The sequence below is a fragment of the Brachionichthys hirsutus genome, chromosome 13, assembly GCF_040956055.1.
Source record: "Brachionichthys hirsutus isolate HB-005 chromosome 13, CSIRO-AGI_Bhir_v1, whole genome shotgun sequence".
NCBI classification, from domain to species: Eukaryota; Metazoa; Chordata; class Actinopteri; order Lophiiformes; family Brachionichthyidae; genus Brachionichthys; species Brachionichthys hirsutus.
The window spans coordinates 6,991,413-7,062,958 of NC_090909.1; the positions used below are offsets into that span (position 1 = coordinate 6,991,413).

Consider the following 71,546-nt stretch of genomic DNA (forward strand, 5'->3'; position numbering starts at 1 on the left):
ATCTGGGCTCTATAACAGAACACACACACACACACGCACACACACACTGACTTTGTGCATGTTTACAGCAGCTTCTTGCAGAACATTTCCCACAGGTGTAACCCCATCAGTAAATTTTCTGCAATGGGATAATATGTGATGAAATTCTTGCACCATCACTGAAAAAATAAGCAAATTTGGGGTTGAATTATTTGAAAAGTGGGTATTACTGTTTGTTACATGTCATGTTACACACATAATACATTATGTTTACATCTAAACACAAATATGCACCAAAGGTTTTGTTACTTTAACATAATTCAGACATGAAATTCAACTTTTACTTTTGTATAAACTTCATCACAAGATGTAAAAAAAAAATACAAATAAAATACAAAACAGACTCAATCACCAGGTAAAAAAATTAATCTAAAATGTCAGCGTGCAGATTGAAAATAAAATAAATGATCTGCATGCTACTGAATCTCGTATTGTGGCGGTGGGTGTCTGTCTTTGTGTGCTCGCTGTTCACTTGCATGTTTCAGTGTGGGAGGTGTCGTCGTCAAGAAGCCTTCTGTAGCCAGCACACCAGGGAGCTGGAAGACTGTGTGTTTGTGTGTGTGTGTGTGTGCGTGTATTATGTAGGAGGATGTGGGTGGAGTGAAAACTGCATCTCTGAGCATGTGATTGATTACCAAGTATTCCCACTCTCGGAATAAAAACATGTTCAATCAGAATTACATTTAAGAAGAGGGTGGCAAAAAATGTACAGGTGAAGATGCAATGGGAATGGCCACACATTTACACACCGAAAAACAGACACGCGAAGAGAAGGTAATGGTCTGTCGTCACCATAAAGTCCAGCAGCTACCAGAACATCCTTCATGTTGTTGTAAGTCTGGATGAATGAGCATGAGATAAAATAATCAGGAACAAACACCCCCCCCCCCAAAAAAAATCATAAAATCAAACCTAAGTGAGAGGGACAATAAACACCCAAACAGCCACAAAACATCGACAAGCACGCCCCCCCCCCCCCCTCTACATTGCAAAAATAGCAGGTAGTAACATGCTCAACTAAATGCTAAAATGCCATTTTAAGGCATGAAATCTGACTAAAGATTTTGTTAAAGGACACATATTATACCCTTTTTTTCTTTCCCACAAGTTAACGCAGTTCTCAGACACTTATAGGAAATACCTGTGCCAGTCTGTGGTCAAAATAGCAAACATGCTGCAGGACAGCGTCACTCTTTTCTGTCTCAAACAGCTCTCTCAGAAACGGTAGCAAAAGGGGAAGAGTCAGCACACACACACACACACACACACACACAGAACTATGCAAACTACACAGGATTGGCTGGATGGTTTATTTTGCTGTTTTTGTGTTGATAATGACCAAAACCCGTCAAAATAGTCGTGTAGAAAGTGAGTTTTTCATAATGTCCTCTTTAAAGTGAAGAATAATTTAATATTAAAAGCATCAATCACTGAAAATGTGCTTTAATTCATTAGGAACAGGCTTGTTATTATCATTTGTACCAGATTTCACCCAAAATGTTCCCCAATTCAGCAGATATTTCCTCATAAAAAAGGACAAAAGGGTTTTAAAGTTATTTAATAGCAATAAAATCCATTTAGTTGTCTCACAGGATGAAACAATCAGATTTAAGTCACAATTACTGTGTTATTGCAGCAAATCTGCTCGCATCTCCACAAACACACTCAGAGAGTTAATTCACCTCCATCCTGCACTGTTTCTCCTCCACACACTCTCTCTATCGCCTCCACCCCCTCCTCCCCCTCCTCCCCCTCCTCCCCCCTCTCTCCTCCCAGGTTCTGTGCGTAGAAACCCCACCACGAACAGTAAGCTTGACGGACTGAATCCCAACCACAGGATAGCGGACAGGGACTACATGGGATGGATGGATTTTGGTCGCCGCAGTGCAGAGGAGTATGAGTATTCCTCGTAAAAGGGAAGTGATGGCTCATTCCGGTCTGCACGGGCACACGAGAAAAAGAAGAAAAACAAAAAACAAACGCAAACCGGCTCCTCAGTGTCTCACAATAAAAGTCTACTTTTGATGTGTTTGTTGTACATTTGTTTGTAAAACTATAATAATGCAATATAGATATGCCAAATTTTGCAGAAAAGCTCTCTCTGTCTTGGGTTTGTTCGTTGTGGGTTTCTCTTGTTTCTTTATCATTTTGGGTGGAAAGGTTTGAGAGGTTGTCTTTTGAGACTAACTGGATTAAATAAAGTCTGAAAATATCCCTCTGTATTTGAATTATTCCAATTCAACATTCATGTGGTGCGTCGAATCTCATGAAAATATATCAAATAGATTTTATGTAATACTGTTATTACCAATGCTGTCCACTAGTGGTAATAAGTTAACACATCACAAATGTGATTCCTACTTCCACAATATACACACTCATTGACATAAAACTTATTTTCATTGATTTATCATTATGATTTATTGATTACATCCCAAGAATCAGTCAGTGGTTGAGTAAATCGTTGGTGCTTTGACTTTACACACCATTTGATTCCAGACACTGGTTCTGGTTGGTGGTGGTGGTGGCGGCTGATGACCTTGATGAATCTGGAGTTGATGAAGTGGGTGTAGACTGGGTGGTGATGGGGAGTTGGAGGGCGTGCAAAAGGGCAATCATGAAGGAAGTCGAGGAACAGAGAGTCATATTTATGAAGACAGCAGCAGGATGATAGGCTGGCAATGAAGGCGGGTTCTTGGATGGTTCTAGATAGAACAGCTGATAGCTCAATGATGGCACCAGACCATGCTGCTAGAAAACAAGTCTGAGCATGCATGAAAGAAATGACTCTTGTACTGCCAAGGAAAGCCATAAAGCATTACCAGGTGTTCCGCTTTATGGATCCACAACAACGTTTAATGGTTTATTGTTGAGTCCTTTCAAAATAAATTACACTTGGATGGTGTCAGAACCATTAAAGTCATTAAAATCCATTCTTCAATACTTCATACTTGACATATTTATACTACCATTAATACTACACAGTATGGGACCGTTATCTAAGTTATTACCATGCTAAAAATATAATAGAGTATTGCACATTGATTTATTAATAGGTTATTGATAATTTACAACTACAACTATGCTACTCAACACTTATTTTAAAAAGCTATTCATGCGTATTTAATGACGGTATGTAGCGACATCTACATAACTGTTAAGCAAGGAGAATAAACATGTTATAACGATAAATGGGATTACTTACAGTGATCAAATTTAGTTCAGTTCATTCTTACATTATTATTTTTAGCATTTCATCATCATAAGCAAAACTATCCATCCTCTAAGGACCCCCCCAACACACACACACACACACACACTCCATATTGATCATAAAAACAAGAAAATAACAGCAACCAACTGAAGTTGTTTGAAAAAGTGAAACTTCTGGTGTAGTTTTATCCTGGACAAACAACTTGCACTTGTTCACAGGCATGTCTCTTTCCAATATGATTTTGACATAAGATGAGGCGCCCAGTGATTGATCCGTGCTTCTATATCTACGTGATGATCGTGGATGGAGCGACGTCTGATGTTGGGGGGGGGGGGGGGGGGGGATAGGCACGCAGCCGCACAGAGAAGATGAAAGTGAGTGAATGCATCATTCAGAGCGCAGGCCAGGGAATGCTCCAGAATATCTTCAAAGAAATGGCGAGATCATTACAGGCGTTACTGTCTGTGCTAAATATTGGAATAGCTGATGCATTTGGAGAAACTGATATTTACCCAATCATTAAAGCAGGCTCAAAATAAGACACAAAGTTGGATTTCTGGCTTTGTGAGAGGAGCAAAATTAGAAAGCTAATTAGCGATTAGAAAGCCTGATATGCTGAGGAGGTGCGACATTGTCGGTTTTCAGCAGACATTTTTTCATTTCTCTATTAGCATGAAAACAGAAACTGTGGCAAGCTGCTCGGCTCAAGCCTTAGCCTGAGGTATTAGTAAAGGGAAGAATGCAGCGTGGTGGTGAATTGTGATGGAGGAGGCTATTATGCTGCTCTCGGCTTCAAACGTAAAGTGAACGATGTGTTTGTGCGAGTCACAGGTTGGTGAGAGGATCGATGAACAAAGTCAGCTTGGTGAATTATTCAGAGAACTGGTTGCCATGGGGTAAAGAAGGAGTGTGCTGTGTGTGTGTTTATGTGTGTGTGTGTTGGGCAGGAACGGTACTGACATTGACTGAGGTCACACTTCAATGAGAAAATTACAGAGGCTTTCTATTCTGAGAAAGCTGAGGGAATTAAGAGAAAGTTTCTGTACAAAAAGACTGGGAACCGTCCAGCATGATACTTTGGTGCTCGGACCAGGACACCCACACTTGAGGGTCGGTGTCTTTTTCCATTACAGAAAGCAGTTGATGTGATGCTTTCAGAAACAAACAATTGTGGGCAAACATCTACAGTGAGAGATATTAGTGGCATTTGTAATTTCTAATTCGACTCCTTGGCTGACAGAGTGGCATTTTGGGGTTATTGCTCACCTCCCATTCACCCGTGGGCTGATTGGGAGGTTTGATCATTCCCCTCACAGCCCAACACATAATGAATGCGAACATACGGCATGTCCACTGTCCTTCATGTTCTGTTTACTGGGCTGAGTTACTGGTGAGCACCATCTGCTGGAGGAGGTTAAATAAAGTCTGCCTGTCTGTGACTTGAATGAGTCATGATTTCACGATTACAGAGGAAAACGACAATATAATTTCATATTGTATTGGTCAATGTTTATTTGTAAAAACCTGCATACATACTTTCCCCTTCGGTACTTACACTGATGTGCATTGCACACAACAACCGCCTTTATTTAAAAAAAAAATGACAATTAAGTGACAACAGCAGGTACAAATAAATAACAAATAAGTAACAAATAAACAAACACAGTAAGTGCAATAAGTCCTTTCACACACTTAAAGGTTCTACATGACACCCATTGCCACTAAATGTTGCATCAAGAATCCCAGATCAAGACCTGGTTTTGCTTTTGCTTCCAGTTCAACCCAACTTTATTTATACAGAAGATATGCACTGACATCACTGTCCCGTAAAACACCCCCCCCCTTGTCCTTACGACTTTGGTGCTAATAGTTGACTACTGTAACTAAAATATATTTTCTCAAACATACACAAAGAATCAATAAAATAGCAATATTTACATGAATATTTCTATGAATTGCAGGGATCTGTTCATTTCTTTTTTTCTTAAGCTTTCGACACACAGATTGTAAAAACATTCACTCAGTTTTCTTGTTGTTTCTATTTGGGCAGTGGGTCACAAAAAGAGCTCTTTCCCATTTTAGAGGTTTTATTTGTGTTTTTGTGGCCTAATTAATTAAGGACCAGTTATGAATAATCTTTCATATAGAACCTTTAAGCAAATGCATGAACATACACCACCAAAAGCAAATGATTGAGGCACTGTGTTGCTTCATGTCTCTAAAAGCTTCCCGCGTGAGCCGCAATCGCTTCCCTAATCGCCCTGCCTGCTCTCTTTGAGCTGTGGCTGCAGCATATCGATCATCATGTAGTTCCGCTGAAGCACCGTCGGCTTTTCCTGTCTAATGGCCAATTAGAAAAAACGAAACCAGAGTATCTTTATTACCGACATGAGATCGATTCAATTATTTGCAGAAAATTGACTTGTCAGACTCACAAATAATCCCTGCGGGAGGGTTTTACGGATGGGAGAGGACGAGTGAGAGACGGGGGGCGAGTGGGAGGGTAAGAATATATTCTGTGAAGTCATTTATAAGAGGTGAACCCTAATTTGACAATAGCAAAGAAGAATGGTTAGTCCGTTAGTGCTACAGTGAAATATCAGATTTAAGAGTGCATCAGTGTATGTTTGGATCGGGAGCGTTGGACTAGCAGCAGTGGGAATACTACAGTATATCCAGCCAGCAGAATCAGTCTCCAAAGCAGGGCTGCCAGTGGACATTTTTAACAGACAGCTAGCTCAGTTGCTATCTTCCGGCGCTTTCGGTTTTTTATATAACCCAAACATTCACTGCCAACCCTGACATTGAAATCTGCCTCTCTTCAACGGCCAATAACTCCAGAACAGAAAATGGTAGGAACACACTTTCCTGATGAAAGGAGAGACTTTGATCTTTCGTTTGATATGTTCGGTGTTTGCTTAGTCATAGTAGATAATATTCTGTGGGGATTGGAACATCGGTTATAAAATAAATGTCACTTTCATTCTTTTATTATTGAGAAGCCCGGGGCATATTCAGAGAGATTTCATTAGTGGGGCAAATAAAATAAAAAACGATCTTACAAACCAAAAGAGGCATTTATATTTTGGGTGAACCAACCCTTTAATTTGTGTTGCTATTAGTCTCCAGCTCAACGCACTGATGAGAGTCTGTGTAGATCCGTGATGTCCTGCCCGTCTTCCCCTTGGCTTCCTAACTTCCCAGCAGAAGTTCTGCTTACTCCTGGGGCCCCGGGGCTTTCATGGCCATGCTAGCACCAACCATGGCTGGATAACTCCGGTTCCTCCTCATTCCATCGGGCCCAAAGGGGGATCCCGATCTGCGTAACCCACCCAGGGGCCCCAGCATGGCGCTGGAACTCACTGCCCTGCCTCCCGGAACGCCAGCCACGCCCAGCCGCTTCACCTTGTCCAGCAGGTTGAGGTTGCGGACCGTTACACTAACGTCTGTCTGGCTTTCACAGTCCCTCCCTCTCTGCCTGCCCCTCATCCTCCCCGTCACCTCCTTCAGGATGGAGTTAGCTGGTTTGGACGCCAGGAAGTTGTCGTAGGAGGGGCTCTTGAAATCGAATCCCGTAGGGATTGGTGCTGCTGAAACACCCTGTCCCGTGGGAGAGTTGGGAGGGGTGGAGGGCTGCAGTGGGTTGGGGTCGAGTGCTCGCTTAGGGGTGACAGAGGTGCTGAATAAGACTCCTCCGTTACCCTGACCAGACTCCAGGCCCTGGCTCTGGTGATACATTGCTGCTGAGATCCCTCTCTCTTGGAGGAGACGCACTAACCCCAGGGAGGTGCTGGTGGTCCGTGTCGCATCTCTGTACAAACAAGAGAAATGACGGAGAGTCGAGATTATACGGACCGGTGACGTTGCAGATTAATATTTCTCTCAAGTCTGAAAGTCATGTTGATCACAGCAGGAAATGAATGGAAGCAATTGAACATAAATGTGTGAAAATTAGTGTAAAATCATTGAATAGAAATAATAATAACCTGCTAACTTGTTTACAAAGTGACAGAAGTGAAATTCCCACAGTAGCAAGAAGATATAATGTTAGAAAGATGACGTGTTTGGAAGCCTGCCTGAGGTTAGTGGAAGATTCGGACCGCCTGAGACTGAGCCTGCGGGGCGTGCAGGGCGTAGCGGCAGGAGTGCCCAGCAGAGTGCTGGTCATCACGCAGGAGGATGAAGCTGGAACCGGGTTTAGGCTGCAAAGCAAGCAAAAAACACAAAAATAGAGCTACCTACAGTCCCATTTAAATCCTTCCCTTTCTGCCCAGGATTCTAGGTGTTGGTTTTCACGAAACATCACTAACGAAAGTCACAAACAACCTTTTAATAGCGTCTGATACCAGACTTATCTCTGTGCTTATCGTATTAGATCTCAGTGCAGCCTTTGATCATCAAACCAAAGAGGATAGTGTAAAAAAAAAAAGACCTTGATCATTACATTTCAAGCAGAACCGCGCGACTTTTGTTGCTTACCTTGGCGTGACTCGCGTTTGCTCATCGGTCGGGTGTAGAATTCGACAGGTTGTGAATGTGTAGGTGGAGCTGGTGTGGGCCATGCATTTACCCGGATAGTACGCAGCTGCAAAGACACACAAACGCAGACGGTCATTAAAAAGTTTTAAAAACAGCACGAGTAAATGTACATCATACGCTCACCCATGACATCAGTGTTGCTGAGATGTGGCGATGCAGATGGCGAGGGCACAGAAGGCAGGGTGGGCGGAGTCAGCCCGAGGTTGGTGTCGCCGGTGCCGGAGGCAGAGGGCACGACTGGGGAGGCAGAGGCAGATGAGGTGGGTAGATTCTGGAAGTACTGCTCTCCCGGTTCATCTTCATCCAAGCCACCCCACGGGTACACCTGCAGAGAAACATCCCAGCCATTACAAGTGCATGGATGTACACTGTAAGAAATATCAATCCAGCCATTCCATGTAAATACACTCAAGGATTGTGATATTTATCACTTCCAGATATCAATATGAAGTTGAATCATTCCAAAATGATTATCATAAACTGCAGTATCTTGCTGTTTTATATTTATCACTGTGGCTCTAGAGTAGACTGACCTGTTCCAGCTCTATACTGACCTGTTCCAGCTCTATACTGACCTGTTCCAGCTCTAGACTGACCTGTTCCAGCTCTAGACTGACCTGTTCCAGCTCTAGACTGACCTGTTCCAGCTCTAGTTCGAGGGGTCGGTAGCCCTTTGGCACCACTCCTGGCCTGGCATCCAGAATCACGCCAAGGTGAGGCTGGGCTAACTGCTGCCAGTGATGCAGCGTGGCAGAGCCTGGTCAACAGAAACAAACAGAACTACTGTGTACTCAAACACACACAAATACATCGAGGAATTTGTACAACTTTTAACTTGCGGTTTGACCTGACTGAATGTGTGGAATAAATCACATGGGAGAACACAATACTACATGTAACACCAATAGTAATTTGATCAGTAATTTCCTGATGAGATGACATCATTTGCATATTGATGAAGTTACCGGTACGTAAGAAGGGAGATGGTTGACGATAATGCTTTATGGTCAGCGTGACAAACAAAGATAGTGAGAATAAAGAAACAATAAGAAGCGACGGAAGAGCGGAAGAAAGGAGGAAAATGAAATGGAAGATACATTAGAATGGAAACGGTTTTTATTAGTCAGTTTAATAGATATAAAACAAATATGGAGAGATGTGACAGATGGGATAAAGAAAAATAAAACAGTGGAAGCCATGAATAAACAACAAATAAGGATAAACAGAAACATGAAAGTATACATTTGTGAGAAATAAAAAATGTACCAACCCATTAACAAACACATGTAAACAAGCGCAATGGAAGGGCCACTGGTCACCATGGAGATGGTTGGATGACAGCAATGAGCTTTTAGTGTGCTATGAAGTATAACCAGCAGAGGGGAGCAGAGAGCCAAGAACACCCACTTCAAATCACCAGTGGATCAGAAGAAGAAGAAGAAGAAGCCCGGCTCATTTGTATGTCTGTTATTCTGAATGCGGCTGCAGCCATCCTCTGGGCTGCGTTTCTGCGTAATCGCTGTGTGGAGATGTTGAACCACCTGACTTGTGACGGTGCATCAGAGACCAGAGAGACTTGGAGAGCTTTAGTGAAAGAGGCCTCTCTTTCGTGTCTCTTGCTACATTCCGGCCTCCTTCCTGCATTGCAGCTCATTTCCTGCTCCCTTTCTCCCTCACCTTCAAGCGGTTTGACGATCTGGAGCTTGTCAGGCAGGTAGGGCCCTCGCGCGGCCCAAATGTGGAGGTTTCCGAGAGACATGATGCTTTCTGATGGTGTCAGCAAACTATCCTGGCCATAATGTAGCCCGCTATGGCCTCCTCGTCTACGATCCCTCTCCTCTTCAAAGAAGCGCCTCTCGCTCAGGTTATTTTGCCGTCGCAGGGACAGGCGGCGCAGAGCGAGACGCAGGTCCTCAGGCCCGCCGGCCTTCTTCTCCCGGCCCTCTGTGCTGCAGGGCAGAGATAAAACAAGCTGTGAGAAGGTTTTGCATGAACTCATCTTGTCAGAGTTCAAACAGACGAGTGAAGAATCCTCAAGGCTCAACTCAGGAAACCATCAATCCAAAGAGGTGAGTCTTCACAAACATGTTATTCCTCGTCCCTCACCTATCCTGATAGCATGCCGTCTCCATCAGGATGCTCTGCGCTCGGTTGTCGAGGGCAACACTGTCTCCGCTGATATCGCCTCCGTAGACGGTGGAATGAGGAGTGGAGCGGCCGCTGGACTGGGGTGACGTGCGAGCTGACAGAGACTGGTTGGAGCCGGGGATGTTGGTAGGAGTCAGAGAACGCTGACGGACCCCCTGGTTGACGTTTTTAATTGTCTCAAACACACGCTTCCGATGGCTTCTGCATCAAATGAAACACAGATGGGCCATCTTAAAACAGTTAGAAGTAGTTGTTTATTATAACTCTTGTCTTATGTTAAAATGGAACTAGAACAGAAAAGTGTCCTCATCTCCGTGAGAGTGAAATTAGTCACAGCATGCTCATTTAAGCTACATGCTAACACGTTAATGCTGCTGATGTCTAGCGCTTCAGTTTACACACATTTGCTAAACATAGTAATAAAGTACTCAAGTGGCTGATGGTACTGTCATTAGTTTTGAGGGTATTTAAACCGACCTGGCGCTAGAAGACAAGCGAAAGGATCACCGAAGCTAAAGCAATTTATCTTCGACTTCGTGGCTCCACTAAAGGCTGCATTCACCAAACGCTCATGAGATAATCACCTCGGCCTGGAAATGTGGTTTTACCCGGTGTCTATTAATTTGTATGTTTTGGATTGGCAGGATTACACAGAAAACACTGCAGCAGAGTTCCATGAAACGGTGAAATGGTGAGAGTATGTGATAGTCAATTTGCTTATTTTCAATTGTTAGAGACTTTATCCCTAACAGTATGGTCCTTCGGCCAGAAAACAACAACAATTTGGTGCAAATGAAGACGAACATTTCAACATTTTGTTGTGAATCACTTCAAACCGCATCCATGAGTTTGACTGTTAGTCCGTACGTACGTTTGTTCTTCACACTCGGCGTCATCCAGACTCAACTCCTTCCGCATTGACCCCTCAATCTCCGCTGCCAGAGAATCCTGAAACGCAGTGAGCTGTCAGGTAGCACAAAAAGAGCACGCACACACACACACACACACACAGCCTCACCATTGGGTACATTCCCGGGGGATGGTACCGCCGTGGCGTTCCTGCAGGATAGTTTCGGTTCCTCAAGTTCTTCAGCTCCTCCTGGGCTTCGTGCAGCATCTCTATACACTCGGAGTATTTCTCCTCCAGCTCCTGAAGCTGTTAAATGCAGACATCAAAGTCTGGAGTCATCTGGGCATGGAAGGAAATGAAGTCAGCCAGTGACGGTGGAGCTACCTCTGCCGTGAGCTGCCTTTGGGCATCTTTCGCTGCCACCAGGTGTTGAGAAAGCTCCTCGTTCTCCACCGCGAACTAGAAACACACAAAGTGTGCTTCAATAAGCAGAAGAGAGTCTAACGGCAGTCTCCATCGTGGGCCAATGCGTTCGTGCCTCACAGATTTCGCTTTCTTTTGCAGATCTACTATCTGAGAGAGGAGGTGTGTGATTTCCTCCTGCTGCCTGGAAGCGTCCTCAGTCTTTCGAGCCAATTCCTCCGCTATGGCAGAGATCTGGAGGGTGGACAGCCCTGATAGGACAGAAAGATTAGTTTGATCTGCAACAGGGGGGGGGGGGGAGAGATGGGTGTCTAAAGCAGCAGGCACACTGTGAAACAGTTAAAACAGTCAGGGGACAGGAAAACGATGGGAATGGGGAGACGCACTGAGTTCTTTCACGCAGTCGTTAACAAGCTGTTGCTCCTTCTCCTCGTATGTTTCTGTTTCTGACTTCAGATGATTTGCCTGCAAGTGCACAGGTGTGGGGGAAAAATGAGTTTCCAGCTATTTCCGTCCATTAAATTTGGATGTGTTGCTGTTGTAGCTTGTGGAGATACCTCTGAGCGAAGTGACAGGTTCTCCTCTTCCAGATCTTTGAGTTTCCTCTGAAGTGTGTCACCAACAAATCCCCCTGAAGCCGTTTGCAGTTTACTTTTTTTGCCCCTTTTGCACAGATAAACACACAATAAGGCTGGATGAATGAAGATTTTGAAAATCATACGCATTTCTATTTACAGAACATTTGGTTAGATAGATAGATATTTGGTTATCAAACGCGAACATTGGGGAGCTGCCGGACTCCTCCTCGCTCTCCTCGGCTGTGTTGGTGTAAAACTGCAGCAGCTCATCCTTCAGATTCAGCTCGTGGTGCAGCTGGGCAACCTGGATAAAGAACAGAGCGTGTTAGCTGCTCGTAGAGTCGGGCTTATCTTCAGACGAATACATGAAACCGATGTGTGAGGCAGGTTTTTGACAAAGTTAAAACTGAGAAAAGGATTTCGCAAAACTTTGCTAATGGCTTGCTTTTAAATCTGTGAAATCAGATTCAAACACAACTTACACTTCTAATATTACTAATATAGTTTCCTCAACACAGGAAACATCAAATAAAATGCAACAAAAAAAACTAGCATGTGGTTGTTCGTAGTTTGTAAATTGTAAGATAACTCTGTATTCAGAACAAAATCATTTGCGTGCGACAGCAGACCTCTTCTGTGATTTGTCCGACTCGTTCCTCCAGATAGTCGTTCTGCTCAGTCAGATTTCTGTTCTTCTTAAGGAGCGACTGACCGATCCTGGCGGCCAACTCCAAATCCCTCTCTTTCTATTAGTTGGAACAGGGGAAGAGAAAAGACGTGAAAGACGGTAGACAAAGCATCAATATCCTCAAATGACTCGATGCAACACTCCAGTCCCGCTTGGTGCGTGAGAATAAAATAAAAATCCTTCCTGTAGACTAACCTCCTCCAACAAACGTGTGACAGCGTCGATGTCATGGTAGGTCTTTGTCATTCGTCCCACTCTGTCTGCACATAGCACTGCAGAGGCAGAAGGCAAACACAGGGAGTGGTTTCCATGGCGCCCTGAATTATTCTGTTTGCCTTTGTTGTAACTCAATAACTGCTTTGTGTTTAATTACTAACCACCAGCTCCACGGCCGATCCGTGTATACCTTCTGATATAGCACTTTGTTTATGCCCAACATTAGTTATATTTATAGTCCGCCTTTCTAGTATTAGTGCTAGCGAGTGCAAAGAGCGGCTACAAACCTCTTATTGAGAATTTGACGTATTTTTTTCTTCAAAAGTGAATGCTAATATACATAATATATGTAATCATGTTAAAGCTGTGGTGATTATGAATAATCCCTAATAATAATCCCTGCTTTAATTATAGAAAAAAGGGTCAATGGAATCAAAGAAGGCCAATGGAATGCATATTTAGCTGTAAATGTATCTGAAGAATGCAGTTTGTCACATTTGCATCTCATCATGCAGCATTACCATCTATATTATTTCATGGACCGCTGTACCACGCTAGCTAGCAAACGTGCTATCGTGTCTGCAGCAGGCCTTAAGATAATTACACAGTTACAACCATTATATAAAGCGTGTTCTATAGAAGTACAGGATATAAAGGTTTGACTGTATATAAAACAACATTTACAGTTGCTATTAGGCTCCCTCTAGTCGTACTGAATATGCACAAGAAACAGATATGCTGTGTGTATATGTATATATACACACAAAAACACACACAGTGCTGCTGACTAAGCGCTAACCAGACTTACAGAAGTACTTGAGCGTCTCTTCAATTTGCTCGGAGGTCAGGTCCAACCTGGTGTCCGGCGCCACCAGGGGCGTGTGCAGCCAGTCATCGTGGTCGTAGCCGTAGACGCTGTCGGCCCTCAAGCGGTACACCGGCAGCTGCTCCTCCAGGAGACTGATGATCTCAAACTCGGGCAGGTCGGTGCTGTTGCACACATCTGAACGTCACAGACGTGACGGGGAGGGAGGAGCGTGGTGGCCATAACCATTAAAACTGTTTTACTTCATTATAGAATCAAGGATCCTTTCATGCTGTAAGAGATAAATCCTGCCATGCCTGGATCTTCCATAATATCCCAGCAGCTCCGCAAACACACCTGTGATGGTCTCGGCGTCCCTGCAGTCGGGCGGCGCCTGCTCCGCGTCAGGCTGTCCTTCGCTCACATACTGCTCCTCGTGGTCGCGCCGCCGGTCAAGCTCGGGATCCGGGTCTGGGTCCGGGTCTGGGTCCACGTCTGGGGCTGGGGAGGCCAGCTTGACTTGCCTCTCAGCGGTGAAGAAATGAAGTGGCCATGGGGCTTCTGCAGCTGGAGTTCCACGTGGTCGGCGGGTCCACCCGGGTCGCCGCGCGCAGCAGGCTGGAGAGGAAGGAGGACAGAGAGTCTAATAAACGAGCCCCGTGAGTCTGCGCCACACACCTGCACCACACACCTGTACCGCACATCTGCACCACACACCTGCACCACACACCTGTACCGCACATCTGCACCACACACCTGCACCACACACCTGCACCACACACCTGTACCGCACACCTGCGCCACACACCTGCGCCACACACCTGCACCACACACCTGCACCACACACCTGCGCCACACACCTGCACCACACACCTGCACGATGCTGCCGCCCACCAGGCTGAGTTAAGTACAGCCAAGCAGACGTCACTTTATCTGGAGCGAGACGGAGGCTAACGGGAGCGCCACTGTCACCAATCAATCAATGCATCAATGCACCCAGGCCGCCATGATGATGATGTCATGCAAATTTATAGATTACCGCCTAATTCCTTAACCGTGGAAACCCACATATAATGAATGATGTGTTTAAAATGTTTCCTGTTTCTGTTCCTTCTTCATTTTGATTGGCCTATTTATGATCAAAGCCTCTGCCGAGGAGGTGGACGGATGAGTGGATCTGACGTGTTGGTCCAAAGCAAGCGAAAACATGCACGACCTCAGCGACAGGTAAAGGTGAGCGGATGCTTCCGGCCACGCCCGCCTGACCATCTTGGAGGCTGCGTTTACTGCGCTGCTTTGAAATCCATCCCAAACAGTCATGGACTGATCTCAAACCAGCTCAATGTGTAAAAGCTCCTCCTTATACGGCCTTTTGAATTACCATATAAGGAGCGATGACGTCGGGTTGCTATTTAAAGCCCCTGTAGACCACACCTCAAGGATGTGACACTAACTCGGCCAGGGTTCGATCGTGCGTGTCTCTCAGAGGGCGTGGCTTCGTCTACATCAGCAGATCGCGTCACGGATGCGGGTCTGACATCATCAGCTGACCTTATGACGCACAGCGGCGGCCTCCTCACACTCAGCGGACGAGCCTTTCTTTGTTAAAACAAAAAGGGATTCTGGTCCGGCTGGGTGACCGTGCAGGGAGGAAACGGCCCGGTACCGATGACCGCCCCTCGGATGAACCGGGAGAATCGGCTACACGGGGCGCACGGAGGCCGGGCGGCTCGCTGCAACGGGTCTCTGCTCCGGGTTCCCTCCGCGGATGCTCAAAGCCGCCTTAGCTTCCGAAGCCGCTCCTGACCCGGTCCATCCCTCCTTCCCTTCATCCATTACCCGCTGTCTCTGTGTTCTGTCTCCCCCAAAAAACACCAAAAGGACGACAGCAACGCATCCGGTCTGCGCCTTCAAAATAAAAGCTTTACTGTTGCGTCAAGATACCATCGTGTTGTTCTGACTATCATATAGTAATCAATCAATCAATCAATCAAATCTTTATTGCAGACACAATGGTCCAATTAAAAAGCACACATAACATTCACAACATTTACAACGTTTACACAGTAAACACAGTAATCCTATAATAACATCAGGTACCAATGACACCAAATACCTGAGTTAAACTTCACAGCACTTAGGCTTGGCTGAGTCAGTGTTCTGATGATGTCATTCCCTGAGTCATGCAGCCGACATATAAACCTGTATGCAGGTGCCTCAGCTGAGCATTAAGGGTGTTAACCCCGACACCACAGAACATCTCACTGGCACTGGACCATCTTGGCACTATCTCTATGTCTTTGTTTTGTTCATGATGACGCAGATGACTCTCCGAGAGCAGATGCATTCACATTAGAGGGAAATGCAGGTCATTTATTTAGTATTGCTGCATTTTAAATATTCAAATCTGATCCATAAACAGTCAGAAATGAATATTGAATCTAGTAAAAATTGACTTGTCCTCATCTCTCTCTACACAAGTAGTCGGTGCAGATACCACCAACAGCCAGGAGCAGAGATATGTGCCTGTATTTGTTTGTTTGTTGTTGTTTTCTTTTTCTTTACTGTTGCTAAGACGACTTTCCAAAAATGAGTACAGTCTAAACTTGCTCTGAAAAGTGTCCTGTTCTAATGTTTATTCATAAACTAAAACTTCACTCGATCATTTTAAAATATTTTCAACCAAAGCCCGGATTGTAGTTCATAGTGTTTCTGTTTGGCCTCACCAGAGATACATTACTGCAAATGTAAATGCTAAACAACTCTCATTATCTTATAGCTCTGCTCGTGAATATGCCTTATCAGATTAATTTCTTTTACTTTACTTTTGTTTATTTTTTATCTACTGTACTATATTGTTTTTGTTTTACTGCTTTTGTCATGGAATGACGTCAACACCATAAAGGCCTGCTGATAAAATTGATAATATTTCAAAGTAAGTATTTTCATAAATGAATACAGGTCGACTCATTTGGACTTTTACCGGTAGTTTCTCCAGTTTGGCAGAACCAGCGTGCAAAGCACTTATCGGGCAGCAGGTGGCAGCTGAGAGCATCAGGCGTTTGTAAAAGCTGTCAACAAAAATGACAGCTACCCAACTGCCTCTCCCCGAGCTCCGAGTGCCAGGTGAGTGCGCACCTTTCAAACCTCAAACACGCCCACACGCACACACCCACACCCACACGCACATCCACTCACATTCACCACACAGGGCAGCACACACACACATGCCTTCAGTGCTCACCATACCTGTCTGCTACACGTCGTTTACGCCCATCTCTCGGTTTCCCTCTCACAGGATTGATCTGCTGAGCTTTTATAGCTCCAACCTATTTCCAAAATGAATTTTGAAGAGATCCTCTCTGCCATCGGTGGTTTCGGCAAATACCAGAAAATCCTGTATGTGTGGATTTGCTTACCCCAGATCTTCCTCGCATTTCACATGATGGTGAGCGTTTTTACCGGAGCCACGCCGCCCTATCGGTGCCGAGAGAGTCCCAGCGCAGGAGCAGGGAGAGGGTCCTCCATCCCCGGTAAACTCAGCCTGAACGACAGCCTCTCGGATTCCTCCTGCTTCTCCGCCGATGCCTTGCTGCGGGAGAACCGGTCCGAGCGCGTCCCTTGCGCCCACGGGTGGGTGTTCAGCAGGGAGACTTTCCAGAGTACGACAGTGACCGAGGTACAGCTCGATGCTGATTTAAATGATCAATAATCAATTATAGTTACATGTCCTGCATGGAAACAGGTGGAAAGCATCAGTCCTATAAATTAAGGGATCCCTTTATTTTTGGGGGCACGATGATGAGGAGGAGGAGGATGAAGATGATGGTAATTGTAAATATTTGAGACTAAGTATTATAAACTATAAGAATTCCTATGCTGTCTAACATTAGTTAATCTCGCCTCTGTTTGAGGCGCAGCCTCGTCAAATATTTTGCTTGCTGTTGTGTAATCAGTTGTGTAGTTGGTGGTAGTTTCAGTTTGAGGCTAAGCAGTATCAAATACAAATGTTACTTAATATGAGTCGTCATTATCAAGCAAGAGCTGCAATAAAATGGATCATTATTCAGTCTGTGGTCGATAATAAAACAGACGGAAGTCTTTATTTCTATCTGCTGTACTCTTAGATCATATATATATATATATTAATTATACATTAATTTGAAATAGTTGAGAAGTTTTGACTTTAATGCCACACAGCAATTTTCGAAAAGGTTTTTTATATTTTGAAATAAATATTTTCTTTAAGTTTATTATCACTAATCTTTTTTTTATTTCAGAAATAGATATTGAAAATAGATGCAGATTTGGATAAAAGAAACTGCAGCAGTGCTTAAAGCACTTCCCTCTGAGAATTCTGAGGAATAATGAAATCTGGAACGGCACATTAATTCTTCACAATACAAAGTTGATAAATCGTGGTAACGTGACGGTGCCACAGGAATAACCTCTTCGGGATCTGTGCATGCTCTGCTCAGACCTCTCCACCCTCCTCTTCTTTTTTTTTTTTTACCAGTGGGACCTGGTTTGCGACAAAGCTGACCTGAACAGTTTTGGTATATCGCTCTATATGCTTGGCTTGATGGTGGGGTCTGTGCTGTTTGGAGCCATGGCGGACAGGTAGGCGTTTCCGTTGTCTCTTGTGACATTTACAAGAACCAGATCCTCAGCATCAAATCACAATCATCATACCAGACACTGTTGGAGAAATACAGCTATAGGTAGCTGATGCGTTATGACCCAAGTAATATTCCATCTCTCTTCACCCATAATGTTTGAATTCATCGGCCTCTCAGAAACCTCACTGTGAGGTAAATATTAATGCTATTTTCCTTGTGGCTTCTGCCAATGCTGTTTGAATGGGTGTTGGCTGGCTTTGCGTGGTCAGCCAGGCTTGAAAGGTTCTATATAGTATATATATATATACACTCCACTTATCCTCTGAGTGCTTTCTGGTTATATTATAAAATATTCAGGGTTTCACATTTACTCCAGCCTCACCCTGTCACCTTCAGTTCTTCACTTCCACATGTTCCCGCTCTCTCTCTCTCTCTGTGTGTGTGCCAGGTACGGCCGGCGCTTCGTCCTGCTCCTGGGCATCGCTCTTCAGACCGTGTTTGGAGTCGCCGTGGCCTTTGCACCAAACTTCGCCATCTATGTGATTCTTCGCTTCGTCGTTGGCAGCACGGTGTCTGGAGTCATCATCAATGCCTTTGTACTCGGTACTAACAGAACCCACATCACTGCAGCACACAATCACAACTTTAGCATGGCGAGATGTAGCACACAGAACAAATGATGCAGCGATCAATAACTGAGAAATCACACACATTGCATTTACCATTGTAAGAAACACAATACTCGACAGGGATACAACAAAATGTGAATGTTTTCTCTCTGCTGGGCATTTTGTGAACCATTATATCACAAGATCTTTTGAAATTGTAATGTTATTAAAATGCACGCACACAAAGTTTAACAGGACAATTTTCTCACTATGTAAAACACGAACATTTAGACATTTAGGCTAAGGTTAATATTAGTGGTCGAGAATTATTAGAGAAATAGCCTTGAAATTCTTCCTTCTTTGTGAATGTTGACTTTTGATTTCTGTTTTCACAAAGCCAAGTGACTGTGGGCTCAAAGGACACGATAGTTTCAGTGGAAAAAAAAACAATCGCATGACTTCTGGATTACTCATTAGTCACTGACTAAAGTTCCAAACCATGACCAACAGTTTCATTCGAGTCCTCCTTTCCTTTCCTTTCCTTCCCTCTCCTTTCCTTCTTACCTTTTCCCCTGAACCCTGCACTGTTTTGTCGAAGGCACTGAGTGGACATGCACCAAGAAGCGCATGCTTGCAGGCATCATCACAGACTATGCATTTGGTCTCGGCTACATGCTGCTTGCAGGCATAGCTTATTTAATCAGGGACTGGAGAAAGCTTCAGCTGGCTATATCAACCCCAGGCTTCCTGCTCTTCTTCTACATATGGTGGGAAATGGACTCTGCATTTGATCATTGGATCAGCTGTCAATTCATGCATCTATTCTCCCTGTGTGTCTGGTTCTCGGCCTCCTTTTCTCCTCTGTGGTATCCCCTTGTGTCCTGTTGGTCTCTCTCTGTGCCCCCTTTCAGGGTGCTTCCTCATTCTGCCAGGTGGCTGTTGGCCAAAGACAGGAGGGAGGAGGCCATAGCACTCCTCCATAAGGCGGCACTTGTTAATGGTCGAGCTTTACCTCCTACTCTGAGAGTAAGGCGTCATCGTTTCCTACTCCTATAACTATGGTGCATAATCACACCCTGAATGAACTTAACTCGTAAAGTAGTAGTTAATATATATCATTTGGACAAACAAGGCTTTGACGACACAAGCGGTGACTATTGGTCAAATACATTTTCATCTTTTTAATGGATTTGTTAAAAAAAAAAACAGAAATCACAGAATATCACCATCCTTGTCTTTTGAACGGCTTCGTTATGTGTGCAGGTTGAGAAAGTCTTAGGTGGAGAAAAGCAAAACAATTCACCGCTGGATATCATACGAATGCCTCAGATGAGAAAGAGGGCTGTCATCCTGTTCTACATCTGGTAAAGTGTGTGTGTGTGTGTGTGTGCTTCATGCTTTTTAGTTTTTTTTATTTTGTTTGGTACAACAACAACTCCTCAAGTTGCGTACCTAATCCTTTTCCTGATGTCCCAGCCTTGCTGTTGTCCGCTGTCTCTGTCCCTGTACTTCCACACTAGGTTTGTGACTGTCCTGGTGTATTACGGCCTCTCGCTGGGTGTCTCCAGACTGGGGACAAACCTTTACCTGACCCAGTTTGTGTTTGGGTTGATTGAGATCCCGGCTCGTACGCTTGTCCTGCTGGTCCTGCCCTTCAGTCGCCGACTATCCCAGTGTGCTTTTCTGGCATTAGGAGGGGTCGCCTGTCTGCTAATGCTTGCCGTCCCTGCAGGTAAACGCTGTGTATGTCCAACAAACCTTGGAAACAGCTTTTCATTGCGCCCCCCCCCCCCCCCCCCCCCTTCCTGTCTGCAGATCGCACCTATGTCCTGGCTGGCCTCGCTATAGTGGGGAAGTTTGGAATAACAGCTTCCTTTGCTGTAATCTATGTGTACACTGCTGAGCTGTTCCCCACCGTGCTCCGGTTTGTCTCTCAGTTCATTTCCTCTCAAGCGTTTCCCTTGTTTCCCTTTTCAGAGACATGTGGATAATAGCTACGTCTTTTCCTTTCCTGCTCGTCCTACAGGCAGACGGGACTAGGTTTATCCTGCATGTTTGCGAGGATGGGTGGCGTTTTAGCACCCATCATAAACATGCTACACAACCACAGCCCTGCTGCCCCGCTGGTCATCTTCGGTACTGCCCCGCTGCTCGGTGCCGCCCTGGCTTTGGCGCTGCCTGAAACTGCAGACAGACCACTTCCTGACACGGTGGAGGAAGCAGAGAACTACTGGAGCGCCAGGTACTACAGTGTCCCTCGTATTTAGGTTGGAGGTCAAGCAACGTTCCTCGCCAATGACACCTAAACCTTTACAAATGAGTGAAACCCTTACTTGATCGGATTTTGTTCCACAGTCTCCCCCCATCTGATATCAATTTAGCTTTTTAAATATATTTTATTACAGAAAGAAAAAACAAGACACAATTCAGAATGCAAAGCTGTTTCCTATTGTGTCATTAAACCACTGATTGTTTGACCCTCATCAGTTCTCCTCCTGAATATCTACATTTAAAATTTTGAGTCACACGTATTTAAAAATGAGCAACTCCACCCACACTTGCAGGAGGAGGAAGATTATTAACAAATCAAGATTTATCACAGAAACTAAATACAAATACAAGTCTGGAGAAATACATTTCCTGTGGACACAATATTCCTTGGATCCAGATTGTTGTTTGATAGATTGTAGATATTTAGCCAATCATTGCAGATATTACCTGTAGATAGAATAAAACATAATACTATCCCCATTAAATCATTTTTAAAGCATTTTAATTTCGGTGATGATCTGGATCACTTTTGATTTGAAGCGTTGCTGTTTCTTATTGTTGTGTTCACAACTCCTTCATCACACCCAAAGGCAGATCCTTCTCGGCTCTGTTCCATTAAAAATAGCTTCTCTTTGCTGACTGATGTTTGAGCATAATGTTATTTTGGTTTGGTATTGATGATTTTTTTGTTTTTGTTTGGTCCAGTATGATTAGAATTAAAGTGATAAAAATAGTCCTTTTTTGGAAGCACCAGATATTCTTCACATTCTCAGTTATGTTTGTTGTTTGTTCAATGTGCCTTTGCTGCTCAGCCGACAAGCCTGAGCAGGATTCATAGTCTAACTGCCCTCCTTGTTACCGGTAAGTAAAATACAACCTCCTTGTACTTCTGTCTCATGCAGGCATCCCGACAAGGATGACTCTGAGATGTCTGAGGGTATTACCCAAACAACCCGGAGCACGGAGGGACAGGAACAAAATGTAACAAGTGAAGCTTAATTGTGTGCCAAAGGATCCACATACTTAATTCCACTACTCGTGCATTACACAGCCGAAACCTCAACTCTACTTAACACGATCTCATCTGTGGGATTTCATGTCAGGATGTCAAACAAAAACTCGATGCAGGTCAGCAGGTGTTCGTAAACGCTGCAGAGGCTGATGAGTTTCATTTGTGTGTTGTTATTCTTGGCTGTCCGGCCTCAGAAGTTTACAATGTAATTCCAATAATTTATTGGCCTTACTTTAATAGTGAAGCTTTGTAAGCTGCACTGCATTGACTCGGGGAATCGGATTTCACTTCAGCAGGCCGCCAGTGTCTCTCTGAAGCAGTCGTGTGAATTTATTCTTTTTTGGGGATGGAGTTTTTGTGTTTTAACATTTTGGGCATGAAGTTAAAAGCACAATACTTTTTGTATAGAGGTGCGTCATGGGTTGTGTAATACCTTTTCTCTACGAGCAGCTTAATGCTGCATTAAACGAGCAACTGCCTTGTTTTCGACATTCTCAAGCTCAGAGAAAGGAAAGGTGCCAAACGAGATTGCATGAACTGAATGCCTGAATGAAGCTTTATGATGGACTAATGTAGCTCGTTTGTAGTGTAGAATATAAACTATGGTAATTATCGATAAGCACGTAAAGAAATGTATTTGTAGGTTTGCCATGCTTTTTTATAGGATAAAAAAATCACTTGCTGTGATGACTCCTACCACAAGTACATCCAACATCTTACAAATGAACTTAAGGGCTGTAACTTGTGTAATAATTCTTCCTGCTTGATAAAAAGCATGGATTGGGAGGGCAGATCAATGAATTATCACTCAGGCAAAAATAATCTGATTCTTCTAAACCTATTGTACCTCCAACAAAGAAATATGAGGCCAGTACTATGTGATGAATGAACGCGTGTGTTTGGGGATAACATGTTTAGAATGCATGTCTTATGACTACAAAGAATATATATCAACCAACTCACAGAATCAGAATACTTTATTGATTCCAGTTGGAAATTCGGCAAGAAGCAAAAAAAACAAAAAACAGAACAATTCTCAGTTTTTATTGCATTGATTCCCACATGGCTTGTAAATTGCAAGAGAATAAAAAAACAAAATGGACCTTGTACAAATCAAATGAAGGCACTCTAGCAATGTGACACACGCAATAAATCAATGCTTGAAAAAGCTAAAAGTGTTCTGTGTGCAACTTGTGCTGCTTTTCGGTTCAGTCTCGCACCATTTGACTGCAACATTCGACACCTTGTCATCGCCATGGAGCCCAGCATGACGCGACAACAGTAACACATCCACCATAAAATCGTCATTGATCATCAGACTGCTGCACACAGTGGCATTAAAACAGACAGGAATGGGTGTGGCTACACCAGCGTAACAAACGTAGCGTCAGTGGTGACGCCACAGTTATTATCCTTCATAGACATGAGGATGTAGCCATCGTTGCCCCAGTAGGTGGACCACGAGTTCTTTACCAACCAGTATGGCTGCCCGTTCAGGGTGCCGTATCCCACCGCGAGCACAGCGTGGTCCAAGTCGTCCGTGGTGTTACCTGGGAAACAGAAGTCTGCTGAGTTTAACACGGAGACAAACTCTTGTTGCAAAATGTCAGCGAGAAAATGAGCGGCAAGCTAACCACAAGCGGGTTCGTAGTAGACGCCGTGGCTGTAGAAAACAAACGATGGATGTGAAGCATCGATGCCGATGGCCGCCGGCCCGTTTTTATAGAGCGCCATCTTCAGGGCCTCTGCATCTCCTGATGTCACGTTGGTGTAGCTTTTGACGTGTGCAGTGAGCTGAGATGAGTTCAGGTGGCAAAACCCGTTCTGCTCAGACAGAAACAGAAGCCAGAAGCCGTTAGCACAGCAGAGCCAGTCGGGGTTCCGTCATAACCGACACGCAGATATAAAACGCTTCATCGCTTTTAAACAAAAATAAAAAAGGACTACATTTGTGAGGGTGAAAACGCCTTCACAGCCGCTTTCTGACATTCCAGGTGTTTTTTTGCGTCTCACCATTCCCCTGTAGGATCCGTAGGTTTCCGTGGTGGCGATGCCTCCGTGCTTCATGATCCACTCGTAGGCTCTCCACTCCTCCCCTCCGTCACAGCCATTATTGCCAAAACCCCAAGAACAGTCGACCAGCATTTGTTGAGACAGAACCTGCAGGGATCCCGTCTGGAAGACAGAGTAGACAGGTAACCTGCCTGCTCTGCACCAATCACGCCATCGTAAGCAGGCTTCAGTGTCTCATGGTGCAAATAAAAACAAAACAACAGTCGGTCGTAATAATGATATATACTATAATAATGATTATATTTGTAATCTCGCTCTTCTTAGACGCGTTACTGTCGTTGCTTTATGCGTCTGTGTTTCTCACTCCATCTCTACCCCACCCCCGCCCCACCCCTCAGAAGACAGAATGTTATCGTTACCATCATCATTACATCAGTCCCTGAAAAAAAAGCAGCTTATTCTCACCCGTGTTTCCAAGTGCTTGATGTGGAATAAATACTACAGCACTTGCTCTCCTTGGGAAGTGCCTTCATATAAATTACATTGTGATTTGATTCCAGATCAATCTAATTGACTTGACAGTTTATTTCCTGCTTTGCTTCACCAGCAAAGGCAAAAAGACAAAGTGTGTGTGTGTGTGTGTGTGTGTGTGTGTGTGTGTGTGTGTGTGTGGGGGGGGGGGGGGCGGGGGGTAGCTCTTTATCCCAGCCTCATCAAACGGTTCATGCCAATGGTTCTGTGTGGTTTGATTTGTTTTTTTGAGAATTGGATTTCTTCATTTGCCCGTCTCCACTTCTCCCGTAACACATTACACTCATGCTTCTTAGACTCAAATGATGCAAAACCACAATTCTAATAATGTATGACTTTAATAATGACAACCTCAGAAATGCTTTTTTTTACTTTATTCCATGCTGAGTGTCTTAAACATCCTTATCAGCCTGGACTAAGCAGCTACTCCATAGCAAGAGGCAGAACAAAGGATGCAAATGAGAGGCGCATCTCATAATTTACCATTCAATGGATGGAGTTGACTGGCAACAAGGGAAAAGGAATGTCTTAGAGCTTTGCCGCTGTAAGGCCCGGAGGCTAATGCACGTATGAAGGTGGGCCCAACGATCAGGGGAAGAGTTCTCAAAGAGGCTCTTTTCTCCATCTTAATGGAGTTAAATTAACTCATCACTCATCATTTCCTTTCTGTATTGATCTCTAAAATTATGAAACTCGTCAATCCATTTACCCCCCCCCCATATCTATAACAAACTATTGTTTCCCTCACTATAACGGGGTGTAATTTTCCACTTGAGTAACCCAATGGATTACAGAACAGATTATTAAAGTTACATCTTGTAATAATCTATAACAACTTCATATTAAAGACGATGACAGAAGAGCTGCCGCCCTGCATCAGGAAGTAGATCTGATGAATGAGGACACAGGGACAGCCGGATTTTTTAACCCTTTTACCTTCACAATGAATGAATGAATACCTTTAGGAAGAGAGCGCCCTCTACTGCTCCAGTGCTGCCAAAGCTCCAGCAGGAGCCGCAGATTGCCTGGTCCTTCACTGGAGTTACAGCACCTGAAGAAGCAGAGATGAACTAAAAAACTAGAAGTCTTGCCTGGAAGATGCATCATCATTTAAACGGTATAAACATACCGTGAAGCCTCCAATCAAATGACTCGGGCGCGGTCACCCCTTTGTAGGCCTCGGAGAGGAAAGGCAGCCCTCGGTTTGGGGTTTTTCCTCTTTTACTTCCTCTCATGGAGGCGAGCTCCGACTTGGTGCGATCTGACAGGGAATTCAGAGCCAGAGAGAAGGACAGACCGGCTCTGTTTTTGGAGTGGATATACCTGCAGTAACAGGAAAACAGTCATCGGCTTAAGATTCACTAGCTGCGCATCGTAGTTGAGCAGCAGCATCTCAACGCTCCGCTCACCGAAGGTTATTGACAAAAGCCTGCTGCCTCTCCTCGTGCTCTCGCTCATCGCTGTACTGCCGCTGGAACTTATCCTTGAAGTAGCCGAAGATTCGCTGCGTGTGGCCCGATGCTGAGGTGTGGATGAGCTCTTGCATTGGATTGGCCAGCATGTGGTGCTCCACTCCCGGACCCGGAAACCGCCCACAGCTCATCCCTGATAGTGACGACATTAAACAATACAGAAGTGTTTTACCCCCCCCCCCCCCCCCACTTCACCAACTTCTTCTCAAACAATCTGATGCATGCAGCTCCAGCAGAGCACAAACCTTCAGGCAGCAAGAAGGCTTTGGGGTCCACTCGAGGGCTGAACTCGGTGTAATCCACCAAGTATTTGTCGTAGTGGGACCCAAGCAGCGTGTTGTAGCCCATCATCTCGTAATGGACGGGCGTATCGGGCAGCTTCGTCCCGCCTCCCTCTGAAGGAATCACCCACAGTGTGTACGTGTTCTTCTTCGCACCCACGTTGTTCACGTGTTGCCAAACCTCACACAGGGAACCTTCATAGTACTCCTTCCTGAGGAACTGCACCATAATAAAGTGTTGAAATTAGAATTTCAGGCTGTTTACATTTCAATAGGCTTCTTTTTGACGGGAATGTAACCAATAATGTAAACGGGAAAACGTCAGTCGCATTCAGTTTGTTCACACTGGACACACACAAAGCAAATCCATCCCGACGGCTCATTGGCTGTAAGCTAAAATGTCAGAATGACGCTAATGTAGCGTCTCAACCACGTGTTTGTGTTTGTACATCCAGACCTTGAAGCCCTGCACTTGGGGCAGCGACGCCTGCGGTGAGATTGCTTCATCCTTTGTCCCGTTGACCTGGAAACACTTCATCACATTCTGCTCCACCTCTGTGGTTTCAGGAGTGATTTTATAGGCGACGCCCCACTGCTGCTCCGCCCCCAACTGGAACGTCGACACCTGGCCTGTCGGTAAGCAACGCGAGAATGACGCCTCATTTTAATCGTAAGACTATTCTGCTAGATACCCAGCATTTGTTTTGTGCTTCCGTTGCCTCGTTTATGTTGTATATGATTTCAAATGTTGAAATTTGTGTATTTTATGACATTTCTTTTACAGAACCAAGAATTGTTGGAAAATCTGTTGAGATTTATTCCAGACTTTAGACAACATACAAACATGAAATGCTGCTTCTGTGGCGTGTCATGGGCTTATCTTATCTTTACCTGCCAGATTTAAGACTGACATGCTTATATGTTAAGAAGAGCAACTCAAATAGATTCATTAACAGGCACATTCTTACTCTTGAGATAATTTGCAGACTTATCAGTTCATTGGAAAAGTAACAGCAGGATTATTGTCTAGTGTTTGAATTATTCTATCCATATTAATTGAAAATCCTAAACTGTAAATGGAAGTATTTAGTTTGTTTTGCTTTTAACAGTTTATACAGTTCTAGTTACCCATAATGTCATTACATCATTCCAAACATGGCACATATAGACATTTTAACAAAAGGAATGAGAAGGAAGAGGGCATATTTGACAGGAATAATCTAATCTAATATATATATATATATAATATTAATCAAGAAAAAGTCTGCTTAGCAAACACACAAGATTCTCACGAGCTTATCCGACATGATTCTACAGAGTAAGTCTTGTGACAGTAGTTATTAATGCATTTTCACTTCTTCTTTTTGTTGTACTTCTTGCTTAAGTTCTGCTCTGGTTACCTGGGTTGGAAACAATAGCCTCTCAGTTTCACATCACTGATTCAAGCAATAAAAAGAAAGAGTCAGGTTTAACAGAAGCGGCTACAGTCCAGCGGTTTCTCACCGTGGTAGTAGTCAATTCGGCTAGAATTAGACGACAGATCAAACCAGGCCTCAAACGGCTCCTCGATTTCAGCATAGGGGAGAGAGATCATCCCTACAATGGAGAAGTGGGATAGTTTTGCAAGTGAGACTGACTTTTGAGGAAAAGGAGGTCAAAATACAATTTTATAATTTACCTTTGACATGATACTTGATCCCAAAAAGTGGAAGTGAAGGGAATGATTTTCCATCTGCAGCTGAAATCAAACATAAGAAATATGAGTCTTTTCTCCTTTTAAAAACTAGCTGTACATCGATAAGTAGGGAAGATTTGTTGTTAAAATGTAACGTTTGGTCACGTTTGACAGATGTTTGTGAGTAGACCTGGTAATGAAAATCATCAAAGTCCTTTATCCAACCAGTCGTAAATAATCAGCCCTGTGTTGACGAATGTGCTGATGACCAGCGTGTGCTCGTGATGGCTGAACTCTGACCTCAGAGGACGACATGTGGAGCTTGTACCATTCCATGAAGAAGACGATCACCATTGTAATCAATGCTGACAGTGGACAGACTAATTACTGATTAGACAAAGTGTCGTGTCCGCTATGAAATGGTAATGCCTATGTTGTTGATTTTATTATTTAATGCCTGTCATTGAATCAGTCCAGATGAACAAGGAACAACACAGCAGTTATTACACAAGATAATAAACACAGTGATCACCTGAGTCATGTGATATCAGCAGAATATCATGTGATACACCCCCCCCGCCGCCCAAGTAATTGATACATGTACGTGACAAGCATGGTTATCGATTTGCTTGCAGTTTGTGCTAAACATAAAGATGATTTCCCAAGTCTATGATGCCATTAATTATTCGCTAACGCAATAACAGTTAGCTGCTGAGTTGCAGTAGCATGTAGCAAGCCGGCTAACTGTAAACAAGACGTGGCTAAACGTTGTATCTTACCTACAGTCCATAAAAGAACAGCAGCAATGTACGAACGCATTGCGTCCACTGTGAGGGAAGAGATCCGGGAATGAAAGCCTGTTAAACGCGATTCAATAATTTATGTCCCTCCGACACAAATACGCTTCTAAAAGGATCATTGAAATGGCACTGCGGCACAGAGGAGGACGGTCCAATCAGATCACAGGAGGCGGGCGTTAAGCGAATATCACGTGATTTAGGTCACGCGAGTGTTTTCTAAAAGTTGGGAAAAGGTATCACCGTTTTTGCAGTGACGTCATTTCAGAGGAGATATTATATGTATATAAATAAGTTTTGATAAGGTGAAAACATTTATTGAAAACAATGCGACTGAAGGTTAAAGACCTCCGACTGGACGCAAAACCCAAACATGGCACTAGATGTCAGTATCTAACAGACCATTGTTCTTACGAGGCCTGATTTATTATTTATATCTTCTGCTCTTTAAACAGGAATTTGACCCCCTGAGCATACTCGAAAACTCACAAAATTTTGCAAAAAAATTCAGTCCCGGCAAAAAATTATTTTATTAGTAAATGTTTTTGTTAATAACTAGCACTGCCTAGAATGATAACAGTCTAAGAGGGTGTTCAGGTCTCCACAGCTTTACATAAATCAACAGAGACAATGCAGATCATTGAGGCATTACAATAAATCTTCACCTTGTAAAGTGCTCTATTTACTGTTATTTCATTGAAATATATGTACCATATTATTGTGTCACTTCGAGTAGAGCATAAGTCTGTTGACACGACATAACATAGTAGTCTATTGAAATTCAGTTACTTCAAGCCACTCCAATTAATTATTGCCTTCTGCAAACATCGGCTGTAAAACAGAAGCGTTTACTCTGAACTCATGTCCTCACATTTGTTCCCAACGGACACGTGTCAAACTGTCAATATGTAGATAATAAGGAGCGTTAGGAGGCTGGGTCCGCGTACCCGGCCGCAGCAGAGGGGAGCTTCATAACAAGTCTGGTAAATTGACAGTGAATCATTCTGACAGATTAGCCTTTCATTCTTTCTTTAGTCATTATAACTGTAGATGAATGGTGAGGCGGGAATCGGGGCTGCTGACAGAGAGTAATGGAAATGACGTTTTCCTATTGTTGTGTTTTTCTGCACCATTTAGTCATCAAAGAGACGAATTACCAGTTTCAACTTCAGAAATGGACTTGGGATGGGTTCAGTCATTGAGACATGGTTTGGAACATTAAACTCCAGGATGAGCACACCTTTTGCATATGTTAAAAACTGCATAACCAAGACGTATCTCGCAGCTAAGTGCATCTCCACGGGTTACAATGAAATAGGAGTGAACAGAACAGAACAACTGCATCCATTTACTTGACAGCTCAGGACCCTTTAGAAAAAAAAAATACTGACAGGAAACAAATTATGCCCACGTTTGTTCTTTCTTTATATAAATTAGTAATGGAGGGAGGATTAAATCAGTCTTGCCTTGTTTTGCTAAATGATTCGCTGCAAGCGTTGGTTTAAAAATAGGCTTGAAAACCATTTTATTATTCTGTCTTTATTTTGCCGTTAAAAGATGCTGCTGCGAAGCTGAATATTCCTTTTTTGGAAATGGCTGCAGAAGAGTCAGTCTTTTGGTCCATTACTTTGGCACAGAGTAAATGATCTCTGTAGCTATTTGAGGTATTGATCTCTTTGCTAAGGCATATCACATTATTGCGAGGTAGATCAGCGCTAGCGTGTATTGACAATGTTACCATTTAAGAAGAAATATCATCAACCTTTTTGAAGAAAAAAAGCAAATTACTAGAGAGTTTAAAAAAAAGTCCAATCGGTATTTATTCTTTCCAGAAAACACAAAATTCACAAATTCAGGTTTGCTGTGGAAATGCTCTGGCTCTGCATGCTGCCTTCCTCCTTTCCATATTTACCTGTGTGAATTAAGCCTTTCAATTTAAACTAAACCAGTCAGCAATTGCTTGTTTGACCCTTGTGGAGACTGAGTAATACTGTGATACAATTTGCCAGGATGCATTTGAAGGGAGCGATTAAAAAAAAAATTAAGGGCGTGATTTCCTCTTGTAAATTCCTTCAGGTCAGTTTTCTTTTTCATCCAGTGAAATATTCCAATGAAAGAAATGAAAATGTAAGAAAATACAACTGATCATCATTTCTGATCAGCTGTATTTTCTATGGAAGGAGGATATACTGTGTATATATATATATATATATATACAGTATACACACACACACACACAGAGAGTCACCAGCTTGGAGCCACACCATCAAAGAGCACATTTGACAGCTGACAACAGCTTTCTTAGAAAAGAAGGCCACTCACGATCACTAAGTTTTACCACATCAAAATGGGATGAACCAGGAATCACGCAGGGTTCAGGCACCCTGGTCCCGGCCGGACTACATGAGCCATGACATTGGGATTTCACATGATCGTTTGAGGGGCTGAAACTCATTGATTGACATTGCTTTTCATTTTGCCTTCAACATTGGCTGCTTTACGAGGAAGCACCTTATAAATAGTTCATCTAATTTTGCTATTCCCAATGGCAGTGCAACATGTCAGCAGAAAATAGAGATAAGTGCATGCCTGCTCCGTCTCCACAGCGATGCATTCTGCTGATATCTGCGTGACTGCTGCAAAGTCGAAACCATTTTGGGCTCTTTTGTTTTTGCAATGACTTTTATTTGTATTTGAAAGATTGATTCTTCGGACATATTCCTGCATCAGATCAGGTAATGGCTTCTCCAAATAACATCCGGCCAATATTCATGGGGCAGAAAATTGGATTTCCAGTTTTATTTGTGAATTCAAGTTTTCAATCTCAGCCAGGTTTGCAGAATAATAAAATAATTTCCCTTAAAACACAGCCAGAGAATTCCTTTTATTCTAGCCGTAGTGTGTTTCAGAAGAATGCCAAATGAAGACACAAACAGAAGCTGTGCCAGGCTGTGAAGCAGGTGATGCGAGGCTGAACTGTAAATGATTCTGGCCTGCCGATGAAAACTGGTGAGGGGCAAAAGTGTTCTGAAAATGGCAGATATTGCATGCTGACCCAGTGAATGCTAAATATTCATTGAGCTGCTGTCTGCTGCGCGTGTGTGCCGCTACATCTCGGTGGCGTTGTTAGCAGGGAAATGGTGTGTCACGTCTGAGCGAGAGTGCAACTGACGAGGAGGAAGATGGATATCATTAAGATAATGAGGCCAGCCTGCTAATGCATGGGCTTCTCTCCTATATTTGATTGAATATATTATTGAGTATAACATGTAGCCTAAAGCATAGCTTAGGGCCCAGGGTCATATGCTGCAATCACCTTCTGACAGGGTTGGAATATGGAAGCATGTGTGGCATACAAGGCTGTCACAAACATTAAATATTGCGATTGAACTTGTTTTAAAGGATTTAGTGGTTTTATTTGCTTATTTGATCTGCAAATCATAAAAACACACCTTGTAATGATGAATAGACATTCATTAGCAATGCCGCTATCTTGGATCACTAAAGCGTTTTTCATTTTTATTTTTGCTGGCGCAAAGAATCAGAAAATAGTCATTTTAATGGATATTTTTATTTGCATTTATTTTGCTGACTTTTTCAGTCTCCACCTGTGCCGTCTCCGGGTGGATAAATCTGGCCCAAGATCTCCAGTATTAAAAAGTTCATCATATTTGCTGTTGACAGAAACCTGCGCAGCGTTGTTGAGTGTCGTATTCTTTAACCAGCCAGACTGAGATTGTATCGTGTCTGGTCTCCTCTACTCCCTGACACAGCGCAGCTTTCTCGGTGGATTAGCTCTCTCTGGGAAAAGACTGGCCTAATTAGCTATATAGCTAGCTGAACCAAAACAACCTACAGCACAAAACAGAATCTTTTGATTCATTTCAATTGTCTTTGACGATGTTTGGTTCTTTAGATGTACTTTAGCTTTCTTTTTCATTTTTAAATACAGCCCTGTTGTTTTCATAGTGCATAATTCTTGACATAGGGCTTTTACAAATATTACATTTAATAAATATGACAAGGTAGTGTATTAATATCCTCATTAACATTATTATTGTTGGCGCTGATGTGATTTATGTTCATATCCAGTGGCTTGGCATCGTGTTTGAATAAAGAGCCAGGCAGCTTGGGATCATCCTGGTTGCATTATTTATCTTTTATTGTTGTTGCTTTATTGGTGTTGTGTGAGTAAATGTAACTGGTTGCCAAGTGTTGTCCTTGTTGATATTTGTGAGTGACAAAGATTTAGTCTGTTTGTGATGCAGCATCCTGCCTTAGTGTCGAGGTGCAGTAATTCAATTTTTTTTTTTTAATTGTGGCAGGAGTGAATTACTTGGTGTAAAAAAAAAAAAACACAACTAGGTATAAAATATACAGTCTGCAACTGAATGGTGAGAGAGAGAGAGAGAGAGAGAGCGCGCACAGGGTTATGTCGCTGACCTTGGTGCTGAACTCATCTAACCAAGCTGCTCCTGCTATTAATAAAAACAATGAAAGACAGGACTATTTTATTTTATGACAAATGACGATACATTGAAATGCTGGTGATCCAATCCGACACCACTTCCCAGAACATGGTTTAATAGCCCTGAAAGGGAGGAAGCTCAAAGCTTGTTTCTTTGTGTGTGTGTGTTTATTCAGAGTTAAAACACGGCCCGTCGTTCTGCGTCCTCTCCCGGCGCCTCCGCGCGTTGCTCGTGGACCTGAAGAGACGCTGACTTTGTTCAGCACTGATCAAGAAGCTCGTTGCGTGGAGCTGCAGCAGACTCCTGTGAATCTGGAGGACGCACTGTCTCCGTGGGAACAGCCACTGAATCTTATTTAAATACACCCAAGGCGATGCTCTTTGTCTGTGAAGATGACGCTCCGTGTAAAAAACAAAAAGAGGAACGAAATAAAACACTGAAGCAATGAACAGCTTGAGAACTCTCTTTCAGTCTGACTGACCCATTTCCGCAGCTCGAGTGTCAATAAAGCCAACGCGGTTGCGCTTTCAGAATGTGCCGTTCAGTATAGTAACTATGCGCTGGCGACGCGTCCGGGGTGTAGCCCCGCCTCTCGCCCACAGCAAGCTGGGATAGGCTCCAGCACGACCCGCGACCCGGTACCGGCCAAAGCGGTCCGAAGGATGAATGAATGTCCATGCGTATTTATTGTCCGTTTATTTGTTTGCCCCACCCTGAGGCAGCTGAGCAAGGCAGCAGAGGATCCCGTGGGGGGGGGGGGGGAGGGAGCGAGAGAGAGAGAACGAGAGAGAGAGAGAGAGAGAGAGAGGGAGAGAGAGAGAGCGAGAGAGGGAGAGCGAGAGAGGGAGAGAGAGAGCGAGAGAGAGGGAGAGAGAGGGAGAGAGAGAGAGAGAGCGAGAGAGAGAGAGCGAGAGAGGGAGAGAGAGAGCGAGAGAGAGCGAGAGAGAGGGAGCGAGAGAGAGAGAGAGAGAGAGAGAGAGAGCTTGTCGTTGCTGCTCCTCCAGCCTCCGTTCCACAGCGGCCGTGGAGCTGCGGAGTAAACGCGTCTTTCTGTTTCTCTCACTTCAAGAAAGAATCCGTGAAAGTGACAGCGACGCACGGGAACCCTCGACTTTAAGGTAAGGGTGCTCGTGGAACGGCTGTCCGTGCTCGCAGCCCGTGCACGGCTGTCGTGTGTGTGTGTGTGTGTGTGTGTGTGTGTGTGTGTGTGTGTGTGTGTGTGTGTGTGTGTGTGTGCTGCTTTCATTAGTGCGGGCTGGTCTGTTTGCAGAGCGCGGAGCTCCCAGCTGTGTCAAATTAACAGGAAATAAAACATGAAAGTTGCGCCATTTGAGAGCGCAGGACGACCCCCCCCCCCCCCCACACACACACACACACACACACACACACGCACACGCATCGAGTCAAACACACAAGCACGAATCCGGTATATCTGGCGTGGAAAAGAGAATCTGAGATGTTGGTGATCGCCGACTTGCATCTGTGCGTAAATGCTCATTGACCGTGAAGGTGCACGCGGGTGTGTACGCGCGCGCGTGTGTGTGTGTGTGTGTGTCCCGGAGAGGAATTGACGCTGTATGCAGAAGCAGTGCAATTATACAGTGGGCTGCAGAGGTCCATAACGGCCTTATTAATCACGAGAGAGAGAGAGAGAGAGAGAGAGACGCGTTGAGAGGGGAAGGAGATGGTACCTCAGGACCACCCGCCCGGACTCCTCCACTATAGCGGGGGGGGGGCGTGTAAACGTGATGCGCATCCACTACTCTGCCTCTGATCCTTCACGGTTAACGTTTGGTTTCGTTCATGATCTCAGTTATCGCTGCATCCCGGCTCGTGTTTTTGGCTCTGCATGATCACATATCACACCATTTGTTTGATGATCTTTGTAAAATGATCAGGAACAACACACACACACACACACACGCGCACACACGCACACAGGCTTTGATACCGCTCTTCCTCTGCATCAGTGTGATGCATGCCAAACACACGAGCTTGAGTACTGCGTTTACCTGGCATTGTGAATCTGTATCCCATGTGTGTGTGTGTGTGTGCGTGGGTGTAGGTGGGGGGTTCCCTCAGTGGAGTAGATTTAATGCACTGAATGGCTCTAATGTTGTGTGTGTGATTATATTAACTTGAAAGGCTTCTGCAGAGCAAAAAGGGATCACATGAAACCCGATACCAGTGGAGTCCTGACTGACTATAGTATAATAGATTATTAATGGTAACGTAAGACATCAGGCTCTCTGCTTGGTAAGTAAAACACTGCTCTTGAATATTCCCTAAGTCCGAGACTGAATTTTTAACTCATGTGCTAGCTGCCCCCCCCCCTGCTCTCCTCTTGAGTTCATCCTGCCTGAACCCAGTTTGCAGAAAAAAACCCTGTTTTGTGATGAAGACACCGAATACTGGCTGGAATGTATCAGACGTGAAAATGACTTGAGTGAGTAGATTCAGGTTATACTTTTGAACATTCATCTCATTTTGTCCCCCCCCCTCCCTCCCCCCACGAGAAAAACAGTGGAATAAAAAGTCTGTCCCACTTCATTAGCTCATGCTATCATGATATACTCAGATGGAATACGACAGAAATGCTTCTGAGATTATACAATATTTATATTAAATGTTCCATTTGCCCCCCCCCCCACATCTAAATAGCAAATAAAACCCAATTTGAAATGAAATGCCAATCCTCCTCTGTTTTTTGCATTAAGACGCAGGATGCTTTCAGAACGCCAGTTCACTGTATTATTTTTTCCAAAACTCATTCAACCTTAAAATGGATTTTCTTTTATTTAAGCCATGGACTAAAGAAATCATAGGCTATGCGTCATGCTTATTTCCTCTGACGTGTTGGGGTTGAATTTGCCAGGGCTCATTTTGGTGCATCAAAATGCATCGCGTAGATCCCATTATTTCCTTTCGGCATCACATCAGAGGCTTGGTAATGATGCTCCGTCTTGAAGGGTGCATGAAGATTGAGCATCAGCGGGCCATGATTCCAAACACACTCTAAGAGGAAAAGAGGTGTGGAGTGGGAAGAACGACACCATGTGCTGCGTAGATATAGTGAGGGAAGTCCTGAATGGGCCTTAATGAATGTCATGGCAACCAATGCAAGCTGGACCACAAAAATGTTTCTGTAAAATAGTCAAAAGGGCATAAATCTGTCCGAGGGAAATATTTTTATTATACTTTATTAGTGGAAGCTTTGACCAGATGCGGCTGTTAACTCAAGTAGAACGCGTCCTCTGAGGAGCATCAATCTCTGCACAGAATTGCAGTTCAGCGATAGCGGCATGGAAGACAAGGCAAAGTGCTTTAAGGGTTATTTTCTCTCTGAAGCTGACCGCTGCATGGACACCTGGGGCAGCAGAGGTGACGTTATTTGAGGGACGTGCTCCTTCCTGTTGAGGTGGTGTATTCATAAATGGTGCTGGTGATGAGAACAAGCTGAGGAAGCAGCGACTGCCTATCCACACGGACGCCGAAAGCTTCCTCCCCTCCCTGCTTTGCCCTCCTGATTCTCTCTACCTACCCCCCCCCCCCCCCCCCCCCAGCCCTGACTTTAATAAACCATGCAGAGTGTTACGCCATAAAGAGGCCATTTTACATATGGCATATTAATAAAGAGCATTCAGCTCCAGCACAGGCGGGGGTTTATTGGCCTCTCAGAGTCACAACCAGCAGATTGGCGACCATTTATGCTCAATATAAACACGCCTTATCCTGTCATCAATGTGCTGAATAGAGGTGAGGAAGACATGGTCATATTGAGCAACACATTAACCATCAAACTATGAATATTAGAGCAGATTTGTTTCCCAAACCACGTCTTTAAATCCGTCGTGGCAGCCAAAGTTACGACGTCTACGGCCCCTTTATCTGACTTGCTGGTACAAGTCGAACAAATATAAATACATCATTTGTACTCTTAGTGGATGCATAACATTTGAGGATTAGATGCAGGATGGAGTTAGATTGAGATGCATAATTCTGGTTTGAAATGATAAGGATGTAGATTTTTTTTTTTTTTACGTATAGTTCAGATTCTGAGGGGCCACAATGAGTTTTGATCTAATTTGCCTTGCTTGCTAATATGCTTTCATTCATTCATTCATGAATGCTAATATCCTTATGGTAATTAACAGTATGACATTTAGCTTTGAGTTAATCAGTAGGCCGAACACAAACACACAGATGAGCTGATTAGATGCTGCAGACATTAATGAAGTTAACATGCAGGTTTGGGGTTGCGCTTTGCAGAATGACTTCCGTACAACGAAAGAAAGAAAATGTGCTGCAGCCGGATCCAGATCATCTGGGTGTGTCCACCGTTTTTATCATGTTCATTTCTGGCGTGAAAGCTTTTTCCCAAATCTGCTTCTCATTAGGCCCGAGGAATAAGGGAACCCATAAAGATTACACCTTGTGTTATTTGGAGATTGAGAGCTGCATGGATACGTACATACCCAGCTCTGTGTCAAGAAATCCACCGGCGACAAACAGTGATTATTAAAGAGTAAGATCATAAATGTCACCATTTAATTCTGCTTAATACTTCCCTGACATTTCCTCAGTAAGTTTATTATACTGGTGCTAATGTTTTCCCTGGAGTCGTCTCTACCGGCAATTTCACAAACACTACTAAATATATTGTGGCCTCTATTGTTAATACAGGATCTCACAGAGATATGCACACATGCATATTGATGATTGTGTATATATATATCCTTCTCTTTTAATTGATAACATACCCCTTCATATTCATTGTTGCTGTAATGGAGACTAAGCACCTTGTTTTGACACGCCGAATACGAGGATTTAATCTCATCCACTAGTTATGGCAGAACAATGGGTCAACATTTACTAAAGATTACTACCTGAACAATAAATAAACTCTCAATAGATCTAGGAACCAGTCGTTGTGATTGAAATGATGCAATGGAGAGAAAGATGCTCATTCATTCTCAATACTCTGATAAAAAAAAAAAAAACTCATTGTTTGTAGATGAGACCTGGAACAGAGCTTGCATGCGAGGGACACATTTAAAGAGGCGAGGGTAATTGCTGTAACCTATCTGGGTTGAAAAATGTTTGCCCGTGTTCCAAATGTACTCTGATGCACTTGTGCATGAAATTGTTCCCCTTTCCATGCTAGCAAGCCCCAAGCCCTATTCCATTTGCCCATCCACAGCCTGGCAACTTAGCCTTTCTGTTATGTGTGTGTGTGTGTGTGTGTGTGTCTGTGCATTGAGATTGTCCGTTTGCCTTCGGAGGCCCATGGGAGTTATGGGTATGCACAATACGAGTGTTTGGACGCCAATGACTCCAGACGAATCATTAGTCGGGTTTCATGACTGCCGTCGAGCATTAGCATTCACAAAGAAATGCTGATACTCCTGGGGAGTCTGGTTTTTGATTGGCGATTTCGGTCCCTTCTTTGTTCTGTGTTTTCTAACGCTCTACCAGTCCCTCAGAACTGAAGAAGCCTCTTGGATGAGCGGTGAAACGTCTTTGACCCAACTTGGACAAGTCCAGTTGATGCTTTTTTTTTTGCTCAGCGTGGTTTACCATGACCTGGGGGGGGGAGGTGGGATAGGTGTGGAGCATCAGCTGCCCTTCTCCATTCCTCTATTTAATGACATAATAAGTGCAATTATTGTGGGCTGCATGAAGAACTGCAGCAGAATGATCATGGAAAATTTCACACTAAAATCAGAGAGAAAGAGAAACAGAGTGGGAAATAACGCGATATTTGAACTGTGGATCAAATGCTAATGGACGGGAAACATTAGCATATGCTCAATCATAATATACTGATAGCATGTGTGTATGTGTGTGTGTGCGTGTGTGCGTGCGCGTGCATGTTTTCTATCTTCTTTTGCGACTGATGACTTGAGCCACATCTGTTACATGAAGAGCATTAGCGATGGCAAACGTATTTATATATAAAAACAAATTGCCTCTTAATTAGGTGAACATCTGGTGAGGTTGAAATCTATGGTCACTGCATGTGCAAATTTGTGTGACTCATCATACCGACATTTCTTATACTTATAAAATAAAAAAAATTAGAAGTGGAACTGCAACATGGCTATTATTATCATCAATGTTAGCATGCATCTGTAATCTCGTCTCCAATCCTGCAAAATACCTCAAACAGCAAGTGTGATGCTTTGAAAGAAAGGTTATGTTACTATTATTATTAGTAAGATAATAATAAAAGATTCGGTTTGGATTTGGGGGGGGGGGTGGCAGGAGGAGATCGAGCTCAATCTTTTAAGGGCTTGTGGTAAATGGGACTGACAGGAGGAGATTTGAGTTTCTGGATTTAATGACTTGTAAAAGTGGATGTTATTATGGTCCAGGCATGACTCCCCCTTCATGCTGGTACCTGAAAATGATAGGAGGCTGAAGCGGGAGGGCGACGGAACAAACGAAGGCACAGTGATGGCCTAATGGAGTGGATGAACAAGTGCTTTGGTGACTCAGAATGAAGGGATGCCGGTTGTTTGATGAATGTATGATGGTGGGGTGCGAGAGAGGGTGAGAGAATTGAAATGATAGAGAGAGGTAGTCTTTAAATGCTACATCATACGCTAGCTCTTCATTACATTTAGCTCAGTCTCCTCAAAGTGGAACAGTTTTGGAAATTCCTGCATATCTTTTTCTCTCCTCCTCCTTTCCTCTAACTACTCCTTCATTTTGCTGGCTCCTTTCCTTCTCTTCTGTTCGTCTTTCTCATTTCCTTTTTGTCTTTTTTTTTTGGCATTGATGCATTTCTCCTTCCTATCTCATTCTTTCTTCTGCCCCTCCTGCTTTGCCCCATTCTTGATCTCTTTCTCTTCACTCCTCCCACATCTCATCCTCTGAATATTTCTCTTTAGCCCTCTTCACATCTGCCTCCGTCATTTCCTTCAATGCATAATTTTTTTTAGACCTTGCCTATCCAATTTTTATATCACTGCCTTTGTAGTTTAGCTGTCATTCCTGATTCCTACCCCTCCTGTCCTTATCTCATTGTGACACTGTGCTATTCATTTGTTGCCATTGTGGCTGATGAGTATGTAAATGTGCCTCTTTTAAGGGACTGTGCTGCTATGGCGTAGCCTCTTTTTAGTTTGCAGCAGAGCAGTCTCACGTCATGGGCTGCGTCTATAACCTACAGATGACTTTCACCTGCAGCGATATTTAAAGCAAGCCCAACAAAAGAGATGTTGTGACAAAAATCTCTTCACGGTCATTCAAATCCCAAGGAGAAAAACACAAATCGGTGCCTGTGCTTTTCCGCCGTCTTTCTCATCAACCATCCCTCCGCTCTGTAGTCCACTCTATTTCTCGTAAGCAGAGTAGATGGAGGTGCAAGTAGATGCTTTCGGTGGGCCGTGCATGCCCTGAGATTTAAATAGATAATGGCATAGCCTGAATAATGCAGGAGACACTGAAGGCATCGTTGCCAGGCTTCACTGAGGGTGACATACGTAAGCCATCTCAAAAGCTTGCAATATTGATATTAAGAGAGAGAAACTGACTCAGTGACAGTAATTGTTATTTTTCCTCTGCCAACCTTCATACTTTTTGGAGACGCCCCGACGACCTTCCCACCCCATCACTGTTTATTGTTGTAGGTGCTGATATATCAGCATTTACTTTCCCAAACCATGGCCATCATAAATGTCAAATGTTTTTTTTATTTCCAGTCAATATAATAATTATGACCTCATACAAGCACGACTTGTTTTAATTCTGACACTGAAGATGCCTTAAACGTAAAGCTGCATGCATTTTGAGGCCAACCACGATCTCCGCTGAACTGATTAAAGGGCTTTCAAAGGCGTTGAAATGGAAAGGATTATGCCATTCAGGAAAACTATTTAGACTCAAAGTGTTGCTTGTTTTTATTCGCTGGATTTCAATCTGATTTATGTGCTCATTACTTCAAACAGAAAAAGAGAAATGCATTTGGTCAATTCTGCGCTTGTTGGTTCCATGGTGCAGCGTTCCAACGTTTCCACGATTCAGTGTGTCTTTGTTCCGCTGCTGTCTTTTCCTCATTTTAAAAATGGCTTACTGCATGGAACTGATATTTTATATGAGGTGGTGTGGAGGAATTGATGCAGTGCTAAAAATGGTGGCCTACTGTTGCTGATTGGATGTCACAGCGGAGACGCTTGATTTTCTAATGACATTAACAGTATGTGGTATTTTTCATATCGAGAGCGGCTGGATACATTTATGCTTGAACCTGTTGGGAAATAATCAATATAATTGCTGGTATCAGGGGTTAATTTTCTCATTGTATGCATATGAATGATGTTTAGTATCACAGGTTGTCAATTATTCATCAACACTATTAAATTAAAATTGTTGTACATTATTTGAGCCCTAATAATTCATGCCTTGCCACCCTGCTGCTTTCGATTACTGGCAATGCTCAGCAGTGTACTGCTGCCCACACTGGCACTTACCCTGCTCAAATAATAAGTCAGTTAATTTTGAACCCACATATGTGTTACAAAGCAGCATCCATTTTATGGCAGATAAACACTCACTGATCTGTTTAGAGTCTACGTTTTACTCAAAACAGCCAAAGATCCAGATGTCCCTCTGCTGGCTGGTTTTATAAAAAAAACCAACACAGTCCTGAAGACAAGTAGTAACTAGAAAAGCACTCCGAGAGCGCAGACCTCTGCCGAGCAGCTCATTCCCCTCATAATTGGATTTACACCATCCACATGGTGATCTGGATCATCACCAAAAAGGTTCTACATTGTTCTTGATATCTTTATAGACCAACCGTGAAAAGTAAAAGTGATGTGAAAAGTCAGACTTTTATGTCATCATTATAATAAGTTAAACGTGGAACGTCTGGAGGGGGGGGGGGCAGACTGAGCAGCCGTGCCCAGAAAGAGAGCAGGGGAAGCCTCGGATGTCACGCAGCTCTGACCTGACTGCAGCCGGGGGGGACAAAGGTGGCATGGCCTGACATGATACTGCAGGGACCAACACCTTGGCCTGCAGCTAATGAGGAGCCACGCTGGAATATGAATAATGCTACTGTTACTTTGACGGATATAAGCGATACCAGCATTAGCAGTAGGAGCTATGCAATTAGGAAATAATCAATCATACCACAAAATATAGATTAAGGCTGTCTGTCACATTTTAGCATCTGAGCACTTACTGTGTAAACATTAGAGGAAATGCAGTGACACCATCAAGCAAATAAATAGGCAGGAGACCAGTCCTATAGGAGCTCCACATAGGGAAGGTATGCACACACACACACACTGGTTGGACCACTGGAGGGATGTAGGCCATTAAAGTAAAGACTGAGCACAACCAGAGTTGCAGTATCCACAGCATTCCTCACATCATAGGCTGTGTGTGTGTGTGTGTGTGTGTGTGTGTGTGTGTTTCAACCAGCATGCAAAACATTAAGTCTACATGCGTATACAGTGTATTTGTGCAGTCAATCAACCCCATGCCTGTTAATGCAGGCGCGCAGACATCACCCTATTCCTTTCATGCCTCTGGTGTCCAGCACCCTCTCAGGGTGATAGATCTATCAGCACACGCCTTCACTATGATGACTGCAGGAATGTTCAAACAGCACTAGAGATAAATGCTTTTTGTGCGTGTCAGTCCACTGATCTGTTTTGATAAATGATTTTTGCAGAACGTTTCCTTGTTGCATCACCTCGAAGGGGAGTATTTGCTGCTTTCTGTGTTTAATATTGCATGGAACAATAGTGTAGGGATCACACTGGGATGAGCGCTGTGCCCAGTCGAAATGTAAAAGATCTATTTTTATAAACACAGCCACATGAATATTGTGTGAGATTGTAGAATTTAGGATAACGTGAATAGAAAAGTGATTGCTTGCTTTAGAAGTTGATGCCATTTTTTTTAGTGATATGGAATAGAAACATCAAACTATAGAAACCTAAATAGATGTAAAAGGATTCAGCTCATGGCTGCACTGCGGATAATTTACTAGAACAAGACAACACCACGCAATGTAATAATTATGATGTGCTTCACATATATATTATGAAAAAAATCCCTTTTCCCGTGTTTCTACATGAATATTTTGGTGGTTTTGGGTCATTGCCAGCCCCAAAACAGCTGAATTATACCATCCAGTCAATCCTGCGTAGTTCATAAGATGTGTGTACACTCTCCCCATGTCTGCGCTCTGCACGTACACACACACACACGCTCTACCAGCGGATCGTGCGTGACTCGCCCCATCACGGCACTAGAGAGAAGAGCTGCTATTGTGTTGGCGGCACTGAACAACACAGATGTTTACACCGGCGGCCAGCTTCAGAGGAGAGAATCATTTTAGGTTCAGAAAGCGCAAGTCAGACTCATTTCTGAGAAAACGGATGATAGTGAATAGAAATTATATGTTTCCAGCACTATAATGAATGAGCAATTATTATTATAGTTCAAGCAAAGGGTCTAAAATAATTCTGATTGTGCTTGAAAATCATGGCGACAGGATGATTTGTTTTCCGGGAAATGGCGTAACACAGGAGAAGTCTGTTAATGTTGCAGGAGATGACATAGAAAAATGTTTTTTCTTTAGCTATTTAACTATTTGTAATCACTTGTATTTGTACAAAATTGGAGCCAGCCGGGTCTTTGCCAGTCAAGTCGAATATCTCACTGCTCTGTGCGGACCTGGATCCTGAATTTTAAGTATTTGATGTGCCTGAGGTCCAGTCTGCCTGCAAGCATGTGGAAACAGGAAGTTTTGACTTCAATTTAGAGGTACCGGTATATAGTAACTCTAACAGGGAAATCAAGGGTTCAGCATGTGACTTATTTATTCCGTATTTGTGGGCATTGCCAAGTGGATCTCAAAGGCCAATTCAAATTCAAATTTCAACATTTTCAGGTGAATAAAGTGGTCCTGATGGTGACAGATAAGCCGAAGAGGTACTCAGTTTATATTCACATGGTCTCACTCTGGAAACAACTGCAAATATTGCTGCTACATTCCAATTCGTCTCTCCAAGTAGTGATGCAATAATATTTGCACAAGTCTGTATACAAACAACTAAATTATCCATTCTCATTCCACATTGTTTTATTTTTGCCAGCAAATCCTGGCTTGAAGTATGATGAAGCATCAAGACATTTGCAAGCCTTCAGCATCAAAAAACAGATTCCTATAAATGTCAGGAAACTGCGTGTTCCACGTTAGACTCGGGAGTAAAGACACACATTTTCTCAGGAGAGAACAATCAGCTCAAATTCTGCAAGGCAGCACAATATAATACAATGCAAAAATAATTCTTCAATAGCTATCATTCTTTGCTGTATACATGGTTTAAAAGAGAATCACACCGTGCCTTTCTTTGGAACCTGCAGTTATGTGAAGTTCACAAATCACAGCGGTTGCCAGGACCATCTTGCATAAATAAATTGAACACAGTACTTACTGCCTGTATCTGGCAACCAACGCTACAGCCAGGGAAGCTGTATAGCTGGATGACGGGTCAAGGTTCACCAAATGGGTGATTATAAACTTTTATTCCTCTAGTGCAAGAATATTATTTGATTGTTATTTTTTTTAGAACACAATAAAAGACTTTTGTAACCACGTCATTAGGGAAAGGCCGTGTACTGTGTTTAATGACGTTTAAGGGGCAAAGTTATTGTTTAAACTGTCATCTAGCAGATGTCGAGACAAAAAGTGTCACAATGTGTCTGATTCAGCTCAGAAAGTGATTGACTGATCAAACACATCGTGTCTTCACTTCACAGTGGTGAGTCATGGTGGCATGTCACATCCTTGTGGAAAAAAGAACAACACAGTTATTTAGGAAGGACATTTAAAATAAATAAATAAAGCCAATACAATAAAGAACTGATGCATAACAAAGCAATTTCCTATGTGGGAACCATTGACCTTTATCTGAAGTCTCTTTTTTATTGTTTGATTAACAGACAAATTCATGAGATGCAATATGTTAACAATCTAGATATATTGGTGTGTGTGTGTGTGTGTGTGGGTTTTTTGTTTTTACTCTGCTGATCACAGGCAGTTAGAAAAAAGTAAATTCATCCTGACACCGGCTCTTTTTTTTCAATTTTAACGCATGTTTGAGATTTACATCTTTTTCAATTTTTAATGTCTGTCTCACTGATGGAAATTACAAGATGCTGGTGCCAGCCCCAACCCCAATCGCAGCACACAACCGCCCCCATTGCACAAATATCAGTGTGATGGACATTTTCAGGTGTGTAAGAAAAATAAAAATAACATGTTATTATAAGTTAATCCAATGTCATTCATTGTGTGTGTGGGGCTGTTGTGTGTATGTGAATATGTTGTCATCAGTGGACAAGAACCAAAGGATAGCAGCAGACAGAGAAAAAGGGGCATCTGTGGAAGGTGAAGGTAGAAACAGAGCGGTAGAAACAGTCTGGGTCTCTCTCTCTTCTGTCTTTCTCTGGCTCCGCAGTGCAGGAAAATAGAAGATTAAAGTGGAGACGCAGCTTTTGAAGTTGGGCGCTGTAAAAGAAGCTACTGCTGCTGCATGCTTAGACTCCCATTCACAAACACAGGCACTTACACACACTCACAGGGAACGGATTCTTCCTTGCAGCCCCCTAAAACGAGGGAATATCAGGGCTGCTCAGACTGCCTGTGATTCAAACTGCCTTTTCCCCTCATTACATTTTATTCACTAGCCTCGAGCACGAGAATACAGCCATCCAAAAAAAGATATAAAAATAAAATAAAACCCCACACCCTGTTTAAATGAGGATAGGGTGATAAAGGAGCAAACCCTATTATGTCCTGACTGAGTTGTGTTCATGGGCGCTGGGAGGATTTGGAGCCTGGATCCACACAGATATCTCGGCAGCCCCAGCGCCTACTCACTGTCAAAGACAGAGATGGAAATGAAAGCTGTAAATGTTTGCAGCGGTGGTAAATAAGAGGATTAATTGTCCACTTTTGAAAAACACCCACACCCTCAGAGTCACACACTCACCTGAGCCCAGTGAAAGATGCCTGAATAGCTGAGCAGAAATGTCAAGAGGTAATTGTATTCGTTCTCACGCCGGTGAAATGTCAGTATCATCGTCTTGTAAGTGGATAGACTCCGACACACATCCTGATGTCATTCATAGCAGGAGTATAGATATTTTCTAACCCAATGGTAAACAATGATTATCAAGCACTTCATGTAATGATCACGTCATTACCATCCATCTGTGTGCGTGCTGGTGTGCATTTTAAGAGGTTGGAGGATATGAGACACTCATTGCCTGTGGGTTTAGTCACATCCATCCTTGGCTTTCCAATCAATCTGCATCCATGGACATCGACTGCAGTGACGAGTCACAAGGAGTTATTAGGCTGAGAGTGTCAGCGCGTCACGGTGAAGCGTCCACTGTGACAAATCTCAAATAATCTTGCTGATGACACTCCAGAAGAGCAGCGCCGTCATCTCATAAAACATGTGTGTGTGTGTGTGTAACTGTAGACATGCACAGGCCTCATAATGTGGATATATTGGATTTTAATGTCCTTGTCAAGTCAGATAGTTTTTGAATGTGAATGCTCAGGCGGTCGGTACAAGCACACCCCTTAGCTACTTTACTACTTGACCTAAAGTTCCCTTTTGCTGCGTGAAAAAAAAGCGCTTGACTTCATTAGTGTCGTCCTTTTGCATCATTTCCCATGACTGCTCTGCACGCCATCCAGAAGGCCCGTAAAAGTGGAAGATGCAAGATGGAGATTAGATGCAGCATCAAGCTGAATCCGCTGTTTGCCTCTTTGTTTCTCTGTTCTGTTTTCTTCTTCTTCTTCTTCCCCACATCTATTTATGCATAAACGAATACGTCCATCTGACAATACTGGCAATATAAACTGCAAGCTACTTGTATCAGTTCCATAATCTGAGTTTATTTTTAAAAAGCCAGGCTTATTCTGCTAAGTTAGACTCATTTTCATGAAGGATTTTACATATTTGTTTATTTTAAACATGAACACTCTTGCAAGCCCTGTCGCCTGTGATGTTCGGGCTCTTAGGTGCCCAGGCGGCGGCTCTGATGGGACTCTTACCTCGCATACTGTACACCAAGAGAAAAGCCACTTGCATTATTGAGAGAGGAGGAGGAAGAGGAGCGATGGAGAGCAAACAGGCAATGTGTGTGCATGATGGGAAGAGAGTGAAGTGGCAGGCTGAGCCACATGAAAAATGAAGGAAGAGAGCGATAAAGAGGAACGCATAGAGACACTTTGGGAAGGACAGACAGTACATGGAGATGCAAGGGGGGCCGTGATGCAGAAGGAGGTAGAGAGGACGAGAGAGGGAAGAGAGAGGGAAGTAATGATAAACAGAATGTGGAGTTTTTTCCCAAAGGCTTGTTTGCCTGCTGACTGCTGGGTCTGAAGGAGCTTTTACCTTCCGTACAATGAGTTTAATGCATGCAGGCAACACATATGCATAAAGGTCCGAGTCCCACAGGAGTGAAGGAGTTGAAGGGAAAGAAAACCCGACGTCGTGCAGTAACGTTTTTACTCTGCTCTGTAGTTGCTGTTGTGCTTTTTGAGCTTTGTTACTCACATCGGTGTTCGTGTGCTAAAACCCTTTCTGTGTGCAAAGACTGTGAGTTAGCTCTGTGTGAGTGTGTAGAGTGAGACGCTCTGTGTGTAGCCTATTTGTGTGTCTTTTGTGGAAGTGTGCTGTAAACTGGCAAATCGACTGCAGCTCTGACTTCCCCTGGTGCTGGCTTTGGGCTGAACGTGGCTGCAGATCAATGTCATCGACAACAGACACACACACACACACACACACAAACACACTCTTGTTTACTGTTTAAACAGCAGGTACCACAGATAACAGCCAATTAATCTGCAGCCATTTGAACGTGTGAAAGTGACACCCAGTACATTTCCTGTTTCTCCTGTTTTATTTTTATTGTTAATATTAACTTTAACACTGCTGCAGTCGTTTACAGTTGTCAGCACATGTCTGAACATTAGATTTGTAGTGAGAAGATTACAGGTTTTGAACTTGTCCCTCAACCTCTTCTTTCTTTCTTTCTTTCACCCTAAATTATGAAAAGGGCAAAAGCGGAAAAAGTGTTTTCACAACATCCTGGCGCAGGGCTGCGGCGATTACTATTTAATGGACTTTGTCTCCTGCAAATAAGGAATGAGAGCAGGGACGAATCATGAATACAGCTTTTATTGTGAGCTAAGTTTGGTTAAAAAATATGTTTGATATCACATTCTGGAAATAGGATAAGGGAAAGCAGATCAGAATCAGATCATATGCAGAAATATAAACTTCATAAACAATAAAGATCCTCAAACGCAGAACAAATAGTATTGTGCTAAAAACAATGGGAATGAATGCTGAACACCAAACCAGCATGAGGTGCTTGAGCTTCCTCGGTAAGACATTAGCATCCTCTGCGTGTCGTCTAGTTGCAATCCTTCTGCATTCACGTATGTCTCAATGAATGAAGTTGATGCGTGGGAAGTCTCCTGAAAGATGTCTCTCTATCACAATGATGTATTTACTGTTGCCCCGCTGTGGCAGGGCTCGTTCACACTCAGGCTGGGCTGATGTTAAATCTCTTGCTGTCGCACCCTTGGCCGGATCAGCAGCATTTTAGCAATTGGGTCTGGAGGGTTGTATGTAAGCGTGCATGAGGGTGTGAAGTGGTTGTTGGCTTGGTGTTCCCCTCCCACATCGGCAAATCCCTCATCCTCAGGGAGTCCTCCCCCACTTCGCCGAGGGAAATAATAAGGGTAAGGGGTGAGTAGAGCGACACGGAAAAGTATGAATGAGGTAGGAAGTACAGTGACACGTGAGAGAGGAAATGAGAGGGAGGGAAATGGGCGAGAAAAGAAGCTGCTTTAGCAAAAGTAAGGAAAGCGAGCAAGGCATGTGCTGCAATGAAGGTTCTACCGGTCACCATGGCAACACTTTAAAGGCCAATCCCCGATGCAATTAGATGGGCTTTGAGGCAACTGGTCTCAGGGCAGAGTTTGAAAAATAATGACATGAAAGAACAGACTGACATGAGGGAGACACACCAGCTGAATGAATGAAAACTGGAGATTAAGTGTGTCAGTAATTGTCTGGGATGATTGCGGAGAGGCTTCGATTGTTCGGCACTGGCTGTGGCAGTTTTAATATTGGAGACACCACTCATCAGGCACGTTTATGCACATTTGTTTGTCGCATTGTGTGGTGAACAAATGTAGCCAGATATTCATTGAAGCCTTTGACCACAGAATCCAAAAGGAGAAATTCAGCAATGCTTCAACAAGACAGCGGGAATGAGTGAGAGCAGAAGCAGATGTTTTATTCGTGAGCAGCGGAGAAGGATAGAGGCTTAGACTCAGGTCGCCAAGGTGATACTATCAGTGAAATGAAACGTCAGTAATCGGTGGTATTATTGCTTGCAATCCTCTTTAGTGCGTTATAAGATCATTAACCAATGGCTTGATCATTTTATTTGGTAGAGACAAGATCTGGCTCAAAGCCTTTATCTAACAAACAACTATTTAGACTCCTTAACGGAGCACATAATAGTTTTATGTCCATAATAACAGAGGCTTGCTGTGTACGTCGTGACACCGCGGGTCAGATCACACATTGCTTTTTTTTATTTATCATGAAGCGATTGCTGAAAATACTTTTTGAAAACCTTTTGTAGCGAAAGGAAGACTTGACAGAGTCATAATAAATGTCAGATTAAAGGATGTAGACTGACCATGCAAAGTAACTCGAATAAGCAAATGCCCATGAAGGTGTCGGTATCTTGAACGTTCCTTCTCGCTGAACAGAATTTGGTTCGGGCGACAGGAAGGTAAACTTTTCTTGCAACACCTACAACTGGCATTATTCATGGTTGAAATTGTGCACATCACCACCGTTGCTGTGATGTGTAGTCTTTGCCGTGCATACATGCAGCGAGTCAGCAGCAAATTCCTTCATGTGGAAATGGCTGCAAAGGGAAGCAATGAGAATATTTTTCGTTGCACATCCAGGGCAGTCAAATTGATGACTTTGTTTTGTGACCGCAGTCTACTGAGTGTTTATAATGTAGCATTTGCACCCCACTGCCCCAATCCTATACGACCCCCAAAGGGAATGCATTTCTGCTGCCCTGCTGCCCTTTCACATCTACATCTTTCCTTGCGTCCCTTTTCTCTCATTCCATCCTCATTTGTTTCCCTCTTCTCTCCTCTTTTCCAGTCATCTCCTTATATTTGCACTTTCCTTTGCACATTCACTAATGTCTTCCTGATTATTCTTGTTCCTTGCCCTCTGTCTTATTTGCTGTTTGCCCTTTTCTCTCCCTTTGGCTCTTTTTTCATGCCCACTCATTTTATTGCTTTATACACCATCTACAAGTCCCCAGCGAGCCTTTGCGGCACAACCTCCTTCTCTGCTGTCAATCTACACTCATTTTCTGCTTTCATCCACCCTCTCTACCCTGTGTTTACACCCTCCATCTGCCTAATCACTTGACTGTCTCCTTCCAGTCTTATTTCACTGTGTGTCTTCCCCTCTCTTCTTGAAATGATTTTTTCATACCCGTCCTCTATGTTGGTGCCTCCACCGCCGAGTGTTGTCCCTTCCTCCTCGCCTCCATCTGTCTCTGTGTATTTGGTCCTGTCCTCAGCCCACAGCTTGCTTGACAAATGGTTTAGCTTTCTAAAGATGCCACTCTGGAAGTCTTTATTTAAAAAGCTACAGCTTTTTTTTTTTCTAGCTGTCATTGTTGTAATTTGCTATTGCTGTCATGACACCCCCCCCGACAAACGCATAGACTGTACTGCACACAAGTTTACTGCATTTTTTCCTTAAAAATACCTCATCATCATTGTAATCCTCTGAAGTTTGCACATCCTCTTAGTTCAAGAGTAGATCATTCTACACACGTCCAAGTTCTAACTTCAATAGAAAATAGCTGATGTTCAGTTATTTTGCACTCATCTAAACTCATGTTTCTCATCTCACTGTATAATGTTTCAAGGATGAAATGTTTATGTTTCTTGCTATTTCTGATTTTACTCATGGCTCGGGCTCACAGTCAGTCTTTCATTGCTCCTCCCAGACCCAAGTATTAATGTCAAGGAGCTCCCAGGTGGGCTCTTCTAGTATTATAGACACATTAGCTTTGAACTAGGCAGAGTTTAAAGTATATTATTCAATGCAGGCTGCAGCTTCCCCACTGTTCAATATTGAATAGGTTAGTTCAGGTGGTTAGGACTTTTTCCCAACTGCCCTTTTGTGTGAATTATTTAGCATTTTCACGGTTGAATCCTCCAGTAAATGCTGCGGCTCATCGCAGTCATTCCGGATAACTGTCAAGACAAAGCTGTGTCAACCGCAGGTTCTATGAACTTCAAACTCGACACCAATTGACATTTCTCACGAGCTGCATCAGAAATTACTTTAAAAAGAACTTTTGAGGTAATGAAATTCAACTAATTGCCTGCCATAGCTTTTAGGATAATGCCATGATTATAATTGGTTCATGAAATAAATTGCTTTTTGCACAATTATTAAATATAGGCAATCAAATGAAGTTGACACTGTGCCCACCTTGTGGGTTTTCAACAGACCCCTTTAGTTGTGCTTTATTTCTAATAATTGGTTTTATCTTTAACCAACTGATTCTCGATGGCATGGTTTGACTATTGACTCTGTATCTACCTGAAATAGTGAGATACACAGAAAAACCAGATGAATCCATGTTGGTGTGTGTGTGTGTGTGTACGGCCATAATTTCTTTGTCATACTCCAAGGTGTCATCGAGCTCCGCTTGCATGACACACACATGCCAGCAAGTGTTTCTCTGACTCTGTGGTATTGTATATGTTAGCGGTTTGGATGGAATGGTATTGTCGGGGATTTGCAGCTGAACAAACACAAATGGCAGCGGACAGGAAGTTGAATGGGGAGGCACATGATTTTTGTGTAGGAATGAGTGCACCATGGCATGATGGGGACATATGCAGAAGGATATGACATATGTGGCGCAGGCAGCTGCTGCGGTCACAGCCATAGACTGACTGAGAGACAGAGGCAGTGTGAAAAATTGATGTGCCCTACTTACAGCGGATGAGCAGAGACAGAGAGGGAGGGCGGCAGTTTGAAGTGATGTTAGATTTTGGAAACAAGCAAATTATTTTGTGTGTTGTTTTTTTCTGTCTCCTTTTTGTGCATTACATCGTGCCGATTTGTTCCTGGATGTGGGTGTGCACCTGGAACTCCTGGAGCTTTATGTTCAGCCAACATCGCACCATAGCTTTGTTGCTGTGTTTTAGCTTTTAGCATTTGTCTGTTCACCGCAAACTGGAAAGCAAATAAAAGAAGGTATAAGGAATAAACATCGACTTTAAGCATAAAATTACTCAATACTTGTGAAGGTATCCATCCATGCATAAATATATGTATATTTGGCATGAATAACTTTCAGTTCAAGATAATTACATTCATGTTTCTGGATCTACGATTTTAAATCCTGGCAAGTACAGAATAGTTTGCAGTGTTTGCGGTTTGTTTTCAAACCAGCAGATTCTGTCTGCTACAGTATTTCCGTAATAATTTTACATCCTTAGCTGTGACATCGCCAAAATATAAAAGCCTTCTTCATTTTAAATACACACACACATGTACATGAGGCCTGGCCACACAACACTCATTAGTCCATCTCACACTCCTTTGCATCATTTGACCAAACAGGGGGGAGCATTGTATCCGTCCGTCTATTTAAACAAGGTGGGGAGAAGCGCTTGCCCCTGAACGCGTCAGCAGCATTGAAACCCCACACATTAATCAACAAGCAAACATCAGAGTAGCAACTGAGGGGCCGTGTCGCTTTAGTTAGTTTACTCCAAGGAATGTCTTAATGAACAAAAAGGATTTAGGGAGGTTAAGTTGTGGGCCACACCGCAAATGAATGCTGTTCTCAGCAGCCGGTTTAAAGCCGCTTGGTGACCATGACTCACCTGAGGGCTGACATAACTATTACAGAACTCTAGCTTGCAGGATGCTATTCTTTCTTCTGCCTTCTTGTTCGGTGGGTTTCAGTCGATGCCTGATACGACGGGAATTTACAGTGAGTGAAGGTTTTTTTCTCAGATAAGTCTGGCAAACCAGCTTCCCCTCCCCGGCATCATTATCATCATTCCTCTCCAGCGCGTGATGTGAAGCGACAGCGCCGCCCACTACGCCACCATACCTACTACTAATAATCCTAATAACAATAATGCAATTAGTTTGTTCATCATTTTGCTTTTCCACTGTGAAACAGTCATGTAACTGTATGCATGCATTTTGTCTTCATCGCTGCATCATCGTTTGTCATCCTTTCTTATAATGTAGTTCCTTCTCTTTCTTTCATAATTTTATTCTTGATGTCTGTGTCCCTTCAGTGGGAATAATTCCACAGATTTCATCCCGATAATAAAACGTGCATTTGAGCAGTTTCAGCTCTTTTGTTTGTTTGTTTACTTGGGGGAGACGTGCTCCCTCTCTGAGTGCCCGTTTCTCTTTGTATTCATGATGTATCAATGTCAGACCGACGGTGAAAACCCAAGGCTCTCTTGGCACCCGGACCAACAGAGTGCCAGAGATGTAGCGATGTCTTGTTAGAAGTTGCTTCTTGCTAGTTAGTTGCAGGTTAGTTGGCAAAGCTCCGTCTTAATTGCTTCACCAAGGCGTGGCCTTGGTTGGCTGTGATACGGTCTACGCTGAATACATTGCTGTATCCGTGTGGCGCCAAGAAGTGTTTGAGTATTACAGTAATAGACAAGTAGCCTGAAATACTCATGTATTTATTACAGTATTGATCTGTGTGTTATGGCACACACACACCCTAAATGACCCCATGGGGTGAACAATGCCTCAACACAGAACAAAATCAACTACATTCTCCTGTCTGACAGAGCCTTTATAAAAATGAGTAATGTTCCACACCAAACTATTTACTTTAGTTTGACAGCGTAGCCCTACATGGGCCAGGAACTGTCTCAATAACATCCCTGCCTGCGTTTTTAAATCTACTCTCGTTGCTGACTTGCACAGCAGTGTACTGCAAAGTATCCTCCAACTAATGCCAATTATCAAGAATAAAACTCAGGTGACTGTGAGGATAATTTTAGCCCCTGTCATCTATTCCCAAAGTCCATGTCTGTGTTTTTATATCCATCCATCTGCTTCTCTTTCATAGTGTCCCTTGAATCGCCTCTTTTCTCCTTGGCAGCAAGGCATCCTGGGTAGCTGAAAGGCGGCACAAGTCAAACAGAATGATACGCTATGTGTGTAGTGCGTGTGGGCATGTGTAGGAGCCGTCTGGCAGGAGTCAAACGGCGCTGGATTCCTCAGCTCCCCCCAGTGAAGGCCGAAAGCAGCGCCATGAATGGACTCTGAATACGCTACCGGTCAATTCCCCACTCAAGTGTCCCTCCTCCCTCTCCGTCCATTTATTCACATCACTCTGCTTACTTCACATCGCTCTTCAGGTTTCTGCTACTTCGTCTTTGCCTTTGGCATTCCCATCTTGAATCGGATGATGGCCATAAGGGAGGGAGAAAGGGAGACGGAGAGAGAGAGATACAGAGAGAAGAAGGTGAGCCAAGGTATCCACAGATGTATATAAAAAAAAGGCTGCCAATCATATCAAATGGCAGCAAATTTACACAGTGGCTTTGTGAATTCTAAACAGCTGATTCATTTCACAAAGTACCTCTTTGATGAAAGCTGTCAGGCATTTTTCTTGTAAGAGTGACGGAAACAGAATGGCTGAGAAGTAAGCATCTCTAAACTTTCCTCTCCTTGACTTTCCTTTGAAGGATTCAAAACAGCTTCTGCAAGGTGGGTGGAGGTGCAGTGCAACGGAGTGTTTCCTTCACCCTGCATGTGTGCAGTCAGCTTTTGCAAACGTGCACGTTCAAATCGGCGATAACTTGCCAGTGTGTGACGGCGTTATACCGTCTTTGCTGTGATCTTCATTGCGCTCTCATGAGTAACATTGGCTGAATCTCTCGAGATCTCCATGCTGTTGAACTATTCTGAGCTCTTGTGGAACATTTCATCGACTTTTTAATTTCATCTGCAAAGAAAATGAACAGGCTTGTCACTCAGGATTAGTCACCCAACTGGAAATGTATGTGATTACATTGCCGACATATTTCAGGAAAAAAACTAAAAAAACAAACTGAGTGGAGCCGAGGCGAACCGAAGACACACGTAGTTACATATTAATATAACTGTAGGCAAGTAACTGTAGGCCATTTATCTGGTGTGCAGGAACGGATTAATCTAGTTTCCATTATTTCTTATGGGAAATATAGTTCCGGTTTTAGAACAGTATTACGGAGCGAATGATGTCCGAGAACCGAGGCTCCACTGTATATGCATGTGTACTTGTGTGTTGGATTGCGCTCTATTTTGACAAAGGTATGTGACGTAGCAATACAGAAAGCAAAGTAGTCAGAATTAAATTCATTAGCCTGCCTCCTTTTCACACCTTTTGCCATTTGTAGAGCCTTTAAGACCTTTCAAAAGCCCATGATGCATCCTTCATGCGTCATCTAACCTTTTCACAGACTGAATGAAACTCGACACAGATTCTGAAAAGTCAAGCCAACGCAAAGTGCTTTCAGACCTCTTTAATGACCAGGAGGGGGCAGCACTACTGGTTGCAAAGAGAAATTTCGTAGTTTAGGACACATCAAGTAACATAATTATGCAATGAATTTGCATATCAGAACATATATATCCATTGCACTGTGTAAATTATGTCTGTTTTATGTTTCATCCGGCTGCTGTCACATGATGTTGTTGGTTTTTAGCTGCCTGTATTAAAACATTTGCTCTAAATGAAACAGTCACATGTTCATTTTGCTTGTAGATTTATTGTAGGCACTTGAGATTTATCCTTTGTCTAACAACACTCTTTGCTTCACATCTGAAGGCAAAGGAGAAAGAGAGAGTGTTAGAGGAAGTAAAAAAAAAAAGAAAAAGGTGTGATGCATGCGGGGAGAGATGCTGAGAGACCACCTGCAGTGTTGATGTGAGTGAACAAAGAGGGTGTCAGACAGACTTCACAACAGACTCCATCACTCTACTTCCTTCAAAGTTGTGAAGTCACTCCATTTTAAGTAAAACATCAGATTTTAAATTGAAGATTCTGGTTTAATAAAATACTGAACTGATCAGTTGTTCTCAGACCGTAAGCTCTGCAATACATGCTTGTCTTGATTACATCTTTGTACATTTGTGTTCTGCAGCATACTGTAAAGCAACACATATTTGCTGTGTAGTTTTCCACTACATCTCAAATGTTTTAAAATACTCTTTTGTTGTTAGTAAATGTTTGCTGTAGGAAAATCAGCTCGGCACACACAAAAAGCAAAGACAGTGCACCGATTTCCTTGTATTGGAATACTGTGGACAGACTTGAGCTCAAAAAAGAGCCTTCTCCTATTGTGGACATTCTGGTGCCAAGTTCCAAGTTATTTAATTTCCGTTGAGCATTTTGCATTTTGTAGGGGTTGTTCCAAACAGGGTGTGATCTTTCTGACTTCATTATTTAACTTCGTTTACGGGGCTCATTTTTTTAATATACCGGTAAATGGAAACAAATGCACAACCAATAACACAGAATGAACAAAGGAAATGGAAAAAGCTTTCTTGTGATTAATTTGCCAGGTTGCCAGAAGTGACATCATGAACAAAAAAGCAATATGTTCATTGAATCAATTGCTGCAACGCTGGACAGTGGGCGAGAGAACGATATTTCATTTGGGAATCCACATATTAAATAAGTGTGTTATTGTGTAATGGTAAATACTCCAAGCCATTAATGATCCAGCGACTGAATAATTCACATATACCGGTACCTTCTCTTGCATCTGCCTACTTTGATTAATACTGTAATGGACTAAAATTAATGCATCAACAATGTGCTAAAAAGAATAAATTCAGCATATTAAATATTCGAAAATGTAATTGTGTTAAACGTGGTGCAACATTTTTATGAATACAGTAATGCGCATTAATGACTACTTCCTGGTCGCTACAACAAAAGGGAGGAGACGCATGCATCGAACCAGGAGAGCCTCCTCCTCGCTCAGCCATGTCTCAGCCTTGATCCATGGAGAGAGAGAGAGAGCTGGACTCTGGTCGTGGTGGAATTGATTCGTCTAAGTGGCCATTTATTTTAATTAGCTAATAAATAGACCAGATGAATGGATGCAAGCAGGGCCATTTGACTTGATCATGTTCAGAAAGCAGCAGCAGTGTCCATTTTACTGGAGAACAGTTCCCTGTAATGAATCAAACTGTGCACCCTGCTGTTCAAAGAGAAAGTGAAAGATGCTAGATTATAAAATCCATGCGTTAAAAATGGAAAGGGAGGAGGGGGGGGGGGGGCAGAGCGCACAACAGAGAATTTTCCCAGACTTTTAAAGCTGTCTTTAAAGTCTGAGGGATTCCTGTGACTTCCAGCATTTAATCTCATCTCCTTTTATATCAGGCTGATGTCAGATTCATGGGATATGTAGGATTTCTTCACACTTCGAAGCAGCGACGGACGACAATGGAAATGTTATAGGTTTGACTTTCATGAATTTAGTTTAGTGACTTTTGGAGAAAATATGTGTTTCTTTAGAGTAGACTTTAAATGAAAGTGAGGAAATATGTCTACTCTACGGTGAACTGCAAAATTAGCATGTGCTACTAATTAGCTTCTGAGAGTAGTAACCTAAACCTAAACACTAATTCAAAGACCAGACAGTATCGACTAAGCCGAGCACATTTTGGGATATCATATACGTTATATTGAGCACTTTGAGCATCATTATTTCCATATGGATCATTAAGCACAATTTACATCATGGATGTTGACCAAATTCTTAGGAAACATAATTTTAGCCCCAATTGTTTAGCATGAGGAAGACAAATTTATAAAGTTAGACAGAAAAAGTGTTATAAACAAACCTAGATACAGCTGACAAATTACCTGCGATAGCCTGGTGAAGACTGAAAAGGGTTTGAAAGGCAGATGTTAGCCAGCTGTTTTTTTCAGAATGACAGAAGGTATGTGTCGTAAGAAACTTCGAACACCTTGAGTTATGTTTTAAGTTGACATTCATACAAGAAATGATAACAGTTTGCTGCCTTTTCAGAAGCCAGACATTTGCTCACCTCTCGTAAGCAGATGGTTGAGAAGTCAGTTTGGGGTTAGATCAAGCTGAAGAAGCATCGACCACACCTTAAAAGTCTTCTTAATCAAAGCCAGCATGAATGAACCAAAGTGTCAGCTATTAAATAAAAGACGAATAAAATAATCAGGAAATCTTTTATTGCACCGAATGTTAAAAAACACAGAATTTTGTGATAATAAGCACAAATTCACGAGTTCATGGCTAAGCTACCGTGGGCATACTCAACAAAACTATTGAACAATTAACAAAGTAGGGGAAGAAAGCAGAAGAAAAGGGCAACAGAGAGAAAAACAAAATCCGAGCGCGGAGGCAGGCAGGGAAGAGCAGATGGTTTCTGCGTTTTTGCCTGAGGCTCTCCATTCTCGTAGAAAACTCTAAAAGGAGAGCGAGCGAGCGCAATGGAGAGACGATGAGCTGAATCACTAACTCCACATCTGCACTTCGCCTCCTCCAGCGCTTCAGAGAATTAGTGAGCGCACAGAGAAAAATGGACAGACTTCGACAAACATCCCCACGTTCAAGCGCCTTGACAGCTGATCACGCGACATCCATGGCCTCTTAAAACTCTTCACCAATAGCATTTCTTTTCTGAATGTATTAGACATATATTTTCTTTCTTTCTGTCAGATGCACGTGGTGCATGTTTCAGACTAGTGGATATGTACATTTTACAGACCATTTTGATGGTGCACTATGGGCTGGCTGAGTGAACAGTGGATGATAAATGAGGATGAGATGGTAGTGTTTCCATCTGTTCCGACATGAGACAGAGAAATCGGAGGGCTTGCAGCTCATTGAGCTTCAAGCCCGTCCCATCATTCGGCTCACCTACTGTATTCGCTCCACTGACACCGTGGATGGGAAAGTGCGAAGACGAGTCTAGTGCATAAAACAGGATCTCTGGCTGCTACATGAGCAGAAATGATCAGCAATTCATGTCCTTCAACTTCTGACTGCCTCATTGTATCGGCGTACTCAGAGATTGATAAAAAAAATAAATCGCTTTCTAATTGGACATCCTATTTGCATTCGCCTGCCATAAAGTCAGTTTGCTCTGATTCAGCTGTCTGCACCTCATCTGTGTGCCCCCCAACTGCCTCAGTCTCTATTACATGGCCTGCCATTCTTTTCACCACAATAGCCAGTCTTGCAAAATTGCAATCGATTGCTTAATTTCCCAGTTTTTTTGTCCCTTATTGAGAGTTTAGGCCCAGGAGAGAGGAGCTCTTTATTTCTGCATACACCAGAGAGCAATAAAGAAACTGTGCAGGAAGAGTTCATGTCAAATGTGAGGCTGTTGACAATGGGGATGAGTCATATGCGCTATGACATCAAGTGATTATACTCACTCACTACACACACAAAGGCTTTCTTGGAAAGTTATGTGTGTGTGTGTGTGTGTGTGTGTGATGAAGCTTCCATCTTCCTCCTTTTTGACTGGGAGCTTTTCATAAGAGTCTCACGCCCAAAAGCCAGCAGGCAGCTTTGGCCTTTACGAGCATTGGTGATAGTTGGACAGTATGTCACTTGACTTTATTGTGTGTGTGTGTGTGTGTGCCAAACATATATTTGCTTATGATAACCTTGAACAAACCAATTCAAGTCAACATCCTCACATCCATCATTTAGTAGCCAAAATCGATCATTAAAAAATATAATTAATGTTACTAATTAACTTTACTGATTTGGATTGAAGCAAATACTTGTGGAGAGAATATTTGCTGTTTTTTTTTATTCCTACAATTACTTTTGATGACCCTGCAGCTGAATGATCTTAGGTAAGAACTTTGTGTTTTTCGACTTTTCCAGGAGATCAACTACAGCTTCAGACCATCAGCCATGTACGGCAAGTACTTTGGGTCAATTAACTGTCCAAGTTCACTGGGTACTCTCAGCGAGTTGGACAGAGTTGGCACTTTAAGGAAAAGTACCATTATTATTATTACACAGCGCCATAGTTTCCTTTAAATGGAGATTAAAATGCCAATTTCTGCTTCATTTTCTAGAGCAATACGAGAACATATGCAGCTGGAATAAAATACAAGAGCCTCTAAAGATGTGGCTATAAGATTCAGGCTATAAGCTTGCAGAGCCATAACCTCTGGAAACAATTTGGAGGAAGAAAGGCGGCGTCAGAAAACACCAAACAAATAAACTCAGCTCGGCGGTGCAAACGCCATCAATTTCAGGGTGGATTTCTCTTTAATGGAGGACTCGATTGAGCCTATTATGATGGGATTTTGTCCAGGCTTACACCGAAATACCTTCATGTTGCATCCAGGCCACCTTAAAACTGGATTACAGTTGATTTGTGTTCGACAGCATTCGGAGCTGCCAGGAAAATCATCCTGGCTGACTGATAACAATCCCTTGGATGGTGCAAAGGAACACCTCGCCTTTTGGATGACGGCTCACGTTTAAAGCTCTTGTTTGACTTCCTCCCATTGTGTCTCACTCTTTTCCAGGTGAACAGACTGGGAGTGGGGTGTATGCCCACCATATGTGATGCATCGCCTCACATTTCCCTGGCTCTCTGACACATTAGAAGTCTGGAGAATTAAAGGGTTTTGTTCACGGCAGGGTAGAAATAAAAGCAAGGCGAATGTAAGGCGGTAAGAGCACGTTCTGGGTTCAGATGTGGTGACTGCAAAGTTCTAAACCAGGTGAATATGCAGTGACTTCCAGCTTCTCTGGAAATAATATGCACATTTAATGGTCTGGGTCTCTTCAGGGTTAGAGTTTGAGTCCACACTTTTTTCTTCGAGTCCGTCTCTTTCTCTGTTGGCACTTTGCCCACGACCTCAGGGCTGCAATGGACTCCGAGAAAAGAGCATGTTGAATCTTTCAGTGCGAAGGGTAGAAAAGAAAATGGTTTTAAAAATATGTAATCTGAGTCATTTGTTTAATATGCCACATTCTGGTTTTTAATCCGCCGTTAACCACTCGCTCTTTACGTTCCACCAGCTGGCAATAATTTGCTCCCTAATTTAGCGTCCATCTTTTCTTCTAGCTGCTGCACGCTGTTAAATGAAACGCCACATTTAGGCAAACTCTTGTCACGTCGTAAAGGGCAGCGGGAGAAATGTAAGTCGACTCTGTTTGAGATTATGGTGGTTTGGGAGGCCTGTGGCACACGGCTCTGCCGTTGGTTGAATTAATAAAACTATGAAAATAAGAAGAGATGCTATGCAGGCTAAAGTCTCTGAGGCCGGAACTCATAGTTCACTATGTGCATACATCTTATATGCATTTTGTGTGCACATCTCCGTATGTGTTTTTGTGCCAGGACATATATGCATGATGTTTGTGTGACTGTTACCCAGAAATATGCTCATGAAATATGGATGTCACTGAGTGCTCCTAGTGAGCTGGATGGCAATGTGTGGAGATGGCCAGCAAAGCGGAACTGCAATAATGTCATGCGAGGCTGAATCTCGTGTGAAATAGCGGCACGGTGCACGCTGTCATTTTTTTTAGTGAACTGTTCCGAGGAAGCTTTTGCAAGGGAATGAGATGTGCATGAATTTGAAAGAAGCGCTACGTGCACAGACGCTCACAGCTGGCACAAACACAGATCGGGCTTGACAGCTTTCTTTGGCAAAACACATGCTGTATTTTTTTTATGATTTTGCTTTTTTTTTTTTATTGGGGGGGGGTAAGATAATTCATATCCCGGATTCCAAACCCCAAAATACAGACACTCGTGAGCGTGGACACACAAATTTAACCTCAGGCATGCACCGGCTTGCCAGTGCAGCGTGAAATTCCTTGCCTTTTTAGAATATATAAAGAGACAACTTATGAAAAATGTATTAATGAAAGGCACGCGTTGGCATGTGGGAAGAACAAGAAGAGACGTCTCCATGGTGTGAGTGATAGGTATGAAGAAGCCCCCCCACCCCCTCGCCTTGACATTTTGTTCCTGTGGAGCTGCCGACTGCGCGTGGATGTTTCTCGCTCAGTTTAATGAGTAGCTTGCAGGATTAACACAGGAAGATAATGTGAAACAGCATCACAGGAAGAGACTGAGTGCCAAAACAGTTGTTCGAATCTTCAGCACCCCACTATTTCAGTTTCTGTTTCCAAAGGTTAGCCGACTGGCTTCACATGCTACTTATTAGGATGAGCAAGCTCACCATTATCTGTCTGTGTTCAACCAGTAAATCATTTTTTAATGTTCTCTATCCATGTGGGCATAATGCCAGAGCAAAAAGATGACATTTAAGGCCTGAATTTATATATATTTTTTATTTTATCACACACACGAACGTGCATGTACCTAAGTGATGAAGCTAAATTGCCAGAGTGGACCTGAGTAACAGTTATAATCGTGATGGTTTCACTTGGAGAGTTCCATCATTACCTTGCCTGTAACATTGATGTGACCCCTATGCTAAAAGATATAGTCAGATGATAAGATCATCAAAATAAAATTTTCCCTCAATATGGATGCATAAAGCACAACACAAAAGAAATACATCATAACTCGTCTATGTCTGCTTTCCCCAGCTTTATTTGCACGGAGATCCTTTAGAGAAGACTTTTGCTTGCTTAAAATGACGACAGCATCTGAACAACGCTGTTTCATTTCAATTTGAGAGCCAGAGACCGAAAGAGGCATGCGGTATTATGTGCGTGTTAGGACGCTGTGTCAAAAGCAATGCGTTTTGTATACAGACATCGGAGCAGAAATGAGGTACATAGAGGTTTAAAGAAGCTCTTGATAGTAGCAGACAAACGTGAAACAGGTCATGCATCATTCATTGCTGTAATCAGTGTTCCAGTGCATTTGTCTCGTGATTTATGCATTAGCAATCTTAGAATTGGGTTTCGGATGAAAGAAAACAGACGAAGAATTCCATTAAGAGATTCACGGACACACGTGCATACATTTGGAATATGTTCCGACACCCACGCGCACCAAGGATGAGGAATACACGGATTGTTTGGATGCTGTGCAGTTTGATCCAGCTGGGCTCACCAGCAGCAGTGAAATGAAGTAATCATATTTTAATTCCATTTACACGTCCAGATTGAGCTGAATAATGTCAACTAGGAATAAATGACAGGGACAGCAGATGTAATGAAGAAGTGGGGCACAAAGAGGCAAAAAAGGAGGTATCAATTGTTCACCATGAAGATAGAGGGTAAAAGCTGGTGAGGGCTTGATTGAGAGTGAGTGGAAGAAGAGAACACTTCAGCTGTGCCCGCCTGCTGCCGAATGAGGAACAAGGGGTTCCGTGAAAAAAAGCAGAATAAAAGATTTGAATTCCGCGAGGTGAGCTCTGGAAAAGGGACCCGGGCTCTGAGCGGTGTGACCCAACCGCAGTTAGCACGCAGTGCGTTGTTACGCCCATTATGATGCATGACTGCAAAGTATACACATAGCTACAGTACATGCACAGTAACAGCAGCACACGGGTCACTTGTGTGAAGCCCAGTGAAGCAAAGAGGATGCCCTTTGTTCCTTCTCTGTCTTCAGATTTCCATTTCCCGGATCCATCTCAACCTTTCCCCTTCTCATCTAACACATTACAGTTTCTATTCTCCCGTCTTTCTATTCAGCGGCGCTTCCTCTCAATTATGTGTGTAGTTCTGTGTCACCTTAGGAGTACCAGTATCACTACCACCTACCTCTAATGCATTGTTATGTGTGTCTGCAGGGGTGTCTCAAGCTGGTTTGAGGGGCTAAAACCCATTAAGATAAGAGACGGTTTGGTTTGTATCCCCTTTGAGGCCAACGGTATTTTGTTGCATTCCTTCCTTTTAGGTCATTTTCCGGTAAATTAATTCACCTAAACGTACTCATTTGTACAGATTTTTTTTTTTTTTTTTTAAGTGGTAGCATCACAAAACCCACAAATGCAATTCTTTAATGTATTTCTGGGTTCACTTCTGTTCAACTAAAAGTCTTACAGTACTGACAAACAATTTTTCAGGCGAACATTTTTATTTGTCATTCAGCACCGAGATCCCTGCATGTGTGTTTTAATATTCCATGTGCTCATGGAGAAACAACAGATCAGCATTATTAACATTAGTTGACTGCAATGAATAATGACTTAAAGATAAAGATATGTAACATAATGATTCAAGGGTTATTCTTTTGCAGTCCATTTTAGTGACCTCTCACCACCTTTTCACCTACAAATATTCTTCTGGCTGCATCTAGATGTGCTCTTATATGCTATTTTATTCCTTCCTCCTGCTCCTTCTTCAACATGTTCGCGTAACCACTTGCTTTCCTGTGTCAGTATGTCAGAGCAGCAGCTGTGTGGGGAAAACTGAGCTGACAGCAGTTTAGTTCCGTAGCCGTCACACACTGCTCGTGACCCATATCGTCTCTAATGGAGCTCCTTTCAATAAGCAAAATGCATCAATACCTTTACAGCACACAGGAGTTCCTATAGGCATGTTATTAGCGTGATCCCAGCAGCTTGTACCCATGAAACTTTATGTCACACCATGCGCCTTGCATTGGTGGGATCCGTGGCTGATCCGGAACTTCATTTCTCCTACAAAACATCAGATCAGTATATTCTGGCTATATTAAAAGATTACTGTAAACTGTTATTCAACTTTTCCCTCCTCTCTTAAGCTGATGGAAATCCCCTATAGGCTGTTTGCCGGGCTGAATTCAGTGTTATGCGAAAAGGATTTAATTGGAAATGGGTGGTGTTCAGGAAGTTGCTTCGGTCGTTTGAAACTAATCCTGTTGAAATCCATAAGAAGCTAATAAGAATATTATATACAGTATACATAATGTCCTAAATGTGGGGCAGTAGCTTGCAAAGGGGAAAAGCGTTTGAATTTAAGAGCTGTCTTTAAATAGCAAATATACATTCATGGGCTCCTTAGTCAATAAATAGACATGATTCCAGTATTTTGGTTGTGGTTCAGGATGTGTGCGTCCTTGTCTGATTTAACAAATTCACATTATGTTCTCATTTTAATCCTAAAGGAGGAGGACTTTTATTGGCTCACATTTGCAGTTGATTTATGTGCCAGTTCTTGACAAGTTATGAAAAGCAAATAAATCATCTTTAGCTCACCTTTCTGAGATTCATCTTAAGAGCTTCATTGTCTTCTAAGTTTAAGGTGAAGCACACACTCCAAATATGTGTGCAGTCAAATGTGTTGCGTGCCAGAATTGGGGTTTCATACCCAGAGTTCATTGCAGCACAGCGAATGTTCTCAATGTCGGCAGTAATTTCCACCAATGGGAGTCCAAACAATCAAAAAGTAGCCTCCTTAGGAGAAAGTGATGAAAGAGGCAGATTGATGAGACAGTGAAGTAGCATGGAACCATTAGCGTCGCTGTTGTCATTGTTAAACAACCACTATTTCAGATGAAAATCCGTGTCATCACTCGAGCAGAAATATGATCAGGTAATGTTTTCAAGCTTCATTCACTTAAAGTTGAGTCATGTTTTCCACTCTCTTGTTCAAGAATATATGGGGGGGGGGGTGTTTGTATATTGTTGAAAACATTTAGGATAATGTTTTATCAAATTTAAAGAACGGTTCTTGTCATTTTTAGGCATTCTAATTTGGAATGATTAAAATGAATGTATTTAAAAACAGTTGCCCTGGGTTGCTGTGCAGTAGCCACTGTTTCTATTGTCTCAAATTGTTTTCTGATTGCAATGGTCCAATCTGTCCTCTCTTGGCCTGGCCCTGCTGCTCAGCCATGTGGGCAATCCTCGGTGCATGCCTGGCCCTAATTAATGCCCCCACTGCAGAGGGAGATGGAGAGAGGAAGTCAGAGGGTTAGAGAGAGAGTCAGTAGAGAAGCAAATATTGATTTTATTTGCATATATAGCCGCAGTCGTTAAAAGCCCTGCACAATCCCACTTGCTAGTTTTGCATTCACCAGGCATGTATAGGTATAAAAAAAACCCAGTGAGGCTGAATGAGGAGGAAAAGTGACGATCAGAGTCACGAGCATGCATTGCTCTCCCACAATGCAACATGGTATAGGCCTCTCAATCAAGTCATCCCAAGGGCGACACCGTTCGTATTTCACTTTGTGATTTGCACCAATTGTTGCTCCATTAGCGAGGCCAATGTAGTGGCATGAACAGCGGATGAATGGATCAGGGCTTTCCTGTTGAGTTGGTCATCAATACAACTGGTTGAACAAAGTACCTGAGGAGGGTAAGCAGTTACTCCTACTCCTTCGGCGCACTCTGTATATCAACGTTGGCACTTCAGAAATTTGCCCTTTGAAGTTTGTGGTAACAAAGTAGTGTGAGGAGAAAATGGAGGAAAGAATTGTTTTTCTCGTGTTTTTGCTTCATTTATCTGAAATCCAGCTGCTTTTTTAGTTTGAATCCCATCAATCCCTGTAGTTTTTGCCCAAGGATCCTCAGTGAAACAGCCCCTGGTGGCAAGTGATTGGACTATATCTGGCACTAAAAGGTGCAAGGTCAGACAGTGAGTCGGAAGATGCAGAAGAGGGCAAGTTGTATGTGACAGAAATGTAGTGTTCACCAAAGAGTAGCCTTCTACGTATTTTTTAGAGGATGTGCTGAAAAGAACTTTGGGTCCAACAGTTGTTGCTAAAAAACAAAGTGTCCATTTAAAACTAATCTTCCAAACGTGCTGAAAGAAAAAAAGATAGTAAAGCCAAAGCAAAGCAACGTTGTTTGGCCTTCACTGTTAAAAAGAACGACAAAGGCTATTTCTCAGTTGTCTTGTATCGTCAGGTTAACCCTTCACTGCACTGGACACCATACACTACATTGCTTTCTTACACACACACACACACACGCACACACACACAATCAATGACACAAAACGTTTTCCAAAGACAATTTGTCTGTATTGACTGCGGCGCAAGAATTTAAATTGGCAATGTTGCTATTATGGCAGTATTTTTTATTTTGACATGTGAGGGATGCAGACTTGAGGTTAGTGTTTTTGTCAGGGAAGTGGGCAGTGTGTGTCTCAGCAGCAGCTGGAAACTGGTGGGAAGATGAAAACTCAAACTGTTGGGTTTCTCTGAACTTAAACACTCCTCATTAATGCTGAAAACATATTCTACCAACATATGTCTGTGTGCATATGTGACATTATTGTGAGAGCGTGTGCCTCGCTGTGTGTGTGTGTGTGTGTGTGTGTGTGTGTGTGTGTGTGTGTGTAAGAGTTTAACCGCATGTTTTGTGTACAACAGCGATATCAGTGTCCATGCTGAGGGCTTTATCACAGCTGACCTATATTAGATGAAAGCAGCTGGATCGGTGGCCTGCAGGGACAGCAAAAGAGTTGTGTTCTCATTATCGCTGCGGCTAGATGGGGGCACATCACACCCGCGCACACACAGACAAACGCAATTCTTGGCAAATCGATGGGAGCTTGCGAGAGCATCTGCCATGCTCCTCAGGAAGAACAGCAGCTGAAGGTCCTCCAAGGATGCGGCAGCCTCATACCACACGGAGCATTTTAAAACCCCTGTGTAATTTTGGACCGTGCACGTCGGTCTCTGTCACCGTGTGGTTACACGACTCTGTTTTCCTTATAATTACCAGGTGAGACGCCGCTAAAATGAAATATCAGGCTAATATGACATTTGCAAGTTGTAGGGATGCGATCAGGGCATTGTGTACGAATTCAAAGTGTAAATGTGATATCTGCAGGACGTTGGCCGCTGTTGCCATGGAGCCTCCATTTAACACAAGCCGAGGGTCTGCGTTGGCCACGATGAGGCACGATATGACAAAGGAAAGGGGAAAAAGCCCAGGGAGCTAACAGGTAGCATTAATCACTGGACGAAGGCAAAGGCTGATAGAATGTGTGCAGAATCCTGTGGCATTTAGCATTAAAGTTACTCAGGCTCAGAAAAGAGGAATGCAAACATTAGTGTGAAGACAGGGACACACACACACGTTCCCACATGATGTCCATGTGATTGGCTCACTATTTATGTGTGTGTATGTGTGTGTGTGTGGGGGGGATCTATTAATTATCCTGCTTCGTTCTAAGTAATTGGAGATGGCACACGCTCAATTCAGCCATTAGATTCTTAGTAGTTTGAGTCATCTCCTCCTCTTTCTTTCTCTCTTTCCGTCTCTTTCTTTTCATCCTTCACGGTCGACCCCTTGATCCCATCCCTCATTTTGCTTTCTCCACCGTTCCTTGTCTCAGCTGTAGCCTTCTCCAAGCAGTCTGGAGTGTTTTTATTTATTTATTTCATGACCAACTAGCGTGTCTGCACGTTTTTTCTACCAGCGCATCTTTAGGCACCATCATGAATTAGTCTGCAGGTCTGAGCTTATGGGGGGGTTCATTCAAAGTTTCACCTTCTGAAGAGGAAGAAATGAGCGACGAGCTAAATGCTTCCTTCCAGGCAGGGGATTTTTGCAATTGGTGCTCACCTGAAACATTTCTTGTGTTGTTTGTTTTTTCTCCCTCTGCAGAGTGACTGAGAGGGAGTTTATTCAGCCGGCCTTTACAACCCGAAGACATGGAGTACCATTTCCTGATGAGTCTGTGGTAAGTAAAGATTATGCATGCAGGCACACACATACACATGCACACACATGCACAAATACATGATATGCGTAGCTGCTTGTCACCTGCAAACATACATAACATAAATCCTGCTTCTCTGGTGCGTCCTTGAACTCCATCCCCTGGAGAGACACATGAGAGTTCCCGGTGGAACCTCTCAAGGATTAACCCGCGTCAGTGAAGCAGCTCTAAGAAAGTGGGGATCAGAAGCAACACCACTTCTGTCTGTTCTATTTCCACAGCCTCTAGTGTACTGTCTTTGATCTCACGTGTAAAACAGTATTGATTGAGTTACTCTCTGTCGATGTCCTACTTTGGAGGTCAAACCTGCTATGCGCGTGTTTCAACTACATCTTTGCACATGAAGTGCTGATTGCAGGATATTGGGTTTAAATTTTAAAACACAGCGAATGGAGGGCAAAACAGAGAAGTGAGAATGATGTGAAATGACTGCTGGCTGACGGGAATAAAGTCTAGAATTACAGGCATGGCCGGCTGATTGTGTGAGCTCGGGGTTTTGTACTATTCTTAGGCTCAGTCTCCTCCTTGCTCTCCCTCCCTGCTCCCTTCCTTCTTGCCTCTGCTGCAATGCCAGTACCCCATAGTCCATCTGGTGTCTCCAACTACCCTGCATGTCTCTGTCTCTAATTGGACATAACCACTTAACTGTCTTCCATCCATCTACAATTCTGTCATTTGTCATTTCATTTATTTACCCTTCCTTGTTCATCTATTTATACTCATCGACTTAACTACAGTCACGCATCCCTTATTTCTGTCCATATTTCGATTAGAAGTGGAGAAAATGAGCTCTGAATGCTGCACCAGAGAGATCACTCAGAGGGGAAATGTCACTTCCCGTGTGTGTCTTCGTGTGGCGGCGTGAATGTTCTGATGATTATGAAGCCAGACGCATCAATATATCAGAAGAAACTCATTGTGATTAGCCCCAACATAGGTTTGCACTGTTGCCATGGAACGACTGATGGGTGCCTGAGTCATGGAGGCATTAGCCCACGATGAGTCGTCATAATGTAAATAATAATCACGACAATAATGGAGGAGGAGACGGCGATGAATGCGTCTCTGCTGTTACCATTAGATTGTATATGGACATTTCAGTGTGCATTCATTTGAACTAATGATCTGGCTTTAATGAGTAAAACACATTATTTGATGTTACGGTTACTTCATTTTAAAGTTTAGACTGTACCTAATGAGAAGTAGGTTAATAAACCCGAGGGCCCACAAGATGAGTAAATAGAATTGGAAAGCAAGCTAAAGTTCTGTTACATTTCTGTGCGTCTTAAAAGGACTCTAGAGTGTAATTTATTTAGCATCTGATCATTGTGAAGATGTTGTCCGGTAATTATGCCTCAGCATCCTGCATGACTCTCATGAAGGAGCTATTGTTCGCAGGATATTGCGTTGTTGTTGATGAATGTCTTCACATGTTTGTGTTTGATGTAGCTTTATAATAAAGTACAAGGCACTCCAGAAAAGGTGAGTCACTCGCTGCCATTTTTCTCTTCAGACCATCGTTACTTCTGAACGTTCTGAATGTGTGTGTGTGTGTGTGTGTGTGTGTGTGTAGGTGTGTGTGTGTGTGTGTACTTACATCTTCACATGCCCACAAGGGTTTGTGCCTCCGCGCCCAGTCTCCAGGCTGTCAGCATATGGTCTCTGTGAGAATGAAACTTCCATCAGCTGTGCTGAAGGACAGCGTCTCATTAGGAATCGCATTAGGATGTGTGTGTGTGTGTGTAGGTGTGTGTGTATGTGTGTGTGTGTGTGGGTGTGTGTGTATGTGTGTCGGTTTATGTCGTTCTAAAGAAACAGACTGCAATCACATTTCATAATTATCTGCAGTGTAGCTTCCCAGCAACATGCAAAATTGTACCCGTTTCTAAACAACTTAATACAAGGATATTATATTTGATTTATTTTTCCATTTTATGTTGCCATCAAGAAGAAACGTTGCTTTTGTTATCATTCCTCCAGGAATTTTATAGGTTAAAAAATATATATACCGGTATATATATATTTTTGCTCCAGCTCTGAGCTGTGCAAACAGTCGCCATCTGTCACTGTCAAAAGCTGTGGCTCCTGCTCTGTAAGGCTGACATGAAAATGGACGCAATAACAAGAAATAAGAAAAATGTATGTCATTAAATGTCCGCAGTGTTGTGCCACAGAGATGGCGTATTTAAAATGTCTACCGTAATTGTTCTGTTATCAGTTTCAAAGAAAAGACAGCTGAATGAATACAAAATTATTACAATGATAAATACACTTTCTTCTTGGTTTATTTATTATTGGTTTGGTGATCACCGTGATCACTGTCCTATTCTTTCTGATTGCCTCTTCATCTGGCCGTCTAAGGGTTTTCTCTCTTATTCTCCTGGCCTGCCTGCCTCTGTCGCTGTCGCTGTTGCTGTCTCTTTCTCTGTCTCTGTCTCTGTCTCTGTCTCTGTCTCTGTCTCTTTCTCTTTCTCTTTCTCTTTCTCTTTCTCTTTCTCTTTCTCTTTCTCTTTCTCTGTCTCTGTCTC

At 43.0% G+C, this 71,546-nt stretch overlaps 4 protein-coding genes across 4 annotated transcripts in view; 2 read left to right on the top strand and 2 right to left on the bottom strand.

Moving 5' to 3' along the window:
* Positions 1 to 1,952, top strand: part of LOC137903047 (cholecystokinin-like) — a 2,684-nt gene extending 732 nt beyond the window's left edge. Inside the window, exon 3 of the mRNA XM_068747168.1 lies at positions 1,816 to 1,952. Within this exon, the coding sequence (XP_068603269.1) occupies positions 1,816 to 1,952 (137 nt within the window). The remainder of the gene's footprint in view (positions 1 to 1,815) is intronic.
* Positions 1,953 to 6,469: 4,517 nt separating this feature from the next.
* trak1a (trafficking protein, kinesin binding 1a) lies at positions 6,470 to 13,693 on the bottom strand. Its single transcript, XM_068746897.1, has 17 exons — positions 13,504 to 13,693; positions 12,675 to 12,751; positions 12,421 to 12,537; positions 11,995 to 12,095; positions 11,771 to 11,876; positions 11,600 to 11,678; positions 11,334 to 11,464; positions 11,175 to 11,249; positions 10,959 to 11,096; positions 10,812 to 10,888; positions 9,899 to 10,141; positions 9,470 to 9,741; positions 8,431 to 8,549; positions 7,916 to 8,117; positions 7,733 to 7,838; positions 7,330 to 7,455; positions 6,470 to 7,064 (listed from the first exon to the last, which is right to left on the bottom strand). Exons 2-17 carry the CDS (start codon positions 12,723 to 12,725, stop codon positions 6,470 to 6,472), a joined length of 2,538 nt encoding a protein of 845 aa, XP_068602998.1. The 5' UTR covers positions 12,726 to 12,751; positions 13,504 to 13,693.
* A 3,147-nt stretch (positions 13,694 to 16,840) lies between these two features.
* si:dkey-166k12.1 (solute carrier family 22 member 13) lies at positions 16,841 to 21,997 on the top strand. Its single transcript, XM_068747335.1, has 10 exons — positions 16,841 to 17,179; positions 18,017 to 18,120; positions 18,568 to 18,722; positions 19,326 to 19,494; positions 19,639 to 19,753; positions 19,991 to 20,091; positions 20,248 to 20,459; positions 20,543 to 20,651; positions 20,754 to 20,969; positions 21,901 to 21,997. Exons 1-10 carry the CDS (start codon positions 16,841 to 16,843, stop codon positions 21,995 to 21,997), a joined length of 1,617 nt encoding a protein of 538 aa, XP_068603436.1.
* A 972-nt stretch (positions 21,998 to 22,969) lies between these two features.
* Positions 22,970 to 28,897, bottom strand: zgc:110239 (uncharacterized protein LOC550326 homolog). Its single transcript, XM_068747038.1, has 11 exons — positions 28,762 to 28,897; positions 27,986 to 28,045; positions 27,811 to 27,903; positions 26,765 to 26,937; positions 26,272 to 26,527; positions 25,964 to 26,159; positions 25,684 to 25,877; positions 25,514 to 25,605; positions 24,024 to 24,185; positions 23,645 to 23,834; positions 22,970 to 23,560 (listed from the first exon to the last, which is right to left on the bottom strand). The coding sequence occupies exons 1-11, from the start codon at positions 28,799 to 28,801 to the stop codon at positions 23,373 to 23,375; spliced, it is 1,644 nt and encodes a 547-aa protein (XP_068603139.1). The 5' UTR covers positions 28,802 to 28,897; the 3' UTR covers positions 22,970 to 23,372.
* Positions 28,898 to 71,546: the final 42,649 nt, after the last annotated feature.

Excerpts from the sequence above, each read along its gene's own strand:
- trak1a (XM_068746897.1), bottom strand. The coding sequence starts at position 12,725 with ATGACAAAGACCTACCATGACATCGACGCTGTCACACGTTTGTTGGAG. Across the intron at positions 12,096-12,420 it reads TCGGACAAATCACAGAAGAG|GTTGCCCAGCTGCACCACGA; the intron begins GTCTGCTGTCGC and ends TTCTTTATCCAG. Across the intron at positions 11,097-11,174 it reads AAAGGCAGCTCACGGCAGAG|CTTCAGGAGCTGGAGGAGAA; the intron begins GTAGCTCCACCG and ends TGCATTTAACAG.
- si:dkey-166k12.1 (XM_068747335.1), top strand. The coding sequence starts at position 16,841 with ATGAATTTTGAAGAGATCCTCTCTGCCATCGGTGGTTTCGGCAAATAC. Across the intron at positions 18,723-19,325 it reads CATCAATGCCTTTGTACTCG|GCACTGAGTGGACATGCACC; the intron begins GTACTAACAGAA and ends GTTTTGTCGAAG. Across the intron at positions 20,970-21,900 it reads GAGAACTACTGGAGCGCCAG|GCATCCCGACAAGGATGACT; the intron begins GTACTACAGTGT and ends TGTCTCATGCAG.
- zgc:110239 (XM_068747038.1), bottom strand. The coding sequence starts at position 28,801 with ATGCGTTCGTACATTGCTGCTGTTCTTTTATGGACTGTAG. Across the intron at positions 27,904-27,985 it reads GATCAAGTATCATGTCAAAG|GGATGATCTCTCTCCCCTAT; the intron begins GTAAATTATAAA and ends TCTCCATTGTAG. Across the intron at positions 26,160-26,271 it reads AGCCTTCTTGCTGCCTGAAG|GGATGAGCTGTGGGCGGTTT; the intron begins GTTTGTGCTCTG and ends CGTCACTATCAG.